The 72,089-nt window shown below is 36.3% G+C and overlaps 1 long non-coding RNA gene and 1 other non-coding gene across 2 annotated transcripts; one reads left to right on the top strand and one right to left on the bottom strand.

Annotated features, from left to right (window-relative positions):
• Positions 1–5,710: 5,710 nt before the first annotated feature.
• Positions 5,711–5,874, bottom strand: LOC123582196. The gene has a single exon (XR_006704272.1). It is a non-coding gene; the product is annotated as a U1 spliceosomal RNA (small nuclear RNA).
• A 17,866-nt stretch (positions 5,875–23,740) lies between these two features.
• Positions 23,741–64,174, top strand: LOC123606162. The gene is made up of 4 exons (XR_006716142.1): positions 23,741–23,864; positions 39,634–39,808; positions 44,550–44,737; positions 63,999–64,174. It is a non-coding gene; the product is annotated as an uncharacterized LOC123606162 (long non-coding RNA).
• The last annotated feature ends 7,915 nt before the right edge of the window (positions 64,175–72,089 follow it).

Genomic DNA, 72,089 nt, shown 5'->3' with positions numbered 1-72,089 from the left:
AACATAACTGTAAGGTATTGAGAATCAGCTGTTCTTTTATTATTTATTTATTTTTAAGTAATCTCAACACCCAACATAGAGCTTAAACTCACTATCCCAGATCAAGAGTCACATGCTCTACCAACTCAGGCAGCCAGGCACCTGCCCTCCTTGTGGTTCTTATTATGATTGCAAGATACCCTCAGCAATAACCATCAGGAAACTGAAAGAAAAAAAAAAAAGGTTTATTACTTACAAATCCTGGAATTTTTACCTGGGGTCATACAGGATGTCACAGGTAAACAGAAAGAGAAAAAGGAGTAAAGACTTGGAATTCTGACTTTATGGGGTTTGAGGATTTTATTGCCAGGTTTCTTGGCAGGGATTTAAAGCATGGGAGGTAAAACAAAAACAACAACAACAACAACAACAACAACAACAACAACAACAAAAACACAAATGGCCAAAAGGGTCAGTTATCAAAATTAACCAGGATCTCTAAAACAAAGGAACCTCAGTTGACAGAGGTGGCCTGACCTTTTATCTGGGCAGTAGTGGGCCATGTGTTTATTCAGATAGCCATCTTTGAAAACTTAAGTCATCATTTGCATTACAAAAAAGAAAAAAAAAAAAGAAGAAACACCGTCAGAACTTACACTACCTTATCTAAACCCATCTGCTAGACATTTCCAACAGGAATCTTAAGTTTTAGCCCATTAAATTTCACAATTAACCCTACCAATGGACATATTCATTTGGATCTTAATCTCTTTAGTGTTTTTTTGTTTTTGTTTTTGTTTTTAAAGTTGCTTTTTTCCCACTACATCTATTAACAACCAAATGCCTTAGAAACCCACCTGCTCAATATGTAATCAGTCCGTGCTTTCTTAAATTTATTTATCAAATATTTATTGACTGTGTATTATGTACTAACCTTTCTGTGATAAGCACTGGTATTAAAGCAGTTAGTAAAACAGAAGTGGTAGTTATACTCACTTAAATATGGGAGAAAAATGATGGCATAAAATTGCAAACACAGAAAAAAGCAGGTCAAGAGTGGTGCATATTATGTTGGGGGAATGGGGGCATGGAGGGTGGCAATCCTGATATGTGCTTCCGGAATGGGCACTCTGAAAACTGAATGCAGAGGGGGAATGAACCATGTAGAGTAAAGAAAATAGTCCTTGCAGTAAAGGGAAACGAAGAGGGAAAGGCAAGCTTGCAGAATCACTTTGTGACTGAGTGAATATCTCAAGTAAGAGGGCCACTTGGGCCAGCAGAAAGTGGGACCTCAAGAACGAGCAGGTTAGTAGCTAGATCATGTTGAGGTTATTACTTGTGAAGAATGCCACAGTATCTTTATAAGTTAAATGATAAGGCACTGATAAGTGTAAATATTGAAGAGACAAGTCTGGAGGTTGTCTTGTAAGTCCCAATGAGCAATGGACATGGAAGGAAATGAAAAATACATAGATATCCAGATATAGATATATTGCTACCTCTGGCGCTCTGAACTCTGACCCTCTGGATTTTTCCTGTAACAAATTTGAAATAACCGTTGTCCAAAATTCACAATGTCTGTTGAAAACATGCTATAATGAATTTGAATTTTCAGGTTTTATGGACTGAATGTTTGTTTTCCCCCAAAATGTATGGGTTGAGGACCCAACCCTAAAGTCAACTCAGGGATCATCAGGACTACCAATTACACCACAGACCCAGGGCCAGTGCTATTTCCTCCTCAGTATCCATGGCTGGGGCCACCCGTTTCCACGGCCTGGGAAGATCCATCCAGTGTCACAGAGAAAGGCTGCCTTCACAGGCCACTGCATGAGCAGGACCCTCATGGACCGTGGAAGTGTCACAGAAATGCTGTGGAGCTGAGAGAGTGACATTACTCCTCCAGTCAGTTTGCCTAGAGTGCTAATGGCCAAACCAAAGAGGATTATTCTCCAGCCTTAAAATCTAATGGAATTTGCCTTACTCATGTTTGGATTTGTTGGAGACAGGTCACCTTTGTTTTCTTTCCAGTTTCTCCCTGTTGAAATGAGAATGTCCATGCTTTTCTTGTCCTACCATTGTATCATAGAAGCTCACAACTTCTCTGGTTTCACAGCTATATAGGAATTTTGCCTCAGGTGAATCAGATCATGAGTCTCTTGCATATCTCATTTAGATGACATTTTTTAGATGAGACTTCAGAGTGTAAAATTTAGAGTTGACGTGGGGCATGTGGGTGGCTCAGTCAGTTGAGCATCTGACTTCAGCTGAAGTCATGATCTCGTGGTTCATGGGTTGGAGCCCCACGTTCGGCTTTGTGCTGACAGCTCAGAGCCTAGAGTTTGCTTCGCATTCTGTGTCTCCCTCTTTCTCTGCCCCTCCCTTACTCACGCACTCTCTGCCTCTCTCTCTCAAAGATAAATAAATGTTTTTTTAAAAAATTAGAGTTGATGCTGGAATGAGTTAACACTTTGGAGCTGTTGCGACAAGAATAATGCATTTTGCATGTGAGGGTATGAATTTTGGTGAGCCAGGGGAGAAATGTCCTCGACAAAATGTTTGTGTCTCGCAAAGTTCATATGCTGCAGCTCTAACCCTCAGTGTGACTATACTTGAGTATAGGGCCTTTGTGGAGGTAATAAGGTTAAATGAGGTCATAAGGGTGGAACCATAATCCCATAGGACTGGAGATTATGAGAAGAGGAATAGAGATCAGGACTGACTGTCTTTCCATGTGCACACAAGGTGTGTGAGAACACAGTGAGAAGGTGGTCATCTATAAGCCAGGATGAAGGCTTTCACCAGAAACCAAGCCCACTGGAACCCTGATCTCAGATTTCCAGTCTCTATCTATGAAAGAATAAATTTCTGTTGTTCAAACTACCCAGTTTATGGTCATCAAAACATCTAGTTGTGTACGTGTTTGGGGGAAACTATGTAGATAGCTCTGCACACAGAGTGCTACTATCCTCCCCATTAGAATCAATCTCATGTTTAGTTCTTAAAATAGTTTGTTCATTGTGGCTATAATCTTTCCTACATTAATAAGCTGTAAAAATATCTTCTAAGCACTTGCAAGAATCAGTAAAGAAAGTAACTGAGCTGGGATGCCTGGGGGGCTCATTCGGTGAAGCATCTGACTCTTGATTTTGGGTCAAGTCATGATCTCGTGGTTCGTGGGTTCAAGCCCCATGTCAGGCTCTGTGCTGACAGGGTACAGCCTGCTTGGGATTCTGTCTCTCCCCCTCTCTCTGCCCCTTCACTTTCTTTCTCTCTCAAAATAAATGAATAAACTTAAAAAGAAAGAAAGAAAGAAAGAAAGAAAGAAAGAAAGAAAGAAAAGAAAGCAACTGAGCCTGAGAGACATAGAAAGGCTCACACATTAGAAATAGGTTTAATAGGATAAAATACATTGAAAGAGATTAAACCTAAAAGTCTAAGGCTGGGAGTACATAAATCCCAACTACCAGAGTTGCTATGTTTCCAGAATAATGGTTATATGGATATTTTAGGGTCTTTTGCTAGCAAAATTGGTTGGGGTTTTTGAATAGGATGGGATGGCAATTATTATCCCCTTCTTTTAAAAGGGAGAATGGAATAGAAGCCCTCGTGACACAGCATTTAACCATTCCACTTTGTGTTTCGAGGGTGCTTTTGATCCATATGATGAGAGAAAACTATATTTTGTAAATAGAATATGAAAATCTTTCTGATGGATTACATGAGGAGTTATTAATGAGAATATTTAAGAGAAAAATTTTGTAGATTTTTCTCACTTGTGTGCTTGTTTAATTTTCTACTGAGATTGAACAAACAGATGGTTCTCTGTACTGAAAACTGGGCTTTCTGAGGAAAAAATAAGTTTCACTTCCTTGGGTATCACATATAATGTTTCTCTTCTTCCCCTTTGCCACTTCCATTGTTTAGGGACTTACTATATTTTATAGCTATACACTACTACTTTGGTCACAACTGAGATGCCTAAATCCTAAGCTTCAATTCCTATATTATGGTTTTTGTGTCAGAATGATATTTGAATTCCAGGTCTAAAACTTCATAGCTCTATGAATTGAGAAAGCCAGGTAACTGCACTGAAATTTAACTTCCTTGCATGAAATGGAATAATAATGAGCACCTTGCAGAGTTGTTAGAAGAGAAGATATATAAATGCACCAATTTTAATACCGGGTGTATATTTGCAGAATTGGTTTCCACAGGAAATATATATATATATATATATATATATATATATATATATATTTATATTTATATTTATATTTATATTTTTTCATTCACCTATATCAATCCTGACTGCACATATCTTTCAATTTTATCTTCTTCTTAAGATAAACCTTAAGTACTCTAATTTGTAACAATTTATGCTTTTTACAGAGTATCTAGTATTTACTATCCATATGATTCAATTTGGCTTTTAGGCATATGCTTTCTCTAGATATTTATTTGATTGGAACACAAAATTGCATGCCTATATTAGTCTACGGTTCAGTCAAAAACTAGTATTTCCCCATCACATGCACACACACTGTAAATAACTTGTCTTAAACGAATATTTATAATCTCAAATGACCAAAAGAGATGCATCATTTTATTTTCCTTTCCATGCACAGAAAGACAATTGTGGACTTCAATAAAATTGTTTCCAGTCCCAAAAGGACAGCTGAGGTTAGCTATTGTAATTTCTTCAGAGATTCAAATCTTAGGCACTTGTTAAGCATGGATAACACATGTCTGTCTATGAATTATGGACCAAGTCCCATGGTAAACACCAAAGACAATGCAAAATCATCATCATCATCATCATCATCATCATCATCGATGTGTAGGACCAAAAAGAAGATGACATAATTGGTGAGAACTGGGGAAAGTGTTGGCATTTCCTTCTTACTACTGTGTAGATCAGAGTAAATTTTTTTAATGTTTATTTATTTTTCAGAGAGAGAGAGAGAGAGAGAGAGAGAGAGAGAGAGCCAGAGAGAGAGTACACAGGGGAGAGATAGAGAGAAAGGGAGAGAGAAAATCCCAAGCAGGCTTCAAGCTGTGAGCACAGAGCCTGATGCAGGGGTTCAAACTCATGAACTGTGAGATCATGGCCTGAGATGAAATTAAAAGTCGTGCGTTCAACCAAGTAAACCATCCAGGTACCACTCTTCTAATGCTGTATTTTTAATATTTGAACTAACACTGCTAATTTTTAAAGGGTTCTATTTTTTTAAATGGGTGTTATGTAAAATTGGTTGATTAATGATGATATTATCAACCATGCAGTTCTCTTCAGAGAGAGAGAGCATAATCAGGGGAGGGGCAGTGAGAGATGGAGAGAAAGAATCCCAAACAGGCTCCCCCACTGTTAGTGCAGAAGAGCTCCGCACTGGGCTGAAACTCACAAACTGTGAGATCATGACCTGAGCAGAAATCAAGAGTCTGAAACTTAACCCACTGAGCCGCCAAGCTCCCCTCTGTATTTAAATCAATTATGTTTCTATGAGCTCTTCCTTGCTTTTCTTTTGGTATCATCATGCTTTTCTTAACCATGAAAGGGCATGATTTAATCTTAGTCACATTTCTTACTTGTTGACATGCCGTTATATTCTTACAGTTGACATAGATATTTTAAGTTATACATTTAAGTGCCTTACTCTTTCTTTTTATATTTATTGTATTTTAAAAACGTCATCAATGTATTTTTTGTTGTTGTTCTATTTTTTTTTTCCAGGGGCAAGCACGAACGCAGTCCCCCACTACCACAAATTATGCAGTCCAGTTTCCCACATTTGGGGATATTGCAGGGGTCAGCACATCCGGAGTGCAATGGATAAGCCCCTCCCTGGGAAAACCACCTTTGTGATCATGGTATCTCCCCTGCCAGGTAAGTATTTTGTTGTTCTATTTTTAATCCACCCAACAACAAGCTGTCTTTAAAATATCTAAAACAATCATATAAACTACTAACCCGGGTATTTAATTTATAAAAGGTTTTGTGAAAGCATATGTGAATATGTGTGTATGTGTGTGTACTCGTAGTATAATTCAAGTGGCATTTTCACATAGTGCATATAATATGCTTTGAAACAAAAATAAATAAGATTCTAAGTAAAATACTCTATTATTAAATTTATCTTGGAATAAAATTATTATAACATGTTCAGATAGCAGTGTGGTTATTGAAAAGAAATAATATGCATATTATTTGATCAATATTTACCACTTCTAAGAGTTTACTTGAGAAAATAATATAGTAATTGTTCAAAACTCTTCATCTTTATAATTCATAAATGACTGAACATGTTTACAACCATTTTCAATATAACAACAAAAAATACATACCAATATACAAGTAATTAAATAAAGTAACATATGACCGTATTAATAAATACTAGGGGTGCCTAGTTAGCTCAGTTGGTTAAGCATCCAACTTTTGGTTTCGGTGCAGGTCATGATCTCACAGCTCATAGGTTCAAGCCCTGTGTTGGGCTCCCCACTGCTGGTGTGGAGCCTGCTTGGGATTCTCTCTCTCTGTCTCTCTCTGCCCCTGTCCCACTCACACTCTTTCTCTCAAAATAAAGAAATAATAAAACTTAAAAAAACAAACAAACACTACTCAACTATTAAAACATATTTAGATAAATTGATATTCATATAATAATTATAATAATAATTATACCTAATACTTATATGATACTTACTATACAATAGTCATGGTTCTAAGGACTTTACTTACTATAACTTGTTTAATCCTAACAACAGTAAAAAGTAAGACTACTTTATCACTGAGATTATATTGCTTCTAGAATCCAGGATTCTAATCCAAGGTCTTTGATTCCAGAGTCCAGGGTCTTAACACCTTTAATGCACTGAGAAAAATCAAGTTAAATTAAAATACCTCTGTTGTAGTTATATTTTTGCTTTGGAAAAAGTAAGTAAGAAAATAGCATACACAACCAAAATTAGACTGTGTATATATAGTATAGAGAGGAGAAGAAGAAGAAGGAGGAGGAGAAGGAGGAGGAGGAGGAGGAGGAGGAGGAGGAGGAGGAGAAGGAGAGGAAGGGGAAGGAAGAGGAGGAGGAGGAGGAAGAGAAGAAGGGGGAGGAGGAGGAGGAGAAGGAGAAGAAGAAGAAGAAGGAGGAGGAGGAGGAGGAGAAGGGCAAGGAGGAGGAGGGAGAAGGAGGGGGAGTAAAAGGGGGAAGGGTAGGAGGGGGAGAGAGAGGAATTCATGAGGAAATTAAAAGAAAATAATAATGTTTGTTTATTTTTGAGTGGGGGGAGGGGCAGAGAGAGGGGGGGACACAGACTACAAAGCAGACTCCAGTCTCCAAGCTGTCAACGCAGAGTCCGATGTGGGGCTCAAACTCATGAGCCATGAGATCTTGACCTGAGCTGAAGTTGGACCCTTAACTAACTGAGCCACTAGGCGCCCCATGACCAAAGTGTTATTAAAGTTTTAAAAAATGTTCACCAAAAATTAATGGTAGAGACATATGGATGGTGGAATTTATACTGATTTTTTCTTTATATTTATCTGTCCTAATGAAATTGTGGACAACTATCCCATTAAGTGCAGCTGGACCAATTTAAAACCCACAAATATATCATGTGGCTAGGAATAGTTCCAGACACAGAAAAGAAAGGAAGGATTCTCCAAGAGGAAATTTAGCCACAGGATTCAGAAACACTGACTGCAAGCTTGTGATAATGTTTTTCAAACACTAGATAGTGGCCTAGATAGAATTTCAAGTTCCTCTGAGGATAAGGCTAAGACAGCCTAAAGTTTGTATGAAAAGTTTTATAAGTTTCTACCTCATGTGATTTGTTTTACCTCACTGTTGTGAGCTGAGTTGTGTCCCTGACAGATTCATATGTGGAAGTCCCAATACCCAGCACTTCCAAATATAATCGTGATGGTTAATTTTATGTGTCACTTGACTGGCCTAAAGGATGCCCAAACAGGTAGTAAAACACTACTCTTGGGCGTGTCTGTGAAGGTGTTTCTAGAAGAGATTAGCATTTGAGTCAGTAGACTAAGTAAAGAAAATCTCCCTCACCAAAGCACTAAGGCATCATCCAATCTATTGAGGTCTGAATAGAACAAAAAAGCAGACAAAAAGTGAATTTGCTCTTTGATTGAGCTGTGACATCCATCTTCTCCTGCCCTTGAGCATCAGCTCCCCTGGTTCTTTTGCCTTAGAACCTGGACTAAATTACACCATCAGCTTTCCTGAGTTTCAAGCTTGCAGCTGGCAGATCATGTGACTTCTCAGCCTCCATAATCACTTTCTATAAAATCCTTCCTGATGTCTCTCTCTTTCTCTCCCTCCCTCTCTTCTTTATCCCCTTAGTTCTGTTTCTCTGGAGAACCCTGACTAATATAGTGACCATAACTATATTTAGAGATAAGGTCTCTAAATATGTGACTAAGTGAAAATGAAGGCATTATGGTGGAGCCCAAGGCCTTTATGACCGGTATCCTTATAAAAAGAGGAAGACATTGGTATTAGAGTGGCAGTTGGTTAGTTTCTAACAGGACACCTGGAGGTCAACAACAAGGAGGATGTTATGACCAGCTATCTGGAAAGCCAGAGGTCTGTCCTGCCAACACTCTACAAAAAGCCAAATCAAATTATACAGGCCCTAAATGGTGGGTGCCATGACAGGAAATCCCTGACCAAATAAGGAAGAAAAAGCATGAAACTTTGCATCTCCACTTCAAGCAATACATATTCACCTTCTAGTTAACAACTGTCAATAAAAGTTAGGAACTCAATTCCTATGGTGCACAGCTTGCTCACTCGCTCTCTGTCTCTCAAGTTCACTCACTCCCAAATCTCTAGAGTATTCTTTTGCTTTAATAAACTTTCACACTTGTCTTCCCTCCACCCCTCATCTCTCTCTCTCTCTCTCTCACTGTCTCTGTCTCTGTTCCTACCTCACCTGCTTGCGAGCTCTTGGTCTCTCCCTCAAAAATAAAAATCAAAAAATAAAAATAAATAAAAATAAATAAATAAATAAATAAATGAACTAAAATAAACTATCCCACTTGTTTCACTAGTCCACTGTGTTGCACATCTGTCTTTGAATTTTTTCTTGTGATAAGACCAAGAACCTTCAGCAACACCTTTGGGATGCTCTGGATGGAGGCACCTTGATCTTCAACTTCCTGCCTCTGAACTGTTAAAAAATAACTTTTTGTTGGGGTGCCTGGGTGGCTCAGTTGGTTAGGTATCTGACTTCGGCTCAGGTCATAATCTCATGGTTTGTGAGTTCAAGCCCCACATCGGACTCTGCTGTCAGTACGAAGTCCAGTTCAGATCCCCTGTACTCCTCTCTCTCTGCCCCTCCCCCCCAGCTTGTTTTCCTTCTCAAAGTAAATATATAAACTTAAACAAAATGAAAACTAAAAATTCCTGTCATTTGAGTCACTCTGTGTGTGGTCTTTTGTTATAACAGCCATAGCAAATTAATACACCCATGAATAGAGTTCATATTACTTGAGGGAACTTCTCATAAGCGCCATAGAACACGATACTGGATTAAGAACATACTACAAATATTAGTTGATTGACTTTAGTTCTAGAGGAATAGTTCTCAGTTACAGTCTCCAAAACAGCATCATCAGTATCATCTGGAAACTTTTTAGAAATGCATATTTTTGAGCCTCAAGACACTATAGAATCAGAAACTCTGGGAATGGGCTGCAACAATCCGTTCAACAAGCCCTCTGGGTGATATGAGACACTTTACAGTTTGAGAACAAGTGTTTCAAATGTTCCAAACTAGGGACCAGGCATGTGACATCCGTGAGTGATGCAGCCCAGGTGTAAGTCAGCAGGAAAAGTCTGGCATCTGTCATCTTAGCACACTAGTGACTCACACATCTCCACTGAGGTCATGGCCAGATATTCCAACGAGCTAAGATGAAATGGTCTTTATTTTTCTAAGGTATACAAGCAAAATAGATGTGTAGATGGATACTTCATGATTTTTCAACAGTGGTGGCCAATTCTAATAACTGTTGCCTGAGCAAACAAAACAGGCTTACAGGACCTTTCCATCCTGTGGTAACCTTTCATTAAAGTCAAGGGGTTTGGAGGAGGGGAGGGTGAGAAAACATTTGTTTCCGTTTCGCCTATAAGACGTTCTTCCTACTGGATTCAAAGAGAGGAAGAAGAAATTGAAAAAAAAATTAGCTTTTTGTTTCTGTTAATGATTTTTATGTGTGTTGTAGTCGAGATTTAAATATACTGGGTGCATATAAGCCCTCACTCTGCAGATACACACTTAGAGTTTGCACTGGTTTTTGTCCAGTGCTCTGATTATCCCAGGGTGGATTTGGCTCATTTTCAGTCGAGGCAGGCATGTCTTTAGCAGTGTGTCTCAGGTGGGCTGAGGTCTGTTTTCAGAGCCCATGACCCACAGAGTGACACTCCCCCTGCCATCTGTGACTTGTACATGGGGATTTAAAGACGGAGATGTGCTGACTGGGGCAGTGTCGGCTCCGCTGACCATCTGCTACAGGTGCTGGAAGCAGCGCTGGTCATATTCAGTCTTCGAGTAAAAGTCTGAATTAGCTGGCATGAGTTTCCTACTGAATAGCTGGGCCCCCTGTTTGAATACCACTTTCTAGTGCAGGACCAAACCTGGTTTCTGGACGCTGTTGTTTGCTTGCTGGAAGGAATTTTTTGGGCACCTTTTCAAAATGAATGTAGAGAGGGAAGAATGAAAGTGTTATTAAGTTCTTAAGGCTCACAAAGTAGGAACATTTCCAGGTATCCTAAACAACTTGTCTCTGCCCCGATCTGCACCCCTATTCCCACCCCAGAGCTATAGCTGAGGGCGTGAAGATGATGTTTTCTGCTAAGAACACTACTATCATCATTGGTTACTGGAAGAACATAACATGAAGTCACTTTAAGGAAATGATATTGGGGCACCTGGGTGGCTCAGTCGGTTGGGCGTCCGACTTCGGCTCAGGTCATGATCTTGCGGTTCGTGGGTTCGAGCCCCGTGTCGGGCTCTGTGCTGACAGCTCGGAGCCTACTTCTGCTTCTGTGTCCCCCTCTCTCCACCCCACCCCTGCTTGTGCTCTCTCTCTTTCAAAAATGAATAAACATAAAAAAAAGGAAATGATAAAAAGTGAGGTTTTTCCGAGTAAATCTATAAAAACAATTACATAATGCCTAAATACCTAAACTATTATGGTTCAAATATGACAGTTTATTTAAATCAGTGAAATCATATCTTCAGTCCTTCATTTTGGATAAATTTTATTTTTTATTTTATTTTTTAATTTTTTAATGTTATTTATTTTTGAGAGAGAGAGACAGAGCACAAGTGGGGGAAGGGCAGAGAGAGAGGAAGACACAGAATTAAAAGCAGACTCCAGGCTCTGAGCTGCACTGAGCCTGTGCAGTCAGCACAGAGTCCAATGCGGGGCTCAAACCCGGGAACCATGAGTTCATGACCTGAGACAAAGTCGGACGCTTCACCGACTGAGCCGCCCAGGTGCCCCTGGATAAATTTTATTTTATAATCTAAGTTATTGATTATATTTAGAAACAGTCATTATTTAATTAGACACTTGGAAATTATTACCTTTAGGATAAAAGGGAAAATATTAGCTTAGAGGGATAAGCCACAGATCAAAAGTATGAAAGACTTGGGGGTCACCTGGAGGCCTCCATCCTGATATCAGCTCAGGTCATCATTAAAGGGTCTCCCTCTCTCAGTCATGAGATCGAGCCCCACACGAGGTACCACGCTGAGCATGGAACTGGCTTGGGAATCTCTCTTCTTCTCTCTCTGCCCCTCCCTTGCTTGTGCTTGCTCCCTCTCAAAATAAATAAAAAAAAAAATTTTCTAAAAATATTATAGACTTGGAATTCAAACTCTATCCTGTCTTAATCCAAACAATAAAAATGGTAGTCTTTTTCTCCACAATTAAGTCATAACTTTCCTAAACACACAAATCCCACAAGAGTCACATAATTTTATATGCTATAACTTACTTTATTAACTCGTTTCCAAATTCATCAGTAGACTCATCTCTAAAAAGGCTGTTCTAAACACTCCTCATCTGATTAGAAGGGAAATCACCCCTCTTCCGAATTCCAAAAGCGTTTTCTAACTATCGTACCTTCCCCTGGTTTTCTTTATAGACTTCAGACTCGGATTAGTTATTCTGTTTAATTTTCAGCAGATTTACTATTGTGTAAGAGGAGAAACATGAGATTAACATCTTAAGTGTGTAGTAGATGAGAAAGAAAACAGCTCCTCAATAGCATATTTTCTGTGGATTTCTATCCTATAAGAAATTGTCTCCTTCTGTGACATTTGTGGCATTTCTGAAGTTTCTGTTTCTCTCTCAACTACTGTTAACCTGAAATCAGCATGTACCAAAACTCAAAAAGAAGAACAAGTTGAGTTGAGTTCCTAAAATAGCTGAAATTGGATGTGCCAGGACGTGCCATTGTTGAGATGGAAAGATTCTGAGGAGGAACTCTGTCTCTCTAATCATCGGGACCACATGATACAACCTAAACTTTTACATCTCAGGCAATAAAAAGTTTCTTTGTATTTCACTTTTCCAAAGATAGCGGTGACTGAATAGATCTTCAATATTTAATTTCCAAGGAAAAAAAAAAAACAGTACTTTGTGTATCATATGGGTTTTTCTGTATAAAACTTGACCTTCAAATGTAAGTTTCCAGTATCCTTTTAGGCAGTCTTTTTGTAGTTTGCCAATTTATAACTATGACTTCTTTCCTTTCCTTCAGGTCATGATGTTTCATTTTTCTAAATTAAGGGTCGCCTGAGCACACTCAAAGCTCTTGGATAGGGTTTAGGGTTACTCATGTAGAAAATAAGTACTTAGATCTTGATATTTTAAGAAGTTGTGTGGCAGATTGAGTCTCTGGCTTCTCTCAATGGAATTATTATAAAACGCAAATTCAATATTACAAATTGTGAGCCTCAGTCTTTTTGTCACCATAAGTCTCTGTGTTTACTTCTCTTTCAGGAGAATGGGGAGAGAGTTCTAGGAATTTCTCCTTCATGAAATATCTCCTACAGTCTTTTCTCCAAGTCTTAGTTTCTGCAGGTCAATAATAGTGCCTACCTCTGAAGGTTATCATAAAAATTATATATGATTTTATGTATAAAATCCCTACTTAACCAAAGTAAGAGATCAAAAAATAGTAATTATTTTTACTGTTAGTATCATTTATCAGATGTAGCACAATCTGGTCCTCCAGAATAAGACTATGTTATAAAAATCTAGGGCTATATAATGACTTACCCCAAAGAAAAACCATTTCAGTTCCTTATGATTTTTTTTTTTAGATTAGGGAATTAAGATAAGGCAGGGCAGCGATGACTATGTCTTCTCTGTAGTATCTGAGATCTTGGCTGGGATAGCTGGAATGGTTGTGGTCAGCTGAGATTACTCAATTTAGGTCTAAGTCAGAGTCTCAGTGGCACTGCCGTCCAGATTCCTCAGTTCTGTTCCATGTTGCATCTCTGAGTAGCTTGATTGAGCTTCCTTCCAATGCGGTAGCCTTGGGAAAGTGGGATTTGCTACATGGTGCGTGTCTTTCCCCAGAAACTGTTGAACTTCTTACACTTCAACTACCAGACCTGAAATAACATGAAGGGTGCAAACTTGCAACTGGTAGATAAATAAATCTCCTGGAATAAATCCTGGAGATTAAGTGAATATAAACAACAATATTGTATTATAGTAATCAAACGTCATAAGAGACTAGATCCTAATTGTTCTTACCGCAAAAAAAAAGAAATGATAATTACAGGATGTGATATAGGTGCTAATTCTTGCTACAATGGGGATCATATTACGATATATAAACGGACCAAGCTAGCATGTCGTACACCTTGAACTTACACAGCATTATATGTCAAATACATGTCAACTGTAAATAACTGAATAAATAAGTAACCAGATCTGATATTTGGACAGCATCAGTGACTCACATTATGTTAACCAAAGCAAGTAACAAGGCTAGCCCAGGTTAAGGGTAGGTGAAACAGACTCTAGGTTTTGATTGAATATAATTGCCTGCATACATGGGGTGGGAAGGATTGAATAGTGGCTGTCTTGAGAGGATGTCTGCCACAGTTTTCTAAACTTACTCATTTGGTGAACAACTACTGAAAAGCAAAATCCTTTATATTAAAAATTTGATTTGAATGTCACACTGTTATTATCATAGATATTATAAAAGATGTAACTAGTTACTTTTTTTTTCCAAAAAAGATAGTAGTGATGAGCAGATAAAATATATTTTACGGGGTGCCTGCATGGCTCAGTCAGTTAAGCATCTGACTTTGACTCAGGTCATGATCTCATGGTTCCTGAGTTCGAGCCCATGTAGGGTTATGTCCTGACAGCTCAGAGGCTGGACCCTGCTTCAGATTCTGTATCTCCCTCTCTCTGCCCCTCCCCAGCTCTCTCTCTCTCTCTCTCTCTCTCTCTCTCTCTTTCTCTTTCTCTCTCTCTCTTTCTCTCAAAAATATATAAACATTAAAAAATCAAAAAAAAAATTGGCCTCTTGTGGCAGGTATTGAGAAATCATATAACACGGTCAGAAGACATTCTACAGATTCATTTTTACTCCAAAGAAAACTTTTGAACAAAATATATGCTGCATTTGATTTAGAAACATATTCTTAGTTGCCAACTCAGTTGGTCAAAGAGTATCTTTACCTTTTCTAACTTCATACAAAAACCAGCTCTATGTCAGAATGATGCAATTGTTTTTATTTTTATAAAAACTCGTACACACATTAACCTAAACTACACTGATTAATGGTATTTTCAGTATTTTTGTTAAGAACCATATCAATAGTTATCTCTTTGTAAATAGAAAAAATATTTTATAATGGAGTCTTATTTTGTATACATATTTAACGTAGAGAAATTGAAATAGAAGTCACTCAGCCAAAATGAAAAAAAAAGGAAGGAAAGATGAAATATAAATAATAAATTCCTATCCTTATTCCCTCTCACAAAAGAACATAAACTAGATGAGAAGGGAAACTTATATCTGATGCTCAGTTTGTCTAAAATCCACCGTGGCTTTCGTAATATGAGCATCTGATCTATCTGAGTGTGATTCTTTTGTAAGGGGCACATATTTTTAGTGGAGTTCTGACTCTAAGTAAAACAACTGCTCAGTTGTTTCTTATCTAAAGAAACAGCATTCTAACATAAGAGGGAAAAAATAGTAGACATATTAAGAACGGTATAGACATTTCCTATTAGAGATTTTAAGAATGATTTTGACACCTCTGTGCGGCACTTGGGTGGCTCAGTCAGTTAAGTGCCCGATTCCTGGTTTTAGCTCCGGTCATGATCTCACAGTTTGTGGGTCTGGGCTCTGTGTTGGGCTCTGCACTGACAGCAAGGAGCCTGCTTGGGACTCTCTCTCCTTCTCTCTCTGCCCCCCCACCCCCCTGCATGTGCGCTCTGTCTCTCTCTCTCACACACAAAATAAATAAATAAAATTAAAAAATGACAAAGAAATTTGATTTGTTTAGTTTTTTAAAAACATCAACATACAAAATTAGGCTATTTGGATTTTAATTTCAATTTTCATTTTAATAACAGGTTAGGATATGGAATTATAAGGATGGCTTTATATCTGAATTCACGGAACGTTAGCCAAGTAGAAGATAATTTAAGTTTAAACATCTTTTAGTAAATTATAAAGATGCAAGATAAACATCTTCAAGTGTTAAAACAACATTTAGCAACATAGGAAAGATTTCTTTGCACTTGGCAAGGATCTCTTAAGTGTTACTGAAGAAATACAAAAATACAAAAAGACCTTTATGCTGGATTTTTGTATGTCAGTTGAATAACAATCATCCCCACATGAGTTAAAACTTATCTGCTCAACAGCACAAAGCTTGTTGAGAATATAATAAATTTGATTATAACAAATTGAAGCAAACATTTTTTTTCAGGGAAATCATTTTACCATAGCAACCATGTAATTGTGTGTATGTGTGTGTGTGTGTGTGTGCACGCACACACATATGCCTGTGTGTTTGAAGACGGAATGTGTAAAGTTATAAAAGCAACATTTATAATTTTACCTTCTGAAACATAATTAGCACTAAGTAATGACAAGCACATTAACTAAATGACAGCATTTATTTTACAAGATGATATTACTGTCTATATATGTATCTCTGTATCTAAAATGCTACTTTATTCTCTGAGAATTTTAGAATTATGAATATTCATAATTTTAATTTTAATCAGGCCTAAAGTCAACATCTGTGACTGTAACTTAGTAATAGTACATCAATTTCTCTACCTAGTTTGGAATTGATCTCTGAAATCACATCTACAAAGGCAATGAGAATTTCATACTGCATGTTCAAGCTCAAGGGGATACTCGTAAGGCATGCAGAGTTAAAGTGCACCTATTCCCCAAAGGAAATCACACTGTTATCTTGGAGTAGTAAGGATGTGAACACTCCAAATTAACACCTGCTCTTGTAATGTGTTCACTCAAAGTAGATCAACATAAAAGATGCCAAAACACATTCAAGATAAAGGATACTGATCCAGCCATTACACTATTAGTTATTTACCTAAAGAATACAAAAATGCTAATTCAAAGGGATACATGCACCCCAACATTTATAGCAGCATTATCTAGAATAGCCAAATTATGGAAAAAGTCCAAATGTCCATCAACTGATGAATGCATTAAGAAGATGTGGTATGTATATACAATGCAAAACTACTCGACCACAAAAAAGAATGAAACCTTCCCATTTGTAATGACATGGAAGGAGCTAGAGAGTATTATGCTGAGTGAAATAAGTCGGTCAGAGGAAGAGAAATACCGTACGATTTTACTCGTATGTGGAATTTAAGAAACAAAGCAAACAATCATAGGATGAAAGAGAGAGAGAGGAAAACCAAGAAACACACTCTTAATTATATAGAACAAAGTAATACTGACCAGAGGGGAAGTAGGTGTAAATAGGGTAAGATGGGGATTAAAAAGTACACTTGTGATGAGCACCAGGTGTTGTACAGAAGTGTTGAATCACTATACGGTACACCTGCGACTAATATTACATTGCATGTTATGTACCTGCAAGGAAAAAAAAAGATAAGGGATAAAATTAATATTCCTGTTTTAAAAGGTTACTGTTATAACAGGTTTAGTGTAGTGTAATAGTGCATTCTTTATGTTATACCATTTACTCTTACCTCATAGCCAAGAGTGCCAAATCTACACAAATTATGAAAAAAAAAGAAGGTCTGTAAATATGACTCAGGTTAGAGGAGACCTATTCTGTAAGGAAGAATTAGAACTCTGATAGGTGTGTTCTTAGGTTTCCCATCAAGGGAAATACATCTTGTGAGGTTAAGGATAAATTGATTTCTGTGATGAGGAACACCAAAATGTTAGATTCGAAAATAATGTCAAGAAATCCAACTCAGTTATTTATTTTTTTTTTTTTTTTTTTTTTTTTCAACGTTTATTTATTTTTGGGACAGAGAGAGACAGAGCATGAACGGGGGAGGGGCAGAGAGAGAGGGAGACACAGATTCGGAAACAGGCTCCAGGCTCTGAGCCATCAGCCCAGAGCCTGACGCGGGGCTCGAACTCCCGGACCGCGAGATCGTGACCTGGCTGAAGTCGGACGCTTAACCGACTGCGCCACCCAGGCGCCCCCAACTCAGTTATTTAAAACAGACAAAAACAGGCTCAAAGAAAGGAGGCAGAGAATTGTGTGAATTTTCCAAGCTCTTTTCTATTATACTATTTTGTATAATAGGGAAGAACTTATTTTTATCTATTATTATAATAAAATAAATTTCAAAAATATTACCTTTTAATATTGGCCCCCATCCCTTTGAGACATATTGCCAGAATATATAAATTAATCATATGATACATATATTTATATAAATACAAAGTATTCATCTAGTCCTCACAAATTAGCAATGTTTAATATTTTTAAAATTATGAAGTGTCAATTACATAACAACCAAATATCTGAAGTAAATGGTTAAAAAAGTGATGGGGGCGCTTGTGTGGCACAGTGGGTTAAGCGTCCAACTCTTGGTTTGGGCTCAGGTCATGATTTCATGGTTCACGAGTTCAAGCCCAGCATCCAGCTCTGTGCTGGCAGTGCAGAGCCTGCTTGAGATTCTCTGTCTCCCTCTGTCTCATAAATAAATAAACATTAAAAAAACAAAAAAAAAAAGGTGAGAGAATCAGGATTCAAGTCAGATACTATTTATACTCAAAGTCACTGCTCTTGTACCAACACCACATTGCTTTCTCCACAATTTACTGCGTTGAAGTTTCGTCCCGTGGCAGTATAGTAGCCAATGAGGGTTACACGGGGCACAATTACCACTAATTAAAAACTAATGCGTTGATACAACAGTAATACTAATCAAGAGCAATTTTGCCCTTCCTGAAAAGGACAGTCTATCTTTCCAGACAGCTATATTAAATAAAAGCAAACACAGGAAGAGTATGATACTTTCAAATGCTCTCAGTCAATTTGGTAATTGTTAGAAATGTAGAACTACTGACAATGCTTTTCAGTTTTTGTTTAAAAAGACACTTAAACTCTCCTGCAAGGAGATACTACTATCAAGAAAATATAAAAGTCTACAATGTCAGCTCAGACTACTTTCAGAGTTTTTCCACTGGAAAGACCAGAAAGAGGACACTTCAAAATAAAAGAATGGTCCATTTAACCATTTATGAAAGGAAGTGAAGTTTCAGAGAGAAAGGGCCCTCTGACAAAAAGATGTCAGACAGATGGTATCTTCAGAGATGATACTTGGTGACGCCTGGATTCTTATCCCTGCTTTTCCAAAGGCTGGATCTCATGACCTAACAGTCTTTCTACTGACCCGTTAGGGAGTGTGATGGAGGAGAGGTCTAGGGTCCATCAACACGCCAAACTCTGTCACTATCCCCAGGAAACGCACGAGCTGGTGACGCTGGTCTGAAGGGGTACAAAGTTTCTTCACAACGCTCAGGGGCAAACTGCCATGCTCGCTTAATTTTCTAAACAAAGTTAAATGTGCCTCTGCCCCTACTGAAATTAATTTGTGAAAAAATTAAACACCTGTTATTTTTTTTTTTAATTTTTTTTTTTCAACGTTTATTTATTTTTGGGACAGAGAGAGACAGAGCATGAACGGGGGAGGGGCAGAGAGAGGGAGACACAGAATCCGAAACAGGCTCCAGGCTCTGAGCCATCAGCCCAGAGCCCGACGCGGGGCTCGAACTCAGGGACCACGAGATCGTGACCTGGTTGAAGTCGGACGCTTAACCGACTGCGCCACCCAGGCGCCCCAACACCTGTTATTTTAAAGGCCCCTTTCCCCTCCTTCAGTGTTACGAAAACCCTGCAAGTTGTGGAATTCAGAGACACAGAGGAAGGGCCTTTGGTTTCTGGGCAATTCCTGCCATCCCTAAAATCGCCACCACTCGTATCTTTGTGAGCCTTTCAAAGGCAAAGAGCTCCAGAGTTCATGCCATCGCAGTTTCTCTACAAAACGTTTACCGATTAGGTTGATTCGTTTTAGTGTTTGCCAGCCATATATCAATACTGTGGACACGGAGACAATTCAAAATTTAAATTTTCTGTTGCCTTATAGTTTGTGCTTTTGTTTCTTTTGACTTATTAATTTCATTATTATTTGTTAAAAACTTGAACAAAAGCATAAACACGTGGCAGATTTTGAAGTACAATTATTTAAAAAGTGTTTTTGGCCACGCCTGGGTGGCTTGGTCAGTTAAGCAGCCGACTTCGGCTGGGATCATGATCTTGCGGTTGGAGAGTTCTAGCCCCGCGTCAGGCTCTGTGCTGACAGCTCAGAGCCTACAGCCTGCTTCAGATTCTGCGATTCTGTGTCTCCCTGTCTCTCTGCCTCTCCTCTGCTTGTGCTCTGTCTCTCAAGAATAAATAAAAACATTAAAAAAGATTTTTAAAGTATTTTTGGAAAAATTAATTTCTTAATAAGTGTTTACTCTGTAAATTCATGTCTTCATAGATGAATCTTGCTTTTTGCTAGAATGTGACTGGGTCATCGTTATATCTATTCCTATATTCTCATTTTTACACATTTAAGCACTGAGAAATCCCATTCTCAGAAATAAGTAGATGGGAGCAGAGGGGCTTTGTTAGGTCAATGCCACTCAGTTCTGTGAACTCCTTCAAAGAATTATAACAAAAATTACAGAGTGGTTTACCATATAAACCAGTTTATAAGCAAGGGCCAATGATAACTCAATTAGTCATTTCTTCAAGATTTTAAAAGAATTTAATGTAAAAACCTAAAAAAAATCATTGGTAAAAGGTTTTGTTACCTGGTCATTAGAATTATCTGGTTTTTGTTTTGTTTCGTTGCATTTTGTTTCATTTTTGTTTGTTTGTTTGTTTTTAATGAAGATGAATGTTTTGAGTTTCTCCTTTCTTTTGCATCCTGGAGATTTCCACACCAAGGGGCAAAGCTACAAAGAAAGGTTCAAGAATTTGAGATATATTTCTTTTTTGAAAAACAACAACATAAAACCCTTGTGTGCGAAAGATTCTTTGAGAGGAAGAATGGAAAAAGGAACCGAAAGAGTTAGGGCACAGTTACTCAGATTTGACACTTGAAAACTGGTTAGAGTTACCTGCCCTGCCAGAATCCTTTTCCCTTCATCTCAGGGGACAGCAGGTCTCAGATGAAATTAGGAATCTAAATGGCAAATCAACCAACTCCATTTTCTTTTCTGTCCAGTAAAATCGCCAAATTTCTTTTAAAATTCAATTGACTCTGTTTTGAAGTATTCCTATAACTACAATCTCAATAATGAATTCTAATACTAAGATAGCTATGTGGATAGTCACATGAAGGGATTGTTACATCAGTCTCTGTCTACATCTTAGACACTAAACACAGTGCTGAAGAACTGGTTATAGGTCACCAAGAAATGACTTCATGAGGGAAAAGGAAAACCTGTGGGGAAAGAGAAGCAAATAGGAGAAACACCTTTGACCAAGGAAGATGAAAATTTTTCTGAAAGGTCAGGTAACATCTGTTTGGACACATGATTTAATTTCTCTACCTTTTCTATATTTTCAGGCTATGAGGATAATCACGCTTCGGAGAACATGACCACCTTGAAAATTTTGATAGGATTTGCTTATGAAAAGAGTTTTTCCATCACTTGGTAAAGCTTGTAGGGATTGAAAATTTCCTCCTTCCCTTTTGGTTCTTTGGTTGGTCATTTACAAATCATGTAAGGATATATTGATATCCTTAGGATTAAGGTGTTTGTACGATGTTCATTTGTCAGTGTTGAAAAGGGCCTGCGATGCTGGTTTAAAGTTTTCCCTCAGCCTTCCAGACTTACTAGAGCTGGGTTAGTGATCGCATTGTCAATAAGGCACTCTTGTGCCTCTCCACACACACGTCTTCCATTGATATTTTAGTAACATTGATTCCAAGCCATTTTTAGTATTTTAGTTATATCCATGTAGTACAGTTGCTAAAGTTCTTTATATGAATTTAGGCATCATCAGTTGGCTATGATTGAACCATCATATAAATCTTAATAGGTAAAAATTTTTAGAATACCGTCTAACGCTTACAAGTTGATAAAAATGTGTGGATTGTTACAATCTTTTCAGGTAAGTAACTTTACAAAAGGAGAAGAAACTTGGGAATCAGTCTACAAAAGGCAGCATTTCCTGTGGGAAATGTACCAGAGAATTCACCTTAGATTCTATTTCTACTTCACTAGTGTGTTTTTAACTTAATAGCATAATTCCTAAAGAATCAAGTACATTCTTACTATTTAAATATTTTTCTTTACCTGCAGCTATAGAGCAGAAAATGAAGAGCCTACATCACAAAATCAACAACTCCTAATATTTATCTATATACTAATACTGTCTTAATACTAACTGTATATAAGTGTCTATCTCTGTCCCTCTCTCTGTCTCTCTTGCTCTGTCTGTCTGTCTCTCTCTCTCTCCCTCTCTCTCCCACTCTCTCTCTTTCTCCTGCCTCAGGCTAGGTTGCATGTTCCAATTACATGAAATAATTCAACTATCCAGGTGACGGAGTGTTCAGAAGTAATAGCATATCCAAAATAAGGTTACCTTTTTATTTTTTTCTCCCCTAAGGTAGAGACTGTCAAGAAATAATATGAGATCAGGATTGATTAAAGGTATGCCATTTAAGTCAACTCTGTTGGACAAGATGAGAGTTTAAATATCTATCAGGGAAATATGTGGTTACAATTCATCTTGGAGGCAGAAAAGGATATCAGGTTAAAAGCAAAGCATTTTTTGCTGATAATATGACATGCCGATCACAAAAGAATCTCATAAGTAGTAGTAACATGAGTTTAAATACACTGTGCTAGTTTGGAGAATAATGTTGCTATCATATAGGGAATCAGTAAGACAGTGCACACATGAGAAAAGGAAAATAAGGGAGGAAGGTGGAGGCTTCCACTAATTTAGCAGCGATCCCAAGGTTTCAAGTCAAAGGGAGCCTTCTTTGGTAACATGAACCAAAATGATGTTTATTTAGGTAAAAAGTAAAGGCTTGCATAGTTAGGTGCATTTAGCATAAAGGTTGTTGCATTCTCCTTAATAGTGTGAAAATAACCCAAAACTTCCCAAGTGAGAACAAGCAAAGGATATTTATCAGAGCCTGAGACAGCCAGAGAATCAGCAACCATTACTTGTATTTGGCAGGGACTAAAAAGCAAGCAGGGGATGGGGCAAAGATTTGTTGTAGAAAAATCGAAAGGTTCTTTTACACCCTGGTAGGAGATTGTTGGTACGGGGAGACGGAAGATTGGGCTACCTAGAAGTGGGGCATTCTGTGTGAGCATTTAGGAAGGATAATTGGCTTTTTGTCATTGATTCCAAATTGGGTCTAGAAGGCAAAAATTAAGGAAGCTGTTAGTCCTCAAGCAATCCCTTCCCATCCGGGGCCAAATGCTATAGAGGCCGTGATCCAAAGTGGTTGCTGCAGTTGTGGGTCCGTGTTCTAGTTTTACATATAGGATGGCCACCCCCTATTTGGATATTCAGTTTCTCATTCTAGAAGGACAGACACTGCCTCAGACTTCCAGGTAATAAGGATTTTAGTCACATCACAAATGCTTAATCTCTGCTTTCTGGATGTGGTGATTGGTCCAAAGAAACATTCTTCATTCAAGTTGCATCAGTCATATTATCCCAACTCCCACAGACCTATTAGCTCCGGGAGGCTAAACCAGGAACCAGAGGTCTTCAGTAATATAGCTGTGGCAGAGGCCAGTCTGACAGATAAGACAGAGGTCCAGGGGCAGCAGAGATTGGAAATCGGTAGAAAAAGTGTGTAAAAATGAGAAGTCACTGTCTCTGTGAAAAATAAAGCCAAGCAATGCCCCTGCCTTTCTTCAGATTTTGAAAAACAACAACAACAAAAACTAGTTAATCCCTCTTGTTTGCCAAACTGTTTTTGTGTCTACTTCTCGCAGTCAAATGAATCTCGATTATTCCTTAAATATTTTTACGAAATTCCTGTTGTGTTTCAGCCACTATTACACATAGTACTGCTGTTCCCTGGTTTTTGAGACTTCCGTCCCCCATCTGCCGTGTAGTTGGGCAGTCATGTGACTTGTACTGGGCAATGACACACGAGTAGAAGTGACATGTGTCCCTTCGGAGCTGAGACATTTAAATGCTGAAGCAATGATCTCATCTCTTCCTGTATTCTCCCGCTAAATATTGTGGAGGAGGCCTCATGTCACCTTAGTGACAGTGGGCGATGATCAGTAATGAAGCTAAAAGGTCACCGAACACTGGTAAGTGAAGACAGATTAAAGTTTGGACTTTATCCTGGGGGCCTTCAATATTCAGCAGATTATTTTTGAATCTGTGTTCTGTTCAAAACAATTGCTCGTGACAACTCAAAGTGATTACATTCCTCCAAGCCAGGGGGTTGACATGTTCGGGTGTGTGTTTGGCGAGCAGTACACTGGCTGCCTTGTGGAAAATAGAGAAGAGAGAATTTGTGTGACCGAGAGGCCAGACAGAGCCTGTTCGCTGTGAGAGACAGAAAAAGGGGCCATCTTTCCCTTAACTGCCTTTCCATGCACCACAACGAGGGCCCTCTGGGTTCTTGTAGCTGGGTGACTGAGAGAGAGAGAACACAGTTCCCTAAAACTCGAGAAGCTTATAAATTAAAAAATAGTTATGTGCTAACCTGCTTAGAATTTCATTTTCATGACTCAGAGTGCCTTCCATAAGTACATTCTGGCAAACCATAAAGCGAATAAATTGAAATTGAGTAAAACCTATTGGACACTAGAATTGTAACACCAGATTAAACACATTACCACAAAACATAAATACACAGTTTTATATCTACAAGTACATTAAACTGAAAGAAACTTTAACTGAATTTAGGTAAATTAATCAATAAAACATGTTTTTGTAAACAGCAATTGTTTAGCATACTGAATATTCTTCCTCTTTAAAGCTCATGAATATAATACCTCAGGAAAAATCTGTTCTCTACACATTTCCTTTTAAAATGCAGACGAAATAATAAAAAGTGAGGATGTCTCCCTCCTCAGCATGATATTTTGGAATACATAAATAAACCTCTTTGTGCATGAAACAAAAGTTGTAGAACCAAAGTATCTGATTTTTACAGTGGTGTTGTTTCTTTCTTTCTTCTTCCGTTTCTTTTCATTTTAAATAGCAATGAATTGCTATTTGAATGATTGAAGGGAAGAGACGTTTAGTAGAAATAATTATCTTCTACCAGCCAGCGTGCAAAAACTAAAACAAATAGCAATAATGTAAAAAAAAAAAATTGTTTTGACATTCTCCTAAATGAAAGTGTAAGATGAATAGGAATATATTAAAGGTGCATGTCTATTTGAGGCCTGTGAAAATTGCTGATTACAAAGGAGAGAGTTAATGATCTCTAATTGTGTTGTAATTTGAATGCGGTCTAATAGTAATGAGGAGAAAAGATTTGTGTGTTAACATAAGAAATATTAGAGGAGTGGGCGTCCAATGTTTGGGTTAATTAATTCTATCCCCCACTCCCTACAGACATATGCATGTGTAAAATGAATTAGATTCTAAAGAGAACCCAAAGAGCCAAAATTAGACTCTGAACAAGCTTGCTATCATATGGGAGCGTAAATTACTATTTTTGATGTTTTTTGAGACTATCTCATTTGTTTCTATTGCGTTTGCTTTTATGATCTAAGGTGGTTTTTAATGGATTGAATAACGCATAAAAATCTGCAGAGCTGTGCAGAAAGTTCGGATGCAGTGCCATTTACAGCTTTTATTCCACAGCAAATCCTCCTACTTCTCTGGCAGTATGTTTGTTGTTGTTGTTGTTGTTGTTGTTGTTGTTGTTTTTGTTGTTGTTGTTGTTTAGAGCTCTGAGTATGTGTGCATGTGTGTGCAAGCGTGTGTGTGTGTGTGTGTGTCTGTTAATTTTACTCTTTCAATTACAAGGAAAAAAATAAACAATTAATGTAGCAAAGATATTTCAACTCATGTCAACCACCTTCTATTTAAACTAAAAAAATGCAGTTTGTGGGAATGGTAGCAGCATATTATTTAAGAACAGTCTACCAAGAAATGGACAAAGGGATTCAAACTTCGTACAAAGCAGTAGCAATTTCATCATTTTATTACTCAGTATCCGCATTACTTACTTCAGTGTTCTGCAAAATTACTGTGCATGGATAGCTTTAGCAAACAGTAGAAACTCTCACTACACCACTGTAATTATCATAGCATTTCAGGGAGTTCTAAGAAACCAAACCGAACAAAAGCTTACTTGCAAAAGGACTTTAAGTTTCATTTGCTTTTCATGCAAGGCACAGCAATCTATCTCTGCTTGTGCATGTCCTTTGTTCTTACTAACGTCAATAGTACATTCAAATTTATAGGCAGACCAGAGTGCCTTCCATAAGCACATGAGTGGGCAAATCACCTGGGAAAATCAAATAAAACCTAGCTACTAAAACTTACAGAAAGAGGGGTGCCTGGGTGACTCAGTCGGTTAAGCATCCATCTTTGGCTCAGGTCACGTTCTCGCCATTTCCAAATTCGAGCCCCCTGCCTCGGGCTCTGGGCTGACAGCTCAGAACCTGGAGCCTGTTTCAGATGCTGTATCTCCCTCTCTCTTTCTCTCTCTGCCCCTCCCCTGCTCACACTCTGTCTCTCTCTCTCTCTCTCTCTGTGTTTCTCTTTCTGTCTCTCTCTCAAAAATAAACATTAAAAAACATAAGAAAATCATTAATACTTACAGAAGGAAGAATTGCATTCAAATTCATGACAAACCAATGAACATGCCTAAAACGGCAGGGTACCCAGAGCCCCCAGTGCAGATCATAACTTCTGAAGAAGTGAAGGTTACCTCACAACTCAGGAAGCTCCACACCTTGACAACAAAGTGCGCCTTGACACTCACACCTTAAGCCATTCTTCTCTAAGTCTTGTCTAGGCATGTGTCAGGGACTAGCTTATCTAAGGCTGGTGCATTTCATTTATCACAATTATACCAGATGCAATTTGACTAACAGATACAGCATGGGTCAGTGAGTTTAGGTATAACAGCAGGCCTCATGAATGATCCCAGCCCCTGTAGGCTCTGTAATCCTCCTTGAAGTGTATATGTGTGCTCAGAACTAAAACTGAACTTCAGAACTAGAGTGAGGATCACTTACCCCTATGTCTCTAGAAGCCCATGAGATCAAGTCTGAATGCTAAACCACACCCCTTGAAATAGCTTTATCCATAAATGAGGGAACATTTTACCACTGTCTGTTTTACTTCCATACCTATATCTCAGTTCAATCTGAATTTGAAGAGGGAAAAATGGAGAGTTATTTATTAGTCTCCTGTAAATGCCTGGGTAACATTAAATGTTTTGACAATTCTCAAGGTTAAAGTAGATTAATTGTTAAAATTTATTTCTCACTGGCAACATTCAAATGAAAACATTCCTGTCAGTGGTTGACTTTCTCTACCCAGTAATTCAGGAAAGTGGCCTACTCCTTTCTTCCAGCTGGAGCCACCCATAGGGTTGTGGAGTTCTCCATTTTGAACTGACAAATGTGGAAAGAACAGGAGGATCAGGGAGGGGGTTTATGGTCCAGGCCTGGAAGTGGTGTATATTAACTAGGACTCAGTTGTGTGGAAATTTTAGCAAGCTGTTTACACAGGAAGAAGGGAAGAATATTTTGGTGAAGAGCTCTCAGACTGCCTCAGCTTTTCAAAATCCAACTTTGTGGAACACAGAACTGCAAGGAGACTTTGTGGACCTTATATTACATAAGGGTTCTCATGACACGTTTTGTTGTTGTTGTTGTCATTGTTAACATACCTGACTATGCCTATCACAACGCCCCATATCCTTATAGGTGTCTCAAACTCATGGCCTTTATATATACACAAATACATATAGTATGTAAAGACATAGTAACGGGCCTTGGGACCAGTACAAAATTCTTTCTACAATCCATCTCTTCATCTACATTTCTTGTCTTCACAGACCCATTTCGCTCTATATGCATTTATTTTATAACATAGTATGTGTTCTTGTACACAAAGAAGTAGAATGAAATATTTCCAATTCTTTAACAGGAATTATAGAACCCGTAAAATATCTACATATGTCATTTCATATCACATTAGTGGTATTTTTGCTTTAAAGGTTAATCGTATGATTTTACCTCTATATTTCGAATGAGTCAACGTTAATTTTATTTTTTCCCATTCTATTTGTCATCTTCCCTTGACCATTGGTTACCATGTTTACCATATTTTCTGGTGGCTACTGTTCACTTTCCCAGTGAACTCTACTATTTAGAGACTCTACTAATATAGACTCTGCTGTTTAACATCACTCCATGATTTATTAAAAATTATTTCTCTAAATTAAGAACCTATAATTATAATGAGTTCGGTGCTGCTTGTGACAGCTAAAGTGCAATGCATAAACATAGACATTTAGATGATCATTTTCCCACCCTTCCTAAGTGTTTCTTCTCCGTCCCATACGTTATACACCATTTGTTAAAGGGAGTATACTTATGGATTTACCTTTGGGAATGAATTATATGAAAATGGTGCCCTTTGGAGCTGAGCAAGGTAGAGACTTGTGCATTGCGATAAATACGGTAGCTTAAATAAAATTGTTAATCTGTCTTTACTATAATAGTCAAGAGGTCAGAAGTCCAGGCTTGCATGGCTATCCTGCTAAAAAATATATACTCCAGGGGCGCCTGGGTGGCGCAGTCGGTTAAGTGTCCGACTTCAGCCAGGTCACGATCTCGCGGTCTGGGAGTTCGAGCCCCGCGTCAGGCTCTGGGCTGATGGCTCGGAGCCTGGAGCCTGTTTCCGATTCTGTGTCTCCCTCTCTCTCTGCCCCTCCCCCATTCATGCTCTGTCTCTCTCTGTCCCAGAAATAAATAAACGTTGAAAAAAAATTAAAAAAAAAAAATATATACTCCATCATTTTGTCCTTTGATATTTATAGTATTGGCTTCAGCTGCATGGCGAAAAATTGACATTTTACTGATAACAAAAACGACACTTCATCTGAGGAAGAAAATGATGGTATTGAGACGAGAGACTAATTTCCCACCATATAACGCCACTCTTTGCTTCCACCTCAGGGTCATTTCTACTTTCTTAACTAGTAATCTCAAACCAATGAGCCGTATAAATATATCCCAGGCTATATTAACGTGGACAGCGTAGCATATGCAAAATAACACGTCAGTTCATATTATCAATTATATCCCCAAATGTCCTATGTGCCCCAAAGTGTGTCCAGATGCATATTTCTGTCATCTGTGAGTATAAAACCTCTAGCCATTGCTAAGATTATTTATTTTGTATTTAAATTAGAATAAACCCATAGCAGTAATGAGCTTAAAATGTACGTATAATGGAAACATTGATGAGATTGACATAAGTTGCCAAACTTGAAGGCTGTACTGTTGTCACTGACCATGTGAACACAGAGGCATCAATATCTTCAAAAAAGGAAAGAAGAAAGGAAAAAGGAATTAAAAAAAAAAAAAAAAAGAAGTGCTCTGTGCCACAGCAGGACGCCCAGAGAAGAGATACTTCCAACAGCCCCATGATTATATGCAGAAGACAGAACATCTCCCCCAAACAAAGATAACGCCAGCTAGGTACAGGAGACGCAACAGAAGGCCACCCGATTTTCCCCAGACACCTCATTAGAAACAGCTTGGCGGATAGTACTTGCCTCTGTTTCACAAAGATCATTACCATCATCAGACCTCCAAGGAACTCTCCTCTCCATGGGGAATGGTTTTTACTCCTTAGAAACTACTGAGAAAATTAAGAGACAGAGGAAAAAGGGATATTGCGATACAATTAAACTCCTGTAAACTCTTTTGTTTACAGGAACCTAGGTTCCTGACTTTGATGTTGCTGCTAAAATAGCTCTGGGGGAAAATTTCTTGAAATAATAAAAATGATCGATTTAGGTTTTAAATTTTGTAACTCATAATAAAGCTTTTTTTCTCCTCCCTCTTCCACTATTTTTTATAATGAAGGTATAAAACATATTAATTCTTGATCACAAATAATGACTCCATGAGATTATATTTGAGTTTAGGGATTTCAAAGTCATTTTATAAGAATTAGTTCCATTGCTACGCATTTTGTCTGGAATGTCTAAGCAATATCATTAAAAGCCCAGTTTAATTGCTTTGAAAAAAATATGTTTGACTTCATACTCAATCTTTCAAAATTCACATTTCAGTCTTTGTACACCAGCTCCTAAAATGACTCACGTCTTTCTCTTTCTTTGAATTTCTTTCCCTAGAATTCAAAAGCATTGACACTTAAACTCTTTAAAATCTGCTGTGTAGCATATGATTAACTACACATTCATGGAAATATATCGAATATCTAATCAGAATCTAATGTAGTCTTGAATATACAGAAAAAAAAAATACATGAACCTTACCAACCACATGTTCCGAATTTATTGTGGAGGACAACAGGAAAACAAGCAAACCAAAGCTGACAAAAACATAATTCTGGATAGTTCTAGAATTATGGCAGAAATAAAGGATGCTGTGGGCCAATGAACGCTTCAGAGAACAGATTTTGAACTGAGCCTTAGAGATTGATGAGATGGTGGTCGGGCAGAGATAAAAGCCACTGTATTATGTTGAATTGTTACCCCACATCTTGTATGATAAATACTATTTTTACCATCCTCAACTTTTTCAGTCCATTTACACAGGGTACATAGAAATCGGATGCAAAACGCAGGGGAAATATTCCAGGATGTTTCACAGTGCTTGCTATGACTTTAGAATTAGAAGAATAAGACTTGTAGGACAGATCATTGAATAGAATTTTGTTCACCAATTGGCATTTTTAAGTTTTAGAAAAGGTCAGATACAACTTCACCACGACTATGGGTGCATCATTGGAAAAGGTAAGAGAAAGTGCCAGAACATTGATTATACTACAGCTCCCCTCTATACTCAGGATGTATACTTGCTAGGCCTCCTGTCTGGAGGAAGTGTCCAAGAGGACTTGGTCATGTCAGGTAGCATTGGAAATGAGAAAAAGCATAGAACATATGTTTTTTTTTTTTTTTGTAAGAGCTCTACAGTTTAAGTATTATTCTGTTGACTTTTGTTTGTATCGATTTCTCTAACACCAAAATCATGTAAACTCGGTTAAGGAAGTACTCTCAAAGTTAGTAGGCCCTTGCAACTCGCTGCTTGTATCCTGAGGTCAGAGGAGCGCTTAGGGCATCTTTGAGAGTTGCTTGTGGCAGAATTCACTTCTAAACAGGGGCGCAAGAGACTATACCCTACATAACATGATATCTTACCATTTCAAGAAATATGTTGAATTAAAGGAATAGTGAACCACAAACTTTGCCAAAACCATTGGTAGCTCCATTAAAACTGAAGAAGGGGTAAGAAAACGTGGGCTCTAAATAATCACATAGGAGTTGGTTGTTGTTTCCTTCAAAAGTAATCATGGGCCTGAGAACTGTTAGATCCCAGATTGATGGAATTTTAATAGATTTGAAAATAGATGGAACCGAAACACTATGCATTGCTTCTATTCATCATCTGTGCATAAAAAAACTGAAATAGTTCACAGACTATTAAATGGGGAAGTAAAAATTGCTATTTTTAATGTAGAGGAAGAGAAAGGTTTACTCACAAAAAAGGTATTGATGTGCTACCATGGCGGAAATCAAGGAAATCTTGAATTTATAGGACTTTTATATAAGCGGATAACAGAGAGTTACTTTGTTAGTACTTTTATTTGCTTTATCAGTGCATTTAAATTAAATTATTAAACATAAAGGTTATACCTAGGAATTACTCAAAACCTAATTATAGTAGAAGTAGAAATGCTAACAAAAATTGAATCTACAAGGTGAATTCTTTACTATTCTGTTATAAATAAAGAGGAAACTGAGTATGTTGCATGAAAATTTGTCTAGGCAGGAAAGGGTCATCATTTTCAAATTTTTTCCACCTTATTTATAGAAGCCTAGAATGTGAACAGTGGCCTGAGTAAATATCTGATTGTGATATGCTGCAAAATTCGGAAGTAACCTTGTTAAAAATGCTTGTAGATTCCATTCAATTTTGCCAGATAGTGAGCAAAATACTAAGGGAGAGAGATTTTATTATATGTCCCCTAAGGTAAAATAAAACTTTTTTGTAATTTCCTAAAACACTGTATTTGGTTTCATTTCTATTTTATCATACAGCACATGATGTTTAGATGTGAAATCTAATGAATGACAATGAAATGATATTAACTTGAGTCATGGTAAAAGTAGGAATGCCATAGATATTATATTATGTGATCTAAAAAGATTCTAGTTTGTTTATTTTCGAAGTTAAGTTCTTTCATAGATATTGAGTATGTGAATGCATACATATATATATATATGCATATATATATATATATGCTCTGAATTTTTAAAATAGCAAGAATATAGAAAAAAATATTAACATTGGATCACCAAAGGAAATTAGGCAATGAATGATGTAATAAGTTAACAACTTTTCCCAAATTAAGAATATTAAAATATTTGTATGACCTTCACATGAAAATGTTTCAAAATAAACTATAGAGACTGAGAATGAGTTCCAACCCACAGCCAAGGTGAAAAGCAATATGAAGGTTAAAATGGTTCACCTTTCAATATTAGGTCATGATTTTTTATATACTGAATCTTGATTATCAATTATTGATGAAAATTAATGAGTTCCTAAGATCCCAAGTTACTTAAATGCTATGAATAACTTCCCAATAAAGAAATTACCCATGTTATTTATGTGAGTTTGAATATGCTTCCACATAAATAATTTATCTTCTCAGTGAAGAACAATCGAACTACTGTTTTTGGTTTGGTTTGTTTCATGTGTGAATTAAAACTAGAAATGTTCATAAGATAGTGTACTATACAAAAATGCAGCATTATATAATTTCTCCTCTTCACCTTTTGGCTTAGCTATCATTGCTGCATATTTCTTGACTATTTTTACCAGTTAAGTGATGTAGTTTATTGAAAACTAGAAGAATATTGGGCAGTTATTAACTTTTTTAACCTCTCTAGGTCATTTTGCAGACATCACCTTCCAGCCTATTTGTTTCTGCATACTCTACATATTTAATATCTATGAATTTCCTTTTCATAATATTTGTTCATTCATCCACATCATTAATAATGTTATTAAGTGAGCACAAACCCAGCGCCAGTGCTCCCTTCCACCTTGAAATATTTTGCTGATGTAGAGGTTGTATCTGATTGAATTCTTTTTAATTCTTCAAGGATTATTGATGTGGAATTAGCTTTTCAGGAATGGAAATCTTTAGTCCACGTTTAGGAAAAACTGGATTCATGTATACAGTAGGGATATAGTGTCCAAGATAGTGCTTGAAAGAAGCAGTTTTGTTTCCAGAATGGACACATTGCAGGAGGGTTTTTTGAGATAGGGGAGAAAAAGGAAAAGGAAGGAATGCCTAGGTGGCTCAGTCGGTTACATGTCCAACCCTTGGTATTTGGCTTAGGTCATGATCTTGCAGCTTTGTGGGTTTGAGCACCGCACTGGGTTCTGTGCTGGCTGTGTGGAGTCTGCTTGGGATTCTCTCTCTACCCCTCTTTCTCTGTTCCTCTCCTACTTCTCTGCTGTCTCTGTCTCTCTCAAAATTAATCAATAAACTTAAAAAAAAAGGAAAAAGACAAGCTGAAAAAGAAAGAGGTAGGGAAAAGACAACTTTGTCTCGCTGTTTTGTTAAGGACCAATTCTGAAGCGTGTTTAGCTCTTAAGCTCTAAAATGATGCTTTGGATTGGATTTGTTTAAATTGATAACATTCCAGGTTCGTTCAAATATCCTTTTTGAAAATCCCTTTGTTATGAAGGATGTGTTTAGATTCTTAATCTATGAAATCTATTTTCCTGCTATTGAAGTCAATACATACATTAAAAAAATAATAAGTTACTCTTTGTTTTTCTTTTCTCCTTGAAGTAGGTCTATTTAAAATTGGTTAGTCACACGTTTTTCATACCAATGGTGCAATAGAAACAGATGCAAGGGATTTCATTTTTTCTGTATTTAAATTAAACTGTGGACAGAGAAGTTTGGTATTTATTCTTAGAGAATATGACAGGCTTCTTAAACTGCAGTCAATTTCAATAAACATGTTTTCCCCCCGCGGCAAGAATAGCAAAGGATAATACACACTCTTTATATCGGAAACCACACGCACAAACTTTAAGAGATCACCTTACTTTTCTTTCTTGCATGCCTTTCTCTTAAAACATCCCTTCGTTTAAAAAGGATACTATATACAAGAATCAATTTTCCTATATTCTTTGATTAACTTATCCTCCACTCTTACTAGCCATTTGTTAACCATGCAAAATTAAAAAACAAAAGGGTAGTATTAGATGAAGAACTCAGAACATATAAACTTCATAGGAACTAAGAAACTGTAATACCTAATGACAGAAACCAGCATTCAAATGGAAATTGAAACAAAGGAAACTGTAATTAAAAAAAAAAAGAGTAGGAATATTCATGTGAGCATATATGTGTCTTTAAGTTTTTATGAAAGGGATGAAACTGAAGAATTTGGTTAGCAATTTATTGATTCAAATATGCTACACTTTCCATTCTTTTTTCAATGTTTTATTCCAGCTATAATCTTTATAATTAAAATCTAATTTTCCATGTCAATTTGCTACTTTTCTGCCAAACGTGTATGTTCCCCCCTTTTTGACATACTTTTCTGTTTGAGTTTTCTAGATAAATAGTTGAAAAAAGAAAGTATCTGGAAAAATCAAGATTGAGAGGCACTTGAGGGATTTTTAGTGACATTATCAATGATCTAGTATTATAAACCTAACTTTTCTTTTCATTGAAAACCTTCTACTCATAATGAATCGTAATACATATGGAGATGAGTTTATTTTGATACCAAAAGGTTAACTAAGTTAAATTGTATATTGTAGTCCCCAGATACAATACATTTTTTTTTAAAAAAAGGCATGAATAATAAGATGGTAGTAGAGAGTAAATAGAATTATAAAGATAATTAATACAAACACAAGGAAGAAAGGAAGAAAAAGAAAAAATAGATAAGAAATAAAGAGAACATCTAACAAGATGGAAGATTTTAATCCAATCATTGCCCAAAAAAATCCCAAGCTAGACTGGCTGCTGGTTGCTCTGAAAGCTAGTAATCAAGACACAAGTTGTGATTGGAAAGAAAGAGGAGTTTATTCAGGAGGCCAGCCACCTGGGAAGAAAGCAGACTCTTGTTCAAAAACCAACTCTCAGGTTTCTCCCTGGCCCCAAAGGTTTTATTGTTTTCAATTTTTTGCCTGGCCCCATTTTTTTTAAAGGAACATTAGGGCTGTTAGTCAGCAAAAGGGGAGCACAGTGATTTATAACACTTCTTGATTGCATGCAAAATCAGTGGTGCCAGCTACAGACATTACCTGTGGTGCTTGGAGGCTGTGCACATGAGAGGTCACCCCAGAGGAGGTTGTATAAGAAGATTTGGTTTCAAGTATCTAGGAAAAAAATGTATGATCTGTAGATATACAATGAAAGGTTTAGCTAATCAATCACATGGGGTAAAGGTACTTGCTAAAACTTAAAAGTCTAATAAGTTGGCCAGAGGGGCCAAGAGGAAGACTTCACAACCATATGGATAAGTACGTGAAAAACTAACAATACAAGTGCAGCAATTTAAAGACAGAAATTGCCAAATTGTATTAAAACAAAGTGAGAACCAACTATAGGTTGTATATAAAAAAACATTTCATTTTATTTTATTTTACATTTCATTTTATTTTATTATTTTATTTTAGAGAGAGAGGCATGAGCAGGGGAGAGGGGCAGAGGAGAGAGAGAGAGAGAGAGAGAGAGAGAGAATCTTAAGCAGGCTCTATGCTCAATGAAGCCCGATGTGGGGTCAATACTGGAGATCATGACCTAGCTGAAATCAAGAATCAAGACACTTAACTGACTGAGCCTCTAAGTCACCCCTACAAAGCATAATTTCAAAATATAAAGCAAGGTAAAAAGATGGAAAAGGATTTATTTTATGATTGATAAGTGGTCAAGTCACTATGATTCTAAATATGTATGCAACTAATAACAATATTCAAAACAAAATAAGAAAGACCTGCTAAGCATGAAAAAAGAAATAGAGAAAATTACAATTGTAGTAGAAAAATTCAACACATTTCACCAATAATTGATAAAAATATAGGACAAATACCAGTAAGTAAACAGATTTGGACAAACTCTCAAAAATTTACTCATTAAAATGAATAGATTAATCCACATAACAATAGCATAGTACATATTATTTTAAAGTAAACACAGAAAATTTTGCAAGATAAATCATATTCTGAGCCATAAACAAACCTTAAAAAACCTAAAATCATGCTAAGAGTATTCTCTTATTCTTCTTAAAATAGAAAAAAATAAGAAGACACTGAGAAAATATCTACATATTTGGAAATTAAATAATGCATTTCTAAATAATGCACACATTAAAGAAGAAATCCAATAAGACACTGACATTGTTTTGGATTAAATAAGCATTAAAATGCAATATATTAAATGCATTGGCCAAAGCTGAATTTATAATAACATGGGAAGTTTAAGTACCAAAATTTCATATTAGAATAGTAAAATACATCAATTAGTGATTTAATTACCTACCTCCAGAGCCTATAAAAACAAGTTCAAGGGAAAATAAAAGCAAGAGTACTAGCCAAAAGAATTTAAAGCTGAATTTCAAAAGGATGTTTGCAAACTCCTTCTTACCATTGGCTAAAATTGTTTTGTTAGCTGATTCATCTTGTTCATTCAGCCCAGTGACTCTTTTGCTGAACAAAAATCCTAGGTTTATTCATGCCTCAGAAGCTTTGCATTGCTGAATCTTCTTATTTAAAGATTGGGCACACTTAATCATTCTGCTGACAACATCCCTAACTTCACATTCAGGAGAATGGTGTGTTAATAGCTTGAAAGCAACCATGGTCAGAGGATTTACACCTTGGATCAGGAAACACTATATCCAGACTTTGTTTGTTATTTGGAGCACTAGTTTACCAACATCACTGTTTAGTAACTATCACTTAACCTAGTTTATCAAATCACTTGTCAAAATACAGAATTATATTGCTTACATATTTAAAATCAAAATATGGGGGCGCCTGGGTAGCTCAGCCAGTTAAGCAACTGACTCTTTTGGCTTAGGTCATGATCTCATGGTTTCATGAGTTCAAGCCCCACGTCAGGCTCAGGACTGGCAGTGCAGAGCCTGCTTGGGATTCTCTCTCTCCCACTCTCTCTCAGGCCCTTCCCCACTTACATTGTTTCTGTCTCTTTCAACATAAATGAATAGAATAAACTTTTAAAAATATATAAATAAAATAAATAAATAAAAATATATAGTTTTTAAAATGTCCATATCTAATTAAATCTTTGGGATAACTTCTGTGTTTTTCCAGCAGGGTAAGCAGATACAGTCTATCATTTACAGCTACTTTTTAGGTGATAGGGATGATTCCTCGTGGAGACATATTGTACTTCTCAAGACAATGAGATTCAAATTGGGTCATAGATTAAACAATTTTTCAATACCTCTGAAGTGGAAGTTAATTTTTCTGTATTATTTTTGGCTTTAAAACAAGCATCAAGCATTTGTGTTCTGGCTTTTGCTATTGTTTTTGGTGAACATAGCTGTACAAATGGAAAACGCTTGTGGGATCAATATACTAGGGCCTTTGTGGTCATAATTTAATTTCTTACCATAGCATATTTCTTGACTCTTTACTGCGTGACACCTTGATTTCGTAATAAAATAATTAGTCTAATTACATAAACAAGTCAAGCTTCTAAACAGAAATTTGTTGGGGTGCCTGGGTGGCGCAGTCGGTTAAGCGTCCGACTTCAGCCAGGTCACGATCTCGCGGTCCGGGAGTTCGAGCCCCGCGTCAGGCTCTGGGCTGACGGCTCAGAGCCTGGAGCCTGCTTCCGATTCTGTGTCTCCCTCTCTCTCTGCCCCTCCCCCGTTCATGCTCTGTCTCTCTCTGTCCCAAAAATAAATAAACGTTGAAAAAAAATAAACAGAAATTTGTTTTAATTTCAGATTTTGGCTATCTGGTGGTCATAAGTAATTTCTGGAAAATCATATTCCAAGGATATCATTTAGTTCCAATAACCTGATTGAAAGTATTATAAGGAAGAAATTTGCTTGTTTATATTAATGTCAAAAGTAGTCCTCTCACATTTAACGAGAATATCGCACTTTCCTTTAGATATAGAACTCTTACTAATATAACCCAAGAACATAACCCTAGGTGTGTAACACATGTACAAGCAAACAATGCAAGAAATATGTGATGTGCTGAAACAGGGATGCTCCTAAGAGACAAGTTTATTTAGGCTGCTACTAGCTGCCTAGCATGCTCTCCCTCAAAATTGCTAATACTTACGTAGTCTCTCTTTGACTCAGATGAGGGGGGTGAGTTTAAAGTTCTTTCTTTCCCTCTAAACTACATAAGACTTAGCATCCCTTCCCCAGCTCCCATCAGGGATTTGGGGAGATCACCATAGAATCCCTAGTGGGGAGAAGCATTCTGTATGGTGAAAATTTACCCACATGGTTCTTCCCTATCCCCTCCAAATGTGGTGCCTTACTGTAAACAAGCTAGAAGCTGATTGTAACAATACAGTAATGATAGGCTTCGTTCAATTTCTGTACCTCTTGGTATGTGTGATGTTGGGGCAAAGCTAGCGAGACGCCAGACAGCAAACGTCAATGTTGATCTTTATGGAATTCTTGGATCTTGGGGCTGCATCCTTGTCTATAATGAGGCAAAGTTAGGAAATAAAAGGTTCAATGCAACCTACAATTTTAACTTTCACAACCTGCAATCCGTGTCATATTAAAATGTATGTTAAGTTGTACATTAAATGCTCACTTTAATATGGCATGGTTTACAAAAATATTTTTCTATTAGCACATCCAGCAATTAGTGATCACAGCTCTGGAGGTATGCTGGAAACGCCTGACTCTGGGATTTTCCTAATACTATGTAAATGAGGCAGGTAGTGAGACCAGAAAAGTATTTTTGAAGTTGACCAGGGTTATCAATTACTGATATAAATATAGTTGAGAATTTGTAAGGATATAGCATAAGTTTTTAGTTATGCTTAATTATTACAAGGATTTTTGTGTTAAACAAAGCTCTATTCTTATGAAGGAAGGATGTAAACCTGATGACAATAATAACTTACAAATAAATGCTCCCTCCATTTGGCTGGACTAATCAGAAAGAAAAAAAATCTATTTTGTGTGTTTGAATATAAATAAACAAAAGCTCTTTTCCACAATTATGTTTTTGTGGGCTATGATGTAATCGTTTTAATTCCATAACAAAATTGCCAGTATTTCCCCAAAGGGGGGGAAAAGACAGTAATTTTAATCTATTAAAACTGTCTGTCTGGGGGCACCTGGGTGGTTCAGTAGGTTAGGCATCCGACTTCAGCTCAGGTCATGATCTCATGGTTTGTGAGTTCGAGGCCCATGTGGGGTTCTGTGCTGGCAGCTCAGAGCCTGATCCTGCTTTGGATTCTCTGTCTCCTTCTGCCTCTGCCCCTCCCCCACTTGTGCTCTGTCTCTGTCTCTCAAAAATAAATAAATGTAAAAAAATTGTTTTAAACTGCCTGGTGCCTCATTTCCTATAACACTTATGATGGAATGTGTACTAATTTTTGCAGAGAGTGCTGATTACCTCTAATATCCATTATTCTTTCTTCACCAGTAAAAAAGAGACTTGTAATTTTTAGTGGGATACATGATCACCGGGAGTAAATACTATATTCCCAATCCTTTACTGACACTAGGCATGACACATATGACTAATTTTTGGCCCATGAAGTAGAAATGTGTAAATTCTGAGAAGTTTTAAAAGAAGAGGTCTGTTCTATTCCTCTGCAGTATATTTATTTACTATTCTTCCTTCTTGGAAGAGGTGCTGTGATGGCTGGATCCAGAGCAGTCATATGAGAGCATGAGAAAAAGCACCATTTGGAAGATGGCCAAGGAAAAGAGTAAAGAGTCTGGATGTCTGATAGTCATGAAAACTTCATATCTGACCTGGAGTGTTTGCATATACACCCCTGAGGGAAGAGAGGAAATAAAAAGGTCGGTCTATATTGTTCAAAGGAGTTCTTAGCCTTTCTTGCACATTAGAATCATCACAGAGATTTTCAAAATCCATTAATGCTCAATTCCATCAAGGTCCCTGGAAAATTGTTCATTGGCTGTAACTTTCCATTCCGTCACTTCCAACCCCGGCTCATGTGGCTGCTTTATCTGGAGACCATATCCTGCAACGTAGTCATCTTGCTCATTCTTCTTTTTTTTTTTTTTTTTTTTAATTTTTTTTTTTCAACGTTTATTTATTTTTGGGACAGAGAGAGACAGAGCATGAACGGGGGAGGGGCAGAGAGAGAGGGAGACACAGAATCGGAAACAGGCTCCAGGCTCTGAGCCATGAGCCCAGAGCCCGACGCGGGGCTCGAACTCAGGGACCGCGAGATCGTGACCTGGCTGAAGTCGGACGCTTAACCGACTGCGCCACCCAGGCGCCCCTTGCTCATTCTTCTTGACTTGTGCAGCTGAACATATCTCTGTCCTTCTGTAACCGGGAAGGGGGGGGGGGGGAGTGGAATAGTGTTTTCCTTATGTTGATTCCTATGTTATAGAAACTTGAAACAAAGCAACAACAACAAAACCGAAAAATAAACAAACAAAAACCCCAAACTGAATATTTGTTTTAGATTCAAAGTTAAATGTTCTCACATTCACCACATTCTAGAATGTCTATGTTTACCTGGGGCAGGTCTAGGGGACCCTTTTTCTCCCTTCTCAGCCAAATGGAGATTGTTGAAAACATCCGTTATTGAGTATTCGGTTACATGGAGCTTAACTCAGCTGATTAATCAAATTTGGTGTCAGCAAAAGTGAAATTCCAAATCGTAACTCTGACTGCATTATATGGGGCAAGATGGTAATCACCGAATCAGTGTTCTTATCAGAAAGTTAGAGGGGGCGCCTGGGTGGCGCAGTCGGTTAAGCGTCCGACTTCAGCCAGGTCACGATCTCGCGGTCTGTGAGTTCGAGCCCCGCGTCAGGCTCTGGGCTGACGGCTCAGAGCCTGGAGCCTGTTTCCGATTCTGTGTCTCCCTCTCTCTCTGCCCCTCCCCCGTTCATGCTCTGTATCTCTCTGTCCCAAAAATAAATAAACGTTCAAAAAAAAAAAATTAAAAAAAAAAAAAAAAAAAAAAGAAAAGAAAGTCAGAGATCCTAACAGTAATTTAGGAGATTTTTGTAAAGTTTAAATTATTGAATTAGGTAATTTATAAACTTGTATCGTACTTGGAAGCTCTTCAGCCCTTAAAAAGTGGTACTTGTAGGTGAATTTACTCTTTGAAAATAAAAAAAAAAAACACAACTTTGGATTTTCTTGTCTTTCATACTATTGTAATGGGGAAAAATGATCCTATTATTTAAATTACAGAATGTGCTGATTTAAAACTTTAAGTCTCATAAAATGATAGTTTATTTCAAAAAGATATTCATGACATTCTCATGTGATGAAAACTGTAATGTTAGTTGTTAAAGGAAATGCATAGGTGTTTTTAAATTTGTAACATTTCATTGTACTATTTTTTTATTATTGAAGTATAGCTGACATACAATGTTACATTAGTTTGAGGTATATAACACAGCAATTCCATAATTGCGTACATGATTCAGTGCTTACCAAGGTAAATGTAATTATCATCCATCACCACGCAAAGTCCTTACAATATTATTGGCTATGTTCTTTATGTTGTACTTTTCATCCCTGTGACTTTTGTATCTTATAACTGGAAGTTTGTACTTCTAAATCTCCTTCACTCATTTCACCCATCCCCACACACCCCCTTCCCTCTGGCAACCATCAGTTTCTTCTCTGTATTTATAAGACCATTTTCTGTTTTTTGTTTGTTTGTTTTAGATTCCATATATAATAAAATAGTATGCCTTTTTTTCTCTCCCTGTCTGGCTTATTTCACTTAGCATAATACCATTTAGGTCCATCCGTGTTGTGAGGATACTTACAGGCTTTACAAACGTGTACTTGTCGGAGTTTTGTTGTCACTGTTCAAGGTTTTTATATAACAAAGTATCAGAAGCCAAAGCACCCACATAGCATGAATATGAACAGAAAATGTCTTTCCTGAACAAGTACAGGCTTTATAATTTAATTGTATTTACACTGATGAGTGCACACAAAGAAAAATCAATTTGTGGGAGTTTATTTCATTGGTATTGAAATTGTATCTTCCTTAATAAGCTTGGCGCAAAGTGCATAGTTTGTCTTCTAAGTTCATTAAGTTATTCTTTTGCTGTAGTCTGTGGTGTTATGGAGTTTTATATGGGCTTGCTGTCTGGGTGTTTCAAATTGGTTTTCCCAACTATAGAATATTAACTTCCAATATTTACCAAAAAATTCTCATTTATTATAAAGTCACAATAAAAGGGCATAAAATTAATACAAATATCCAATTTATTCAAGGTTTTTCTGGAATCATTCTGAAAGTGCTACAAGAGTTGGCTGAAAACCTGAGTTTATAACATCGGTTATTTTCTCAACCAACTTAATAACACCATTAAAGCTTTGTCAGTATACTTTCTGAAATCAATTCACCTTAACTATATTGCAGGAAATCCAGGAGGAAAGACAGAAAACATTTTCTATGCACTCATAGAAATAAGACAAAATACCACTGACACCCCTCCAAATCAACCAATTAATCACTCAGTCGGTCATGAAAGCTGTCCTGCATTCTCTCCATATTTCACAAATTGTTCCTCCATGAACTTGTTTGTGCCCTGATCATGAGCTCTTCATCCGCCCCATGCCTTGGATATCAGAGTTCAAGGGTGAGGTCCTTATCTTATTTGGTCCCCGTGCTTTTTGGAAACTTTTAATCCTATACGCAGGAATAAACTCATCTATTCTCTGAGGCGCATGTAAGCATATGCCCCCTGAATTATGAGTCATGTTAACCAAATTGTTAGCAATAAGCTCTTTTCCCCCAACTACAAGCATTTCAGTTTCACTGAATGATATTTATAATCTACTGACTTTTATCTTCTCTCTGCTTAAGTCTTCCTTTCTCCAGATCACCCATTTTATTAGATACCTGTTGCTCCTTAGCTTATTACAGCAAAACTTAGTGGGTTAAAACAACAAACATTCTGGGTGTCTGGATGGCTCAGTCGGTTGAGTGACTGAGCGACTCAATTTCAACTCAGGTCATGATCTCACAGTCATGAGATCTAGCCCTGCATTAGGCTCCCATACTGACAGCGTGGAACTGGCTTGGGCTTCTGTCTTTCCCTCCCTCTCTCTCCTTGCCACCTCACTCTCCAAATAAATAAACATTAAACACACATACACACACACACACACACACACACACACACACACACATTCATTATGCCATAGTTTCTCTAGGTGAAGAAATTTAGCAATAATTAGTTAGATCCTCTAATTAAGGGTCTCCCATAAGGCTGAAAGTCGGGAGGTTGGTGAGGTCTGCCATTATCCAATGGCACATACTAGAAGGATCAATTTCCAAGCTCACTCATGTGGTTTTCGGGAGGATATAACTCCTTGCTGGCTGCTAACTGGTGACATTAGTTCTTTGACATGTGGGCTTTTCCACATAGCATTTCTCAGCATGGCAGCCAGCTTCTCCTAGAATGAGAGAGAGAGTGAAACAGAGAGAGAGCTCCGAAGATGGAAGCCGGTCTTTGTGTAACTTAATCCTGGAAGGGACATCCCCTTGCTTCTGTCATAGTGTATACGAAAGAAGTGAGCTAATAAATTCAACCAGGACTCAAGGGCAGGGGTTTCCTCAAGGGTATAAATATTAAAATGTATGGATCAATGGGGAAATTTTAGAGGCTGCCTACCGAGTCCCTGAAATAATAATTACAAAACCCGCTGTTCCTTTGAAGTCACTAATTTAAGCACACACATCTCTTACCAATCTCTTATCCCCTTATCATGTATTAACAGTTCCCCTGCAGCTACTCTCCTATATCATTAAGACTTCCAAACCATTGGCACCTTTGCCTTCTCCCATTCCATGAGAGCCCCCCTGTGGATACTTAATCCTTATGAGCATCAAATGCCTATGGCTGTTCTCAACACTTGCTTCACATTAGAATCACTTGGGGGAGATTTTTAAAGTTCTGGTGACCTGGCCTCAACTAAGATTATACCAGTATTTCTGAAACTTGGTACTGGACATTACGACTTTACAACTGCTCCTCTTAGGATTCTTACATGCAGTCATATTTGGGAATCAATATGGGGGACTCTATGGCTGAATAACTTAAACACTCCATTGTCAGTAAACTAAAACAAGAATTGGCTGACTACCTCTCTTTGGCCAACTCTAACCCACCAGCTATTTTTAAAATAAAGTTCTGGGCTGCCTGGGTGGCTCAGTCGGTTAAGCGTCCGACTCTTGATTTCAGCTCAGATCATGATCTCACCGTTCCTGGCCCTGGTTTGGTTTGCACTGACAGTATGGGGCCTGCTTGGGATTCCCTCTCTCCCTCTCTCTTTGCCCCTCCTGTGCACACACTCTCTTTCTGTCTCAAAATAAATAAATAAACCCAAAAAGTTTTACTGGAAACCAGCCCACCTCTACATATCACCTATGGCTGCTTTTGCACTCAAGGTTGGAATGGAGTACTTGTTAGAGACTGTATGGCTCACAAACTGAAACTATTTACAACCTGCCCTTCACTTAAAAGGTTTGCTGATCTCTTACCTATCCTCTTTCACACCTTTATTTATTTATTTTTTTTTCACCAGCACGTTGCCAACCTTTTCACTGAGTGAAGTCTACTGTGTGATTTCTACCTATTTCTAATCCGTGAACCCTGCTGAAGAAAAGCACACGAGCAAACATATGAGTAATATCTTACAAGCCTCTCTACAAAATAAATCTCCCACCCTCTGCTATGCTAAAAGAAGAGTCATGAACAAGCTGATCAGTAATGGTAAGAGATCTGGGAACATAACTGTTCTTCATACGGTTTTAAATCGCACGTTTTTATTCACATGCCAAATCAACCTTCTGCATTTTATACCCTGTGTGATAATCCTTTCCAGGGTTTTTATGGTTTGAAATACTTTACATTTTGTTGACTTGACTCTTCTCCCCATGGAAAGATGACTGAGTTTTCTTAAAAAGAAAAGTTTACAACTGACACTTGTTAGAAACAGAAAGGAAGACTTTATTCAGGACTATTGCAATATTGCAGAGGCTATAACAACAAAGGGGACACACTGAACTCAATCCCAAATACACCAAAGACAGCTGGGAATGTTTGGCCAAAGAGTAGTTGATGAGATGTCAGAGGTAGGGGAATTCTTGTCAAAATGCAGTTTTGCTAAAGACAGGCCAAAGTGATTAAATATCAGGGGTGAGGGGATTCTAGATCAATTGGCTAACCATTATTCTTTGCTAAAACTAGAATTGGAAAGAGAACCCACAGGTTCCTGACTAAAGTTTGGACAAGGAGGGAGTCTTTTTTTTTTTTTTTTTTTTTTTTTTAACTTCAGAATTCTCTAAGTGCCTGCAGGGCTGAGGACCTTGTTAAGATACATGCATTCTAGAAGGCCTCTGAGAAAACCCTAATTAATTTCAGGAGACTTTCAGGATATCTCATTCAAATTAAAAGTGTATCACTTACTTTTCCTAACCCAAATAAGAACATTTGCTCTTTGCAACTTTAATTACAAAGAGGGATTAAAATGTCTAGTGCCTTTCTTCCCATTGTGATTAAAATATTAAAACGTGCTGCCGACATTCTAGTAGTAATATGGCATTACTTTGTTTCCAAACTATGCTTATAGATTTCAAAAATTAAATATATATTATTATATTAATAGCATGATATATTATTGCATTATATACATATGTATATATGTGCAACATACATATATACATATGTATCAACTTTATTAAATAGTCTCTACATTATTATTTTTATTATTTTAATACAAAAAATGGTAGGTACATTGGGAACTGTACATTTCTGGTTATACTCTAATGCCCAAGTTGAAATACTCAAATGAATTTTGTGGACACCTTTTCTATTAATGTGGACTAAATCATTATATATTTAAATACTACAATTATCCTGGATGTGACAAGGTACAGATGTGCTAATACAGCTTGCTACAGTACTCTACTGATGACTCAAATAACATAAATAGGATTCCCATTGCTACACAATTTAGCAAATGTTGAAAACTCTTGGAAGTTTCTGGAATGAGCAGGGTATATTTTTCCTTTAGTTTATATAGTGGTTATATTCTTGAAAATTTTAATTTATATTAAACCCTCCGAAAGTATCTACATGTAAAGATTTTGTTGCTTGACTAAATAGTTACAGATTATCACCATGTGGATATACACTGGGACATTTGATTGGGGGAGGCAGTGTAGGATTGCAGGACATCTGGCATCGTTGGCCCCCATCTATGAAATGCTATTAGTGCCTTCCAATCATTTTGACAGATGAAGCACTCAGGAATCTCCAAAAAGAGGAAGCTGGTGCCATATCCTTACTTAAGGACCAGATGCTTAGGAAGGCAAATCAAAATTTTAATAAGATGTCAGAAACCTGAATAAGACTGTAAAAATAGATTCAACCATTCTGTACACATTAAGTTCTAGGTGTAAATTATGTTATAGGTGCAGATATTAGTATGAATTTTACACATTTAACTGCTATTTTTATTTTCTATCCAAATGTTTTTTATCTAGTTCCAGTCTCTTTCCTGGCCCTCTTTATGATAATTCATCAAGAGCTGTAGCTTGATTCTTGTTTAAAAATATTCACAATTAATATGTGGTTTCAAAATAAGAAAGAGGGAGAGGGAGAAAAGAACATAGTTTATGCATGTTTTATGGTAAGCATGGCAGTTAGGTCTATTTCATATAAATGTTCTTATTAATGTCACACTAAAATTTTATACCTTGTATTTTTTAATGAAAAATGTGAGGTTGAAAAAAGTTAATTAACTCTTCTAAAAGCTCTTGGTTATGAAAAACGTAATGCAGATTATCAGATGTTTTGATATGAAACTTTGACATGAAATTGAACCTTTACCTAAATATATTCAGGTAAATATAAGTAAATCTATTTAAATTGCTATTTTAATTTTCAAATAAAATTACTTATATTGTATAAATTACGTAGGCATATATGTTTTTATTTTCTTCTTGATGATGTTTATTTATTTTCTCTTTTCAAAGGTAATACGGAACATTTTATAAATCATTCCACAATTACTACCCAAATGTAACATTAAACCCTTTTAAATGAAATAACAGCATTAAAAATATCCTACCATTTAACAATACCATATTTAGTTTATAATTAATATCCATAAATAACATGTTTTATGGAAATTAGTTCTAATATAGCATGCATATTTATATAAGTAGAGTCGAGATAGGCCTATGTGCGATTTCAAATTACTATCTTTGCAAACTTCATTATAATTAATTTCAAACATTACATAAAATCAAATTATGTATGGCAACATTCAATTATTAAAACTCCTCAGAAATTGTTTTGATCATTCTGTCGCTTTGGTCAGGACGTTTCCTAAAAACCCATACACTATCTGTCCTGCTCTAATGCAGTATTCAGTCCTAAAAATCAGCCGGCCATGCACATATGCAATAAAAATCATGCAGATACAGCATAATACACAAACTTTATCAGTGACAGATGGGGGAGAAAAAGATAGGAACCTAGCTAAAAATGGTAACACCTTTTAGTAGTGCCTGGGTGGCTCAGTCAGTTAAGCGTCTGACTTCTGCTCAGGTCATGATCTCAAGGTTCTTGAGTTCGAGCCCCACGTTGGGCTCTGTACCTACAGCTCAGAACCTGGAGCCTGCTTCGGATTCTGTGTGTGTGTTTCTCTCTCTCTCTCTGCCCCTCCCCCCCCACACTCTGTCTCTCTTTCTCTCTCAAAAATAAATAAACATTTAAAAAAACCTAAAACTAAAAATGGTAACACAGTTTTACACATAGTAAATAGTTAAATAAATACTACAGTAATTATGGCACTTCACCCTGAAATTTCCTTATAGAAGTGGATCGTGGAGCAGTTACAGCTTGTGAGTTATGACGTAGTGGAAGGGAGATTTTCTGTAATGAGATTATTGTATTCCCCAATATAGGTGGACATAGGTCATGACACACAGTTAACTGAGGCAGCTGGTAGATGTCTGAGTTGTACCCATATACACACACACCATGCATTCTGTGTGTTCCTGTGTGCCTGATTCAGCAGGGTGCATTTTTCTGCATTCACCTAATATTTCCTTAGGTCAAAATCTCATATGAGCAAACCCATCTCGACATTATGCTCTAATTGTCCCCAAAGATATCCATCCTGTTGGAACAAATTCACATTTCAAAACAGGCATTCTAGTAGAGCAGGCTATAGTTTAGAAACTAGTTTTATTTGCTTCTATAATTAAAATGTTCGATTCAAAAAATGTAATTGTTATTTTTTTGTTCTGCCAATCTTTTTAAGAAAACAAATATTTACAAAATTACTTGGTGAAGCAAACATATTCTACCAACTATATTGACACATGTTATTTCAGTAATTTATAATAGTGCATCTTTGTTAAGAATTTTCAAATACATTTGTAATTACTAATAGTATTGAAATAAATGATAAAATGGTTAAGAATTACTTTGATTTTGTCACATTAGAAAAAATACATATATGTTTTATTTTGTCACCTCTTCTTTTCTATATCATTTTCTGGAGATAATTTATTTTCATAAGGAACTTCAGAGAATATATGCTAGAATTTTTTGTTTGTTTTTGTTTTTCTTTCATTGGCCAATGGTCACTGACTAGATATATTAATGTTAGGTTGTACATGATTAATTCAGTGACCATAAGAGTAGGTTACTCGTTGGATTAATGAGATAAAAATACAAATTGGTATAATTTATAAAATCATATCTAAAATTGTAAGATATATTACCCAATAAGCTTTATTTCTAATGATAGCTATTTCCCACAATAAACTAAGTTTCATTTAGTGAATCCATATGTCCATTTATATGAGTTGAACCAGTCCCTGAAGTCTTTTTAGTAGTTAATCACTTATTACTTGAGGAAAAAGTACTTCTCAGTATATTAAAAGATATAAAAGACATAATTGAGCTCAAGCTCTGGTTAAAAAAAAAAATATATTGTTTTCATGATTAAACTTTCTTCCCTTTTTGAATTTTATAGCCATATAAAATGACATTCTTTACAACTTCTGGTAGACCCAAATTGAGGTAACTTTCCAGTTCATAATAATTCCTTGCCCGGTTTCTAACAATGGCCACAGACTCATGATTCTCAGCCTGACCCAGTGCCACTGCCATTCACTCCTACACGACCAAGGCTGACAAATCTCTGTAGCCATGGCAGGCCCAAGACAAATCAACCAGATTCATTCTTTATAGGTTTAATAGTGAGGCTAAGAAAGGAAAAGAAGGCATCCTTCCCCTCTGGTTTGATTACTGGTGGATTTTCTTCCTCTTAAGAAGAAAATTAAATTGTCCAACAGTAGGACAGAATGATGTTGCACCCATATGGCAACAGACATGAGAGAGCCTTAGTCATGGTGAAGCCCTGACCCGATTACAGTCTCCAAGACAACACCTTCCAGCTGCCCTACTTTTTAGAGATCCTTTTTGGAGCCTTTGATATCTCCCCTATTTTCTCAAAAAGTCTTCATTTAGCCTAACAGTAGAGTTTGGCTACAGCTGTTGGGTGAGTGAAAGAGCCCTAACAATGAATGCTGCCCTAGGAAACCAGTTATTTTCATTTAATTTTTTTTTAAATTTTTTTTAACGTTTTATTTATTTTTGAGACAGAGACAGAGCATGAACGGGGGAGGGGCAGAGAGAGAGGGAGACACAGAATCGGAAGCAGGCTCCAGGCTCTGAGCCATCAGCCCAGAGCCCGACGCGGGGCTCGAACTCACGGACCGTGAGATCGTGACCTGAGCTGAAGTCGGACGCTTAACCGACTGAGCCACCCAGGCGCCCCTATTTTCATTTAATTTAATTCAGATGGCTTAATTATGAAGTAGATATGGTGACTTCAAAAATGCAGTGAATAAGCACAGATGATGGCATAAAGCCCAAGCATTATCCTACCGATGACTTAGAAATTGCAAAGGAAAATTTTAAGTTTGCTATATCTGAGCGACAAGATGTAACTTAGCATCAGTAATAATGGGACAACCCGGCATGTGCTTTCTGATATGGTAAATAATACATCACTTACGAAATATTCTTGCAAAATTGTTTAACATAAAGTAATGAAGCCTGTGAACCTAACATCCAGTAAGGTTGCAAAACAGGCAAGATAGGGGCAAGTTACTTAACACTAACAGGAAACGATCAAACAAATTCAGGATGTAGAATATCCTACTCAATAATAACAACTGATCTGAGCTCTCATGAAGTCAATATTGCTTAAAATATTGTTAAGGAGACAAAAGGATGGGGTGCAGGATGACTCAGTTGGTTAAGTGTCTGTCTGACTCTTGATCTGGGCTCAGGTCATGATCTCACGGTTTCTGAGATGGAACCCCACTTGGGATTCTCTCTGTCTGCCTCTTTCTCTCTGCCCATCCTCTGCTCATGCTGTCTCTCTCTCTCTCAAAATAAATAAATAAAAGATTATAAAGAGAGAGAGAGACAAGGATATAATGAACTACTGACCAAATGTGAAGTAGGAAATTGCGCTGTTCTTTAAAAATCTGTAAAAGACAATTTTAAGTAACTGGTAAAAAAGTTGGACGGAGATTAGATATATTAGCTATGAGTATAGAATTATTAGATTATATTATAGAGTAATTATTACATGTATTGTAAAGGGGCAAAGGCAGGGAAAATATCCTGGTCACTGAATTCAGTAAGTAAGTCAGGTTAGGCTTTTTTAAGAGTTTTATTTGAACTTCTATAAGAAGGATAAATAGAAGTTAGTTATCTTGTTAGTTGAGCTGTCAGCACAGAGCCCGAGGCGGGACTCAAAGTAACCAACCGTGAGATCACGACCTGAGCCGAAATCAGGCGCTTAACTGACTGAGCCATCTAGGCACCCGAACCTAATTTTTCTTAATTAATTTTTAGCATCATATGGAATGGAGTCACTAACTATCCTTGATAAAAATCTATTTCCAATGAAGTTAAAATTTGGATATCTAAATGTCTGTCTCCTAAGCCCTTTTAACAATACAATTGATTGGGCATTGAATTTTTATTCTACATAAGTAGAAAAAACTAGTAAGACCAAGGTGATACTTAGAAAAAGATATTGGCAATAAACTAAGAATCATACTGATAGTTCAGGTCTAAAGAAAAAAAAATCAATATGGTAATGTCTACATAATAGCCCTTCCCTGAAACATGAGGAAAATGCATATTTGTATACAGATGAGTCTGTGCAAGAGAGTAAGAAAGAAAATTCAGAAAATGAATTACAGACTATATGGCTGGAGAAAATATTATTTGTAGAAAACTTTAAATTCCAAAAGGGGTAAAAATCTTGTTTCCCCCAAAGAACAAATTAACTAGTATTCCTTGTTTTTAAACTCATAAAGAAAAGTTCCTATATGACTATAAAAATCCACATGGGTGTTGCCTAGGTGGCTTAGTAGTTTAAGCATCTGAGTCTTATTTTCAGCTCAGGTCATGATCTCATGGGGTTTGTGGGATCGAGCCCCGTGTCCCACTCTGTACTGACAGCATAGAGACTGCTTAGGATTTTCTCTCTCTCCTTCCCTCTCTCTGTCCCTCCCTACCTCGTGCTAGCTCTCTCTCTCAAACTAAATAAACATTAAAACAATCCACATGGTAAGTGAAAATATTTCTCTCGATACATAAAATAACGTGTATACCTAATACTCAAAGACAAAACTGGAAATCTTCATCTTCATACAATTATAGGGTATGTAATTTATGAAGGTCATTCCCTACAAGAAAAAAAATAACAGCAGGAATACCTCAAGCTGTAATTTAAGCAAAAGTTTAGAGAAGCACACCCAGGAACACACTGTAATTAAGATTGCCTCTGTCAAAATGCAACCATAAATTAATTAAATATTTGTATTCATTCATTAGCAAATATTCAGCAAATACTTTCGCCCACCAGGCACTGTGCTGGCATCAGACATACATTTGCAGAAAGAGAAATTGCGTCATCGTACTGGACTTAGAGAAAATAAACACACACATAAATAAAATTATTCCCAGTTATCAAAAATGGTTCACAGAATACAAAACATGGCCTCAGAAAAGCAGTAGAGGAGACCACTTAGAAGAGTAGAGAGGGCTTCACTAAGGCAGTGCCATTTAAGCAGTAGTCTGAGATGTGAGGAGTTGGTAAAGAGAAAATGAAGTTGGAGGAACAATTCCTCAAATCGGACAAAACTTGGAATATTTGGGAAATTAAGAGTTTGCCCCAGGAGCATCTGGGTGGTTTAGTCAGTTGGGCATCTGACTTCAGCTCAGGTCATGATCTCAAGGTCCATGAAATCGAGCCCCAAGTTGGGCTCTGTGCTGACAGCTCCAGCCTGGAGCCTGCTTCCGATTCTGTGTCTCCCTCTCTCTCAGCCCCTCTCCCACTCATGCTCTGTCTCTGTCTGTCTCTTAAAAATAAACTTTTAAAAATAAAAAAAAGAGTTTTGTTCTGTAAATTAAAAAATACAGATAACTCAAATTATTCATGGCTTTGTAGTTTGAGACGTAGAGTTTGTATTTCAAGGGACATTGGGATCCATTGAGTGATTTGAAAAAGAGGAGTGAAATGGCTAAATTTCCACCATAGTAGGATCTGCTGGAAGGAGAATGAATAAAGAGCACGGGAGGTAGAAGCAGGGAGAATATTTTTGGAGATTAATTTTCCTTAGACATCAGCTACCAACCTTCCTCATGTTTTCTCATTTTAGTAGTGATGTCATCATCCTCAATTACTGAAGCCAAGATCCCAAGGGTTGTCATTTTTTTCCCTCTTATGAATTAAGTTGATGGTTTCAGACAGAGACAAGTAGGCATGTTGCATATTATTTAGGAGATTAAATCAGTAGACTTGAAATGGATTTGGCAGAGGTCCACAGGAAAGTGACGAATCAAGAATGGATTCTAAATTTCTGGCTTATGCAAGTGAGTGAGTAATTACATCATCCAAAGTGGACTATTACTAATGCATGTTTTAAAATACAAAAGCCAGGGGCGCCTGGGTGGCTCAGTCAGTTAAGGTCCTGACTCTTGATTTCAGCTCAGGTCATGATCTCATGGTTCATGGGCTGGAGCCCCACAATGGAACCATGCTGCGGGTGCAGAAGTTGCTTGGGATTCTCTCTCACCCTCTTTCTGCCCCACCTCCACTCTCTCTTTCTCAAAACAAATAAATAAACTTTAAAATATAAAATTAAATACAAATCTACACAAAAGTGAGAACTGGAATGTAAAATATCATAATAATGACATTGGGTTAATGGATCACTGGTTCTTAGAAATATTTGTAAGTAAAGAGGGTCTCTAGAAATTCAGTATGTGTGCTGTTCACCTATTCCCTAGACCAGAAGATGTCCATCTCAAATATAATCTTTGAGATTCAGAATGTATCGGGAGAAACAACAAAGAGGAAAGAAATGAAAAGCAAGGGAAGACAAAAGAAAAAGAACAGAACAGAAAAAGGCAAGAAAATAAAAGAGAAAGAATGAGAAAGGATAAGAACAGAAAGACAAGAAAAAATGCAAAAGTTGAAAGAAAAAGAATAGAGACAGAAATAATACTATATATGATATATATGATATATATGATAATTTAAAACATTTTAAATCTGGAAAGTATTTATCTCTGACTTGTTTATTTTAATTCAAGGAGCCCCAGGCAATAACTCTGCTAGTATAAAGATGATTGCTAAGAAGTAAAACACATTTGGAAACAACTACAATTTTGAAAAGGCCAACATTCTCAAGTTACTCAAAAGTGACAAATAATTTTTCCTTTTTTTTTTCATCCCCTGACATCTTATAACTACACTATTTAAAAGAAAAAACAAAGTATTTTCTACTGATTGTATGTCAAGAAGAACCATGACCTTCTGGTATTATCCACACTAATATTGTATAATTTTACCGCATATTTTCCCAACTATTCACTGGTGTTCAAAATCCTGTGTGCTCTAAACAAAGTCACATTGGTTGACATTATAATCTTGCCATGTATATAATACATGTCTGATAATGTATTGACTGAATTTCCAAGTAAAATACATTTGTCAGAAGTTTTAGCTTTTATCTCCAACACTCAATCAACACATGTTTCTATAATGTATTATAAACTGTATAAATATTATGAAGTAATATTATAAAAGATATTTTAAAAGTTAAAAATAACACAGAAATGTCATAATGGAAACAAAATTTCACTTCCTTTTTTTTTCTTCTGAGTTTAAATTAGTTTTCAAAACTTAAAGGTGATATCATACACAATAGTTTATAAGGATATATATTCTCAGTTACAGAGTTACGAGAGAAATCATTTACACTTGTAGGTTAGTTATAGTAGTTAATTCACATACTTCCACTTGTTTGCTAAAAAGAGGCTGTCAGAAATTACAAATGACAATGAAACCTCTAAGAAAAGAGTGTCTTTGGGGAAAACAATTTTCAGAGGCCATGATTTTGTAATGGTTCAAATTCACATTTCATCAGATGAGCTTTTCCATTAGAAATTTGCTCGTAAGACACAATTTCCATTTGCATTTTCTCCAATGGGTTTTTTACAAAGTGTTTAAAATCCTTTAGCTATGTTGCAACCAGCATTATAGTGGATAATAATTTCAATATCTTAAATTAATACACCATAAAACCTGTGATAAAATTTGTGAAAGTATCATGAAGAAAATATTACCTTGCATTTATTTGTATTCCAATGGTACATATAAATGTCATTGGTATTTTATATATGTTGATTGTTAAGATATGCTGAATGTTTTGAAACTATAGACAAGTAGGACAATTTATATGTTCTAGTTTTTAAAGATAACATTCTTTCCTTCTATCCTTTTTTCTCTATCACTTTATCTTGCTTTTATATAAGTACAAACTCTGAGCATAGGGGACAGTTATTAATTCTCATAAGCTTTTAGTAAGGTATATGCCTGAATGTTCACAAAATAGATAATATGATATTTTTTCATAAGAAAAAATATGGAATGTTCATATGACTTCCCATGATTTTTATACATTATGAATTTGCCTAAACCATGCCTGCATTAGGTATAGTAGGTTCATGGATATATAACATTTGCTCAAATATTAAACTGTCTGAAATAAAAATACAGGTATTTTTGTATTTTAGAGCATATGATACCAAGATTAAACACTTCCATCATGTCAACTTTTGAGCAAACAGCTACAAGGAGGTATTCCAATATGAATAAGAAGCTAAGATAAATGTAATTAGTAATAAATAGAGCCTCTATCTAAAGTGTTACCATAAGCCGATCATAAGTATTATTGGATAGATAGATGATACAGATATAGAGATAGAGATAGAGATTGAGATAGAGATAGAGATAGAGATAGATATATTCAAGAGAATTCTAAGGGTCATTCTATAGTGTCCAAAAGAAGAATCAACTTGTATCATCAGATGAGTCTTAATAACTCTCACATGAGTTAATATTTCCTAAATATGAGGTAATATCTGTTTAAAATATCTTTCCCAGGGATATTTTTAATTTTTATTTGTATTTGTTTTTTTTAATTTTGTTTACTTTTATTTATTTATTTTGAGAGAGATAGAGACAGCATGAGTCGGGGTGGGGGGTGGCAGACGGAGAGGGAGACAGAGAGTCCCAAGCAGGTTCTGCACTGTTAGCACGGAGCCTGATGCGGGGCTTGAGCTCACAAAACCCCAAGATCATGACCTGAGCCGAAATCAAGAGTTGGCCACTTAACTGACTGAGCCAGCCAGGTACCCCTGTCCCATGGATATTTTTAATTAAAAAAAAAAATACTTTATTAGATATGACAGTGGGCCAAGAGTCAAGAAGTTAATATTGTGGTTTCTTCAGTGACCTTAGATAAGTCACTTGGCAAGAATATAATGATTATTCAAATGGGTTGTTGCACTATCTACTTCACAGAACATTACAAAGCCACATAGAAGTATTGATATATGATAAACAATATTGACTGCATTGTTCAATAATTAAATAAATTAGAGATCTCATCAAATATTTTTCTGAGAGGCTATCATTGAACAAAAAAGTAATGGCTAGCACTTGACATCATGTAATTTTAATGTAAATCTTTATAAGGGCTTTCTGGAAATTTGCATAGGAGAATGGAATCACCTGGCACACTTCCACTTATAAGCAGGAAAAGTAGTTGAATTGTCAGGTGATAGCCTTTGGAGGCATAATGGAGACTGGTCCATCCCCAAATCAGTAGGTGATTATTGATGTTCTGTAGGGAGAACTCCCACTTTATAATTTCCCTGCTCAGACTCATTCCTAAACAGCATTTGGAACTATCGACGATTTTGCATTGAATTACCGACCAACTGCTGAAACAGATCTCTTCTTAAGAAAACTCTTGTTGTACATAGTATTCACTATTTCCACTTTGTTATTTTAAGGAGACCACAGAGTTTAGATAGGTTAGTAATACGTAATAATAATTTACCAAATAGATATGGAAACTCTGTGTCCTTAAATTTTCTGAACCTCTAAACTAAGTTATCAGATCTATAAAGGTGTTTTAAATCAGACTGCCAAGATGAAGGAAACAATAGAACTTGCCCTAATGCAAAGGAAATTATCATTATCTCTCTGTCGGTTACTCTGGATGATGAGAGAAATCTATCTATAAACATTTAAAGAGAGATTTAAAAAGAAATCCCTCCAGGAACCACTCTAAAGGTTTTAAGAGAAAGACTGCTGAAGGAAAAAAAAAAAAAAAAAGATTGAAAACAATTGGCTTAGCTGTTCAGAGTAGACAGAATGAAACAGTAATCTGTCATTGTGCGGGTAGACAAGATGCTGGAAAATTGGATAAATTGGAAATCACTGGAAGGCAGCTATTTTGTCCAAAAGTGCATTAGATATCCAGGAAAAATGTTATTAGATGGTGAACAATTACTACTCAAAAGTTTCTAGCTGTTTGGAATATAGAGTTATGTATAGTCAAAAGATTCTATTATTATTATAATAAATAAATCAATCTGAATCTAAAACAAAAATGTCTTCTAAAATACATGTTTTTTTCTTACCAGAGTGATAGTTTAAACAATATGTATTTGCCTATGCTTGTGAATACATATGCAGTAAAGTAACCAAAATTTTTCTCCTCATCTTTGTTAATTTAATCCATTAAAAATTCAGACTATTGGGCTTCACTCCAAAGTCTATTAAATCTTCATTTTAATAAAACCCCAGGTTACTTATATACTCATTATAACTTGAGAAGTATGTTTCTATATTGTCTTGAGTGTCCAATTGATGGCACAAATTTGTCACTGTTGACTCCTTAATTAAAATTCTTCAGTGACTTCTCTGAAGCTTAAAAAGAAGCTCCAAGTTGTGGAAACAAACTGCATTTAGGTTTATCTTACTGTTTTCACTATCCATTTCCACCCAAAAGAAGAGAGCTTATTTTTGCCAACTCAAGTTGCTTTCATTTTACTTTTTAATATTTTTGTATAAGTAAATTAAAATAAGAAATGGACATATGAATTGATTTTATTCTAATATTTAAAAACAGTCATTTATCTCTTGAGGTCTAATTGACATATAACATTATTTTAGTTTCAGGTGTGCCACACAATGATTTGATATTTTTATACTCTGCAGAGTCATTTAAAGTGATGTTTTAAATCAGACTGAAAGATGAAGGAAACCATAAAGCCAAACTTTAAAACTATCTTCTAGGAGTAATCTTTAATCAGTCTGAAACAACTGATCCAATCATATACCCCAGTTTTAATCACATTTCTTTTCTCTCCTTTTATGCTGGTCATATTTTCAAGGGGACTCAGGTTTTACCAACTGTAGAATTAAATATGTGGTCTGTGCTTTATTTCTATCCAACTCAACACTGAGATCTGGTTCAATACTGCGCTTATCTACAAAATCTGGACACCCTTTCCTATACTCCATTACCAAACAAGTCACTAGAAAAGCATGGGCAACTTAGAAAGCTTTTTTTTTTTTTTTTAATGTTTATTTATTTTTGAGAGAGAGACAGAATGCAAACGGGAGGGCAGAGAGAGAGAGAGAGGGAGACACAGAATTGGAAGCAGGCTCCAGGGTCTGAGTCGTCAGCACAGAGCCCAACACGGGGCTTGAACTTATGAACCATGAGATCATGACCTGAGCCAAAGTCAGACGCTTAACCGACTGAACCACCCAGGTGCTCCAGAAAGCCTTTTAATGTGGAAAGGCTTACATTTCATTTCATGTCTGCCAGTTCCTTTTTTTTTTTTTTTTTTACTATAAATTGCCTAATTTACATATTTGACATTCTAGTATTAATATGTCTATAAAAGTCAATAACAGTGCATCCCAGCGCCCTCTCAGGCTTTTATCAGTACATTGATGCATGTTTAATGCAATGTTGTTATGAATTCTTCTTTGCACATTGATATCAGGTCCACTTTCTTTTCACTTTCTTTTTTCACAATATGTCTCAATATATCTTCAAACATATATTTTTTTAAGCAATGTGAATCATATAGTTTAAGGATGACTTCTCCCTTGTTAAATTTTGATTTACATCTCTTTTAGGAAAATTATATGGTTTGTATTTATTGTGAGAAATGACGTAGAGCTTTTACCTTTTACATAAAGCTTTTATGAGCTTACAAACAACACTTTTAATACTTGGAATTATACTAGCTGCTGTTTTTATTTAAAAAATTTTTTTTTCAACGTTTATTTATTTTTGGGACAGAGAGAGACAGAGCATGAACGGGGGAGGGGCAGAGAGAGAGGGAGACACAGAATCGGAAACAGGCTCCAGGCTCTGAGCCATCAGCCCAGAGCCCGACGCGGGGCTCGAACTCACGGACCGCGAGATCATGACCTGGCTGAAGTCGGACGCTTAACCGACTGCGCCACCCAGGCGCCCCTGCTGTTTTTATTTTTAAATGGAGCTTCATATATTTAATTTCTTTCAATATTTCAAAAAATAATTCTCATTTATAATGTAAACAAGTAAAAGCACTAAATGCACTAAGGCTAAGCATTAAGAAATAAATTATTCTCTTGTTTATATTTTAATCTGTGGTAAGTCCCATAATACTATAATACTGTAATCATATATCTTTGCAAAAATATTTTGAATTCTATTCAATACAGTAACCATAGTTTTACTTAAATTTATGTAGTCATAAATAGTACTTTCAATCATTTTTTTAATCTTATTTTTTAGTCCCTTATTTTGGTTAATGTTATTCACATGTTCCTTTTTTACCATTTATTTTTTTTCAAATGGAGATATGATACTTTTAAAAACTTTCCATCTTTACAAATACAGAACAGAAAATTTTGTATGAAAATATTTTTCAAATCCCAACAGAGAATTCTTCCAACCTCTAGATGTTAGATTAAAAAAAAAAAAAAGTTTAAGGCTATTCAGACATATTATACTACAGAAATCAAAATATTAATCCTGCGTCATTATTGTAGATATATTTTTGTTATCATTGTATTTTAAATGTTATAAGATATTTTTAGAAAAGGGTCTATTTTTATTAATGTAGTCAGAAACCTAGTTCACATTCTGATATACAAATTCAGCTATGTTAAAAAAAACAGCTCATGAAATTTTCTTTTATATTGTCTCTGCTTGTATATGAATAGTATTTAAATCTCTTAGATTTTTGTTTTTGATGTGCATACTCGTGTTTTATTCCATCCCTCTCATATTGTATATCTATTTCTCCTGTTCTCTTTCTAGTTCTTTTCATTTTTTTCTATATTGAAAAGTTTCTAAAGTTTGTATTCCATACTGTAGACTTCATTTGCTGCTCTATCAACTCAAAATTGGAATTTTAACAGTTTTAAAATTATATTAATGTATTTTTCTTTTTAAAAAATTAATGTGCAAAATCTCTTAAAATACTCACTAATCAGTTCCAGCTTCTACCTCTGTGAAAAGCATTAGAAGTAATAAAATTTTATCTTTTGTTTTTAATTTTTTGAACGTTTATTTAATTTTTGAGAGACAGAGACAGAGCATGAGCTGGGAAGGGGACAGAGAGATAGGGGGAGTCACAGATTCCGAAGCAGGCTCCAGGCTCTGAGCTGTCAGCACAGAGCCTGTCGTGGGGCTCGAACCCATGAACCATGAGATCATGATCTGAGCTGAAGTCAGCCACATAACCGACTGAGCCACCCAGGCGTCCCGTAATAAAATATTATCTTAAATGAAAAGTAAAATCACCATTTGAAAAAAAAATCAGTCTCATTTACCAAAATAACAATGTGAAAGGACAAACATATAATCATGTACATAGAAGCAAAAAAAAAAAAAAAAAAAAAAAAAGTCAAAATTCAGCATTAATTTCTAAGAATTCTCAGCAAGCTAGGAATAGTAAATAGCTTCCTCAACCTGTCAAAAGTCATCTGTAAACATTTCCATTAGCATCATACTAAATTATGATATGTTAAAAACTCTTCACCTGAGATTTTTTTTTTTTAACCTGAGATTAAGAATAAGGCAAAGCTGTTCCCCTTCCCTATTTCTATTCAACATTGTCCTGAAGGGATTAACCATTGCTATAACAGTGGAGAGTAGTTCAGTGGCCATGCACTAATCAGAATTAGAACCAAAACTGACTATAAAGGAGGGCAGAATATGTAACCCCATAATATGCCATTTTAGCATAATTATTATTTTGAATTAAAGTTACTCACAAAACAGCCAGTGCAAGAAGGACACTCTGACCATTCTTTGTCTTGGTAAAAGTAGGAAATAAACCTTCCATATGAAAGGCACCTTCCCTGTACCAGAAAGGTAGAAAACATCCTTACTACGGAAAATAGGAAATTTAAGGCCAAAGAGGCTATGCCAACAAAACTTGTTAATACCTCACTAATTTACCACCCCATACCCCAACTTCTTTGTTTTATCAGTTCTTCACAATGTTTTTTTTTTTTTTTTCTGTCTAAAATGTAAAAAATCTGCCTGCTTGGTTATTCCCTTGAGGCTTATATTTTTGGTGGGGCTCCTATAAGTACAAAATTAAATTTGTTTTTATCGTGTTAATCTGTTTTATGTCAATTTAATTCAGCCAAAGAACCTAGAAGAGAATAAAGGAAACATTTTCTGCTCCTACACCAATAACCAGACATAGCAAGAACAACAAAAAGAGAAGTCAGGATAAAAAGAGAGAAACAGGAAAGTAACAAAGGTGGATTCTATTACTTTTCTTCTACAGGTAAAATGAAAGGTATTCTTGTATTTGAGCATCAATGGCGTTCACTGCTTAGGCAACATAGTAGAATTGATTAAGGTAGGTGATTCCATTTGGTCCTCTTGGTGGACCAAACTATACAACACAGTATGATTTAGAAAGTCACCATGTAAATGTAAAAATGTTTATATGTCAATACATATTAATTCATTAGTGAGTGAAACATTAGGATGGTGCTGTGGTTTGAATTGTGTCACCCCAAAATACACTGAAATTGCAACCCTCAGTTTCCAGGACTGTGCCCTTATTTGGAAATAGGATCTTCATAGATGTAACCTGGTTAAGACGAGACCTAATACAATACGGCTGGTGTCTTTATAAGAAAAGAAGAAGTATAGACATGCAGAGGAGGAGGCCAATGTGAAAGCTCAGACATTCGAAGGGACGCTTGTGTGAAGAGAGTAGAGATTAGAGGGATGCATTTACAAGGAGCATCACGGATTACTGGCAACATCAGAAGCTAAGAGGGAAGAAAAAAACAAAGATGGGAAGGATCCTCCCTTGGAGCCTTTAGGGAGAGCATTGTCCTACAGATACCTTGACTTCATATTTCTGCTTCTTTACCCCTCTGGGTCAATTTCAGTCAACTTATCTAAGTCCAGGAAAGTAAACACCAAAAATACTATTTCGTAATACCATGAAAGATATCGTTTATTTAAGGAGAAATGACACATTTATTATTTTGAGTCTTTTCCAAGAACATATTTCTCTGCCTCTGTTCAAATCTAAATGTGTGTCATTCAGATTGTTTTCCAGCTTCCTTCATAGGTATATTACTGGTCAAGCCTACACTTGGGCATTTGAGTTAAGTTTAGTTAATGATGGTGTAAGTGTGGTCTTCGAATATTTCTTCTAAATTTTCTACTTCATCCTGAGTGTCCTATCAATGCCATTTAACAAAAATGATACTTATATATAGTATTAAATAAACAAAATTCAAGTGAAATCAAAGCAAGAAGTTACTATTAAGCTATTCTGGTTTTTTCTTCTTTTATTTTAGCTTTTTGCTCATTTATATGGCCATTGCAATGATAATTATATCAACTATTGGAAATGACCCTCCAGGAGTATTACTACTTTTTTCCTGGCTGATTGATATAGCTTTATTTAATAATATGTTGTCTCCAGTGTTTTATCTAATAATATAACTCATCTCTTTCCACATTCATATTGAACAATCAAAGCACTGGTCACAGTAATTATGTTATTAATGTGGGGAAGTCACAGACAATAAAGCTGGTCAAATGAAAATACAAGAGGAAAAGGAGACCCTACTATCAGCCCCAAAGCTCCTTAAAAACAAGCTTCAATAAATCCAAATTATGAGACTATAATTATCACATACATATGGAGGAAATGTACCTCCTAGATGAAATAAGATCCACTGGAAAGCCAGAAGAACATTGTTTTTATGTCACTTTATATCTCATGAATTCCATCAGTTTATATTTAAATATGGCATTCAAGAGAAAGCAAAAAGAGGGGTACGATTACACAGTACCTCCCTATAAACTAATGACCATGATGATTAATTGCAATAAAGCTTTTATAATACTTTCCAATCTCTTTAGTTGCTTGATTACCTTATAATGGATTATGACGGTCAGTTCAGGGTTTTACCAATTACACTATAGAATGGGCCTTTATTTGACATTTGCAGTATTTTTCTTTCTTACATTTTTTTTTTTATGGTCAAGACTTTAGGGAGGACAAGGCCTTAATACGGTATTATGTATGACTACTCTGAGACCAAGGTTAGGCAGCCTAATGTTGGAATTTGTTTGACAAAAGGTAGCTATTTAAAATTGACCAACAGTGAAAATTAAAGAAGATAGACAAAGAGATAGGGAAGAGTTTTGAATGGAAATCCAAATATTTTTTGAGCTTTAATGAATATTGAACAAGTAGAAGATGTCTATGTGTATAATTTTATAATTCATAAACTACCTTTTACTGATCTGGTAATAAGAGAGCGGCATATTTGAAATGATGCAGAAATTCTCGATTGTACCTGGAATACACATGCACATACACACATGATCATATATAAAAAAGAAGTAACAGCTCTATGGCGGTACTAATGACGATGAAGACAGTGCTAATGATATGCATGGAACCATCTCTCCTTATATATAATATGTGACTATATATATACATATACATATATATATACTATATATACATATATATGTATATATAGTCACATATGAGTGTGTGTGCACCATTGCTATTAGTTGTGGGAATGAGGCTGTAAAATAGTTCCTTTATTATTATTTGTGAAATATTTATTTGCTATAAATTCATGGAATATGTACTTATCGTACAATTTATCTTGGATATGGCAACTTGTTCCCTAGATTCTTTTAAATATGAGGTTTTTTCAGTCATATATTAGAATACAAAAGCAATTTTTTCATGCTACAAAATATATATGCTTTCAGATATATTATCCCCTCATTTCAGATGAAGAAATCAAAATTTCTGGCAGACAAGTACTTTCCAGTCTGAAAAACAAATGCAACAGTGACTTCGACAGAAGGTCAATTGCTCACATATGGAATCAGCATAGGACTATATGGACATTTGTAAACAATGTTTATATACTGCTTTTAATTCCCTAGAGAGAAATATGAAATTCAAGCAATGATTCTATTTTTATTTCCCGATTTGTAATTATGAATCTCTAGCAGCTTATTTTTATTTTTCTGCATCTTAACAGTTTTACCTGAAGCTGCAGAGAATCCTGTGAAGAATGTATAATCATCGGCATTTTGCTTACTTCCACACCAACAGAAGGAAATGTACACGTCTACGCCCTGAAGAATTGACTCTGTTCTGTAAATGACATATGGGAGAATCCTTTTGGAAAATAAATACTCCTGTTTTCATGCTGAACAGATTTTTCATTTAAATTCATGACAACATATCAAAAACTTTGCCATAAAAATACAGAGCAATCAATTGAAGTAATATAGGATTTAAGTAATAAAAGACTTAAACAATTTAACAGTTCTCCCATTCACTCAAAATTGAAATTTTAGAGAAGATGTTTCGGAATATGTTGACAGAGTAAGCACACTCCTCACATACACACAGCCCGCTGATTATCACAGCTACAATAATCTCATTAAAGAAAAGAAATTAAGTTTTTTGTTTTTTTTTTTTTTTTTTAGATTTTCAGCTGAAGCTCATAGTAAATAAAAGTAATATCTTCGCTGGATAGTGTTAATCAACAGTACATAGACACTTTAGACTACCTGTATTTACATAGCTTAACTATTAGAAATAAAACCTGAGACTGTCTATGTCAACATGATTTAAAAATTTATTTCATATTATTTTTTCAGGAAGGTAGGATGGTAAACCAATAAATAACTTTATTGTTTGCTTCAGGAAATTTCTGCAAACCAATTTGTGTGAGCAAACAATTCTCTTTTCAGACAATAGATTTCTCACCTGGGCAGATAGCTGTTTATTAAATAGCGGTTTACTTATGAAGACTCACTTCAAGGCCCTCATCTAAAAGTGTCCCTCAAACCTCAGTACTTACGTCATGGATTTTACCTATTCTAATCAGTTACTGGCCTTGAAAGGCCTGCGTAGCCACTTGAACCCACACTCCTATGGCCTATAAGTATCACCTCATCATCTACTCTTCTAAAACACCACCCTGTCAAGGTAGTGTTTTCCTCTGTAGTTGTACTTCTATTTTATTTACCTTTACTTACTCAGCATGTTTTAGTTGGTCTTTTGGGGAGTCACTAAGCAACATCCCTGGGGGCTTCACAGGAACTAGCCAAGACCCTCTTCCCATTATGATTCAAGTTTTTTTTAACCCAGAAATGGAGTTTCTTTTAAGCTTTTTGAATCATCCATTTGAAAGCCTCCTTGATCGAAGTGAAAATAACTTTTGTGTTAGACCTAAAATGGAATTTCTTTTTGTTGGATCTTCAAATGTTGTATGTGTTTTGACCCCACAAATGAGGAATGCTTTTTAGGAATTCTTCGATCATTTGATCCTATTTTATTCTTGACAAAAACCTGCCTTAGTACGTAGAATATTGCTGACTTTCCTTTTGTAGTATGTCATCATATTTTGATGAGCCTATAAAAAGGAAGTTCATAGGAAAAAGAATAAGCATAAGTCCAATAATTTTGTCTCTCAGTTTGTTCCTGAGAACTGTTGGATGGATGAGTGCAGATCTCCTAAGATCAGCATCTGCCTAGAACACATTTGCTTGGGTCACCTATGAGAACTCTATAGGAGCTTTCCTTAATCTTGTCATGTATTCCCTGCAAGGGGCAATTCCTGGAAGAGATCTCCACTCAAAATGTTCTACCTGCTTGGAATTTCAGATGCACTGGGCCTCAGTTAAAAATATCCAATACTAGGTTAGAGTCCTGAGACAAATTGCAATAACAACTTCTTCCACCATCCATCATCAGACACTCACGGGTTCAACTTAGTTTAGATCTACACTCCTATAAGGCTGATTCCTTCATCTTATTACACTTTAAGTTCATCTGACACTATGGAAGAAAATAGGAATTCTATAGAACACAGAGAATAGGAATTTAACTTATTCTTTTTAATTTTTTAATGTTTATTTATTTTTGAGACAGGAGAGACAGAGCATGAACAGGGGAGGGTCAGAGAGAGGGAGACACAGAATCTGAAGCAGGCTCCAGGCTCTGAGCTGTCGGCACAAAATCCGACGCGGGGCTCAAACTCACAGACCGTGAGATCATGACCTGAGCCAAAGTCGGAAGTTCAACTGACTGAGCCACCCAGGCGCCCCGGAATTTAACTTATTCTTATACAGCAGGCAATGTTTGCCATTGAGCACTTTTTGGTTGCAAATAACAAATGTACTGTAGTTACATAGGCCAAACATGGAATTTTGCTGTAAAGGAAGTTAGACATTGAAAGGAAGTAGAAATCATTAAGGTCTTAGGCATTAACTATAAATTGCAAAACAAAAACAAAAACAAAAACAAAAACAGAAACAAACAAACAAAAAACTAAAGTTATAAGCAGTCTAACCCTTAGAAAAGATGGCCCTGATTTTTAAAATTAAAAGTCCCCTAAAATGACTCATTAGTAAATGTTCATCTTGATTAAAATGCTGTGAAAAAATACACCTTGAATTATTTATTTGGTCACAAATTGCATCTAATAATAGAAATTAATCCAAATGCCACCATACTCTCTTGTCATCTCCCTTTACACTATCACGAATGTGATTTCGTAGTCCTTCAATGTCATGGAACACAGCCTGCAAGTTAGCTGTCGAAGTTGCAAAATGAACAAATAATGATTTGAAAAAAAATCATCATGCAGTAAAGAATGATAGTTTTATTTTACACTTTCTTGACAGCTGAACTAATATGAAAAACAGTCGTCTTGTTCCTTTCCAGATTTGCATATGTTTGATTATGTCAGCTGAGCTGTTGTTCAAGTGACTTTTTCTCTGAAGTGTCAGGAACATTCGTCCCCCATTTGGTTTTCCTGTGTACATTTCGGAGCAGTAAGGACTCTTAACTATAAGGGAAACGGATGTTTCTGTGGCTTGATTTTCTGTGTAATTACTGTTTGTGATTGGTCTTTTCCCAAAATGACATGCAATTTTCCAGCACAGATTATTTTTCAAAAGAACTACATTTCCAGGTTTTGCAGAGAGAGATGCCTGTTTATTGAAATATGAATTTGAATTTCTGGAAAGGAAACATCAAATTTTCATATTAATCTACAAAGGAACTATAAATTGTTAATTTTCAGATGAGGCATCTCTCAAAATGACTAGTTTTGATGATAGTAGAAATAATATTTTATTCCTTCCATTACCATGAGCAGAATATCACCATATTAAGTGCGTGTGTGTGTCTGTAGATGTGAATGTAAAAATCGGATAAGATATCACATCCTAGTAAAAAGCTCAGATAACCAAAAACAAAAAAAAAAAAACAGTAATAACTAAACCAGAATCTCTATTTATTTATTACTGAGATGCCTTTCCCAATTGGGTATTTAAGACATCAAATTATATTGCTAGCTGTCTCACCAAACAGACACAAACACAAACACAAACAAACACAAATACACAGTGCACAAACATAGCTTTTTTTGTTATGGGAAATGCTCACCTAAACTTGCCTGTTGCCATGACACTGACTATGTCAGGGGCTCTCTATTCAGCATATTATGTATAAAGGTATGTATATTCATTGAGGGTATGTTTTTGATCAATCTTCTGTATTCATATCACTTAGAGTTTATTATGTACTCAAAAAATGCCTGTTGATTGCATAATAGGTATATTTTACAGTAATGAACACTGTCTACCATATATGGCACAATCACAAGTTCACGAAATAGTACCTTAGCTAATATTTTGTATTTTAACCAATGTAACTCCCGAAAATAGCACAGGACAACTTGTGTTTGAAACTAAACTTATTAAAACTCTCTCTGGCAAGGAAGTATGACACTTTGACAGTCTCTTAGTCATGTCTCAATAGTGAGGACTCAGAGAAGGATTTTTCCTAGTTGTGGAGTATGGGCTCAAGTGAGTTAAATGAGTCTTCCAAGGGAAGTAACATAAAAATTGGTCAAAATGCAATAATTCATGGTTGATGGCCACAGCAAGGTGAAGGTCTTGAAGCAAGCTTTGATAAGAAACCATTGTTGCATAGGTAAGATATTTGCCTAGGTGAACGAACATGTTGTCTCAGATCAATTGCTCTTGGGTGATTTCCTGAGGCAAACAATATATTTATTTAGCATTTGATACTCTTTTTTTTTTCTGGGGCAAAGGCTTACACTGTGGAGATAAAACAAACAAACAAACAAACCCACGTTATATTGACTTAGGTTGTATTATTGCTTTTATCCCAGCTCATTGTCCCTCGGCCTGAAATGGAGGAGAGACCATTATTATTTGGGAACATGATTAATCCAGACGTACAATGTTGTTTGAAGAGATGTAATTATAGATAAGGTGTTTTTTGGGAGTTATTTTGACCACTGTATAGTGTCTTTTTTTTCTATCCTTTTGTGTGGTTGATCATCTGTAATATCACTTGATGGGACAGCATCTGAACAACATTTGAAATCACATATTTGAACAATATTAGAGACAAATACTAAAGGACGAATTATAATCGATATGTGTAGTCCACTTCTAAGGAAGACAAGAGAACACATATTAAGTCAAAAGAACAAATTCTACTACAATTTGACGAATGCGGAGAGCTGGAAATGGGCACTGTAGTAGACATCTATTAATTTCGTGAGTAGGCGATAAAGACAGGTTGTTCTGGCAAAGGATCTTACGAGAGGCTACTCTTTATTTGTTGGTTGAAACTGTAGTCATCTGAAGGTTTGGCTATGGCTGGGACATTCACTTCCAAGATGGCTCATTTGCATGGCTTGTAAACTGGTGTTGGCTGGTGATGGACAGCCTCATTTTATCTCTATATCATCTTTTCTAAGGCTATTTCAAAGTCATCCTAACATGATGGCTAGCTGAATCTAGAGTGCATAATCCAAGAAGCCAAAATGGAAGCCACCATGCTTTTTAAGGCCTACCTCAGAAGTTGCACACTGTCACACACTGTCACCTCTGCCATACCTAGTTAGTCACTTAGAGCACTTCTAGATCAATGTGGGAAGAGACTATACAAGAGCATTAATACTAAAAGGTAAAGATAATTGAAGACATACTTGGTGGTTGGCTACCACAAGAATATGTGCCAAAAGTATCTAATTACATGATTTATAATGCTTTATACCATCAGCTGTCCATTGTCATTAACTTCTCAGTTGAGGAGTTCCTTGGGCTCACTGACATTTTATGGTTCATCTGTAATCAGTGAACCATAGTATGTAGATTTTTTTTTTTAATTTTCATGCCTTGTGTAAAGTGTGATATGAAGAGACTGGATGAGAGAGGAAAATTTTATAGAATTCCTGTTAAGTAGTTAAGATTTCAAGCATTTCAATTTTGATTAAAAGTTCAACTTTTTCTCCTTTTTCAAAACCAAGTTACTTAATAAAATTGTCTTTGTTGTTTTGTTTGTTTTGCTTTGTTTTTATGAAGGAATAGAAATAATGTGCCCAAATGGAACCTGAGTGATATTAATTGACCATCATGAACACATGTATTCACTTACCAAATTTATTAGTTTCTAATGGTTGATGCAAAAATTACCACACACTTAGTAGCTTAACAACATAAATTCATTATCCAATAGTTCTTCATATTAGAAGTTCAACACAAGTCTTACTGGGCTAAAATCAAGATATTAGCAAGACTGCATTCCTCCTTTAATACTGTGGGAAGATCCATGTTCTGCTTTCTCAATACCTAGAGCCCAACTACATTCTTCAGCTCATGGACCCTGTGTTGGTTAGTTTGGGTTGATACAACAAAATGCAAAAAGTAGGATGGCTTAAAGAACAGATGTTCATTTCTCACAGTTCTAGAGACTAGAAAGTCAAAGATCAAGCATATTCATTTCCTAGAGAAAGCCCACTTCCTAGATTTCCAACCTCTTACAGACAGACACCTTCTCACTATGTGTGCCCAGGGCTTTTCATCAGTGTTTGCTCATTGAAGATAAGAAATTTCTCTTGTGCGTTTTCCTCTACTTCAAAGGGCACCAATCCCAACATGGGGGCACCATCTTCATGATGTCATCTAAGTCTTATTACTTCCCAAAGACTCCATAGCAAAATACCAACACTTTATATACAAGTTAGGGCTCAACAGTAGAGAGCGTATTAAGTCCTTTACACATTACATCTTTTTCTGTCTCCCTTTTCTACTTGAAAAAAGCCTTATGACTACATTTGGCCACCCAAAACTATAGGATAATTCTGTTTAAAAGTCCTTACCTTTAATCACATCTGCAAAGTCTCTCCTGCCATGTAAGGCAACATTTTCATCACTTCGAGGGATTAGAATCTAGACATTTTTGAGAGTGCATTATTTTGCCTATCACACTAATATGGTTCATTTCTTTCAAGTTTGTTGTAATAGTCACTAGATTCTGGTACTACAAATCTATAGAAGTCATTAGGTTTGGTAAATTTTTTTTTTTAATTTTTTTTTCAACGTTTATTTATTTTTGGGACAGAGAGAGAGCATGAACGGGGGAGGGTCAGAGAGAGAGGGAGACACAGAATCGGAAACAGGCTCCAGGCTCTGAGCCATCAGCCCAGAGCCCGACGCGGGGCTCGAACTCACGGACCGCGAGATCGTGACCTGGCTGAAGTCGGACGCTTAACCGACTGCGCCACCCAGGCGCCCCAGGTTTGATAAATTTTATTGTTTGCTTTCAGTGCCATTCTAGTGTTAATCAGATGGTGGATATAAAATGGAAAACTTATCACACAGAGGGCAGGGTAGATCTGATTTGTTTGAAGTCTCTAAATATGAGAAAGTATTAAATACATACGATCTTAATCTATTGCCTTTCCAAGACTTCTCTTTCTGAAAGTGTAGTTATAGAAGCTGCCTTCTATAAATGATCTGTGAGTGTTGTGTCCCTTATAAGCATAGGCTTCCCTTCCTAGATGAGCTTAGTTGGGATTTTAGATTTTTAGTTATCTAATGCTCTGCTATCTAGATAAAATATCAATAAGTAGTTGAGTTCAAATATTGATAAACCCAAATGTTTCATGACAAGGGACCGGTGTTAAAAGGAGCTGGCTGGCACCTCAAGGAGAATGTGTGCAAACTCAACCATGGTTCACATGTATGTTCTAGCCAAATCATAAACAAGTTTCAACCAGTTATTGAACTCCTGCAGGGAGTGACTAAAGATGACAAAAGAAGTATTAGGAATCGTAGTTTTACGGGTAACATAATTAAATGTAACATTAAAGAAGAAGCAGGGGTGAAAAAAAGATTGTTGTACAAAAAAAGAATCAAAACATACAGATTGAGTATGACAAACTGTGGTTCTTTTTCTATGAAGAATGATTGGCAGATGTTTATTTATCACATAATGATTTCCCTGGTCTGGAGGTCGTTAGTGGAAGCCAACTCCTGTCCAAGACCTTTTGCTTTTGGAAGAATCCTAAGCATCTTCAGTTTGAGATTCTGGGTGGAGTAGCCTTCCCACAATTCAAAGAAGACCTGTGCTCCTCATCTGACATATAGAAATCAAGGGATCAGTCTTTTGAAGATTTACACTTTGCTGGTTGGCAGAACTGCTTGTCAGTGACTTTTATCCTTATGTCATTCTATGGTGTCTCTTCAACAAACCTGATATCTAGGTTTGAGAAACAATTTTGCAGGCAGGGCTCAAGAGAATACTAAGGTTTCAGTACATGTCGGTGATAAGAATGGATTTCATTAGACCCTGACAACATTTATGGAAACAAATGTAGATTTTAGAATCAGAAGTAATATCTCTAGACACATGGTTTGGCCTGTTATTAACTCACAAACTACAGTTGAACCATGGAAGGAGGAAGTACCTTAGACTCTGCAGGTTTTAAGGTCTCTGTGAACATTGACTCATTTAGTTTCAGACTTCCATCTGTTCTTTCTACCTTCCATGAAGGTTGATGTGGATGTGGACCATGAAGTCTGATTAAGGGACAGGCTTTACCAAGTTCTTTAATAAAAATTTCAGTAAAATGATTTCTTCTTTACTGGGGGGATAGGTCTGTGTCCACCAGGCTGGAGAGAATGGTTTTCTTCATAGCCAGAAGAAACAAATGATCAAGACATAATCAAAATTTACTTCCAGCTCAAGCTGTAGGGAATACATTTGAATTTTCGCGAAGGACGCTTTATAG

This window comes from Leopardus geoffroyi, chromosome A1 (assembly GCF_018350155.1).
Source record: "Leopardus geoffroyi isolate Oge1 chromosome A1, O.geoffroyi_Oge1_pat1.0, whole genome shotgun sequence".
Classification (NCBI taxonomy): domain Eukaryota; kingdom Metazoa; phylum Chordata; class Mammalia; order Carnivora; family Felidae; genus Leopardus; species Leopardus geoffroyi.
The sequence above is the reverse complement of the archived record's forward strand: the minus strand, read 5'-3'. Positions and strand labels throughout refer to the sequence as shown.